At 37.6% G+C, this 60,948-nt stretch overlaps 1 protein-coding gene across 1 annotated transcript; it reads left to right on the forward strand.

The window, feature by feature from the left end:
• The first annotated feature begins 2,358 nt into the window (after nt 1–2,358).
• ARMC2 (armadillo repeat containing 2) lies at nt 2,359–60,548 on the forward strand. Its single transcript, XM_010203789.2, has 18 exons — nt 2,359–2,576; nt 3,805–3,877; nt 5,943–6,108; nt 7,524–7,728; nt 11,079–11,129; nt 20,416–20,486; nt 24,857–24,949; nt 27,687–27,862; nt 29,699–29,801; nt 32,305–32,525; nt 37,756–37,901; nt 40,082–40,181; nt 48,966–49,287; nt 50,814–50,936; nt 52,891–53,004; nt 53,852–53,984; nt 56,172–56,329; nt 60,397–60,548. The coding sequence occupies exons 1-18, from the start codon at nt 2,359–2,361 to the stop codon at nt 60,522–60,524; spliced, it is 2,601 nt and encodes an 866-aa protein (XP_010202091.2). The 3' UTR covers nt 60,525–60,548.
• Nucleotides 60,549–60,948: the final 400 nt, after the last annotated feature.

Raw genomic sequence — 60,948 nt, forward strand, 5'->3', positions numbered from 1 at the left:
GAGGGTACGGCGGGGCCGTTAGGCGGGCAGAGCGCCTTGGCCAGCGCTCGGTGCTGGCGGGAGCAGTGCCCCTCCTGACCGTAAGACTCATCCTCGGGGGCTGCTGCCGGGCCGCCAGGGTCCGGGAACCCGGGCTGAGGCGAAGGGCTGGCGTGTGCGGTGAGTCAGGCGGGAGGCTTTGAAAAAGTGGCGGGAAGACGAGAGCCTCCGGTCCGTTCCTGGCAGTTTGCTGCCTACCGTGTCCAAGAGAGAGCTGTGTTTGCCGCGCTTGGGTTGGTTACCCTGCAAAGCCTGGGTCTGCTTTTATTCCACAGGTGCTGCTTCTTCTGAGGAGTTCCTTTTGGACATGTTACCTAACAGCTGCACTGAAAATCTTGCTACGTTGAGGGCTGCAGGCTCAATTGCTGGTAACTTTTCTTATTTCTTTTTTATGGTGACCCATTATTATTTCACTCTTACTAAACCTGTATTTTGGGTACTAACTATTCTAGAGATCACCTTGGGCAGACAGAACCTGGATTCGCACATTGCTGAGCTGTGGTCATTGCTTGAGTACAGGGTTTCTCCTCACTGTACTTAATGATTGCAAGTATACCTACTCTGTTCTAGCAATTATTGACCTGGCTTTGAGATGAGAGACAAGATGTCAGTCTGATGGAGTTGGCCATGTTTCTCTCATGTGCTGATTGACCCAGGTGCTGTGAGGGTGCAGCTGTCTCACTTCTGGAGGACTAATCTGGGGTTCTCTTACCCTGTACTGCTATCTGCTGCTTTCAGATCATCCTGTACAGCAGACACCAGATGTCTGGAGTACACAGCTAGGAAAAAAATATAAGAGGTCAAGTATGGCTTTTCAGACACTAGTATGATACTCTTCTACTTTCCAGTAGAGAGTCACACAGGAGTTCTTAATCTGTGCAAGTTAAAAGCTACTCGGAAAATGATGACACCAGTGGGGGACAAGATCTCTGTGTATCAGTTATGCTGTCCCCACTGACACTGTGACATTCCCTTTATCTATCCCATGTTATCTGTCCCCTGCTGAGATTGGGGAGCAAAATGGGAATGCTATTGGATTTTCATAAAGAAGCGCTAACTATTAGAATTATTTCTTATTTGCAACTAGGATACTTTAATACCAAAGATACTTTATTTTTAACAAAACAGAAATTCTTACAAACAAATACAAAACAACACAGAACTAGTCTTGTATAAACAATGAAAGCCAAGGATAAAACCAGCTTTTTGCGGGGCAGCCAGTGCATTTCTTCCCCTTCTACTCTTGTTCTGCTCCTTCACCCTGTACTTCCACTTTCTGGTTGTTGCACTCATTTGTTGCACCTTATTTTAAATTAGTCTCTGGCATTAGGATTGAGTAATTCTGATACCTTATACTCAGTGAAGTCAAGAAAGCTTCTGGTGACTGGAAAGTATTTCTCTTATACACAAATCTAGGTAGTAGGTTTCTAGGAAGAGAACTGGCATAACACAGCTGAAGGTGCTTCCGTAAAGCTTCTGGGGGTGTGGGATGTTGGAGAGCAGATGGAGGTTCCTTCCTGAGTGTTGCTGCAACAGCAATTTCTTGATGCTTACGTGTTTCAGCCTCGGGTGTTATTAAATACAGGGTACAAATAATGTTTCTCTTTCAAGAAAGAGGTGGTGGTCGTACTGTGATGGCACAGCAGCCGAACCCATTTGGAGAAAGAATTTCTACTTGTGGTTCTTGAATAAAGAGTAAGCTTTCTTACTCTATCATATATAAATATTTAAATATATAGATAGCTCATATTTTATGGCACTCCTCACTTTTTTTCTCTGTGTTCTGTTACATAGTCTGGCTAATAATTATGGGACATAAGTTAATAAAAGATAGCCAAAAAGTGGATTGATTGTTCTTCCTTGCCTCTGCTTATCAATTACTGATAACTGTGCTTCAGTTACTGATGATAAATACCTCTTTGACTTGTTAGTGATCACCCTTACCAAGGGCAGCTTCCTTAAACCAGGTATTTCGTGAGTTCTTGGAAAAGAAGGTGTCTCTCTGCAATGTGTTATTGAGCTCCTGTTCTGACTGTGGTGTATTTGGCTCCCTCTGAAAAACTAAAGGTCCTCCAAGTCAGGTGGTTTTCTTCAGTGTTTTCCTACAGAACTGAGAAATAGCAAGGGAATTGCAGTATCGATGAGCCTTATTTTCTACTACTTCAGCAACGTCTTCAATATTGTTTGTTGGGTTTTTTAACTACATTGCAATAGCATAACCATTAATGAATCAATAGTTTGTAACTTAAAGCTAGCATTGTATTCTGTGCCTTCCATCTGTATTATACAGTGTTCTTCCTATGCACTATTTGCAGCAGAATGCAAGCTTCAAAGAATAAAAACGCAAAAAAGGCAGAACCATTCTACAAGCTTTCAATGCCAGAACAGAAAACCAGTTCAGAGATTATAAATGAAGCGAGAAGTTTTCTACGAACAATAAGAACTCGGAGACCGTTTACACCTAGAGATGATCAAAGGAAACTTTTTGGATCTGGATCCTCACGAGCTCTCCAAAATAGACCCCCTTCAGTTTTTAGGTACTGTGCCTTTAGGATTTTTTCAGATAACCTTTAGCAGCAAGAGATTTGATTCTGTGATTATGTTTCTGGTGGCTTTTTTTTTCCCCCATGTTAATCTGTATTCCTAATCACATCCTTTCCCCTCTTCTAATGATCCTTACTGTTGGTGTTAATCTAAATGTACAGGAAGTTCCCTGGGATTAGACCTACCAGAGGCACTCATTACTGTTGTATATGGAGAATAGTATAGGAAAACAATCTGTAACTCACCTCTTTCTTAAGACAGCGTGTGCTTCTAGTTAGGCTAGTGTTCAGTTTTTCCCTAGAAACTCCAAAAGATTGCTTGTTTCTGTATAAACTGTACACTGGATCTTTTTTCAGAGCGTTCTTGGATCTTTTGTAATACAAAATTGTAGGTCTTGAAGCTTGAAATGCTCATTTTTAAACAAAATTTATCCTACATCAAAATTATTTCTGCGTAGAGTTTTGTAATGTAGTATAATTCAATAGATCTGTCTTTTATGGCAAAAGAGAAACAAAGAATATATCTTGGTCTTTTTTCATCCATTTTCCCAGTCATTTTTTGTCTCTCCTTAATGACTGTAGGGAGGAGGTGTGAACTGTATTTGTAATATTAGCTGTCAGGCATGCCAGAAAGGATGTGGAAACGTGTTTGAGTGACCATATAAGTCAATGTTTGTGTGGTTTTCATGGCAGCATGACTTCAGGCACTCAATGTGTCCAGTATTCCTGACTGCGTGGTGTAAGGCAGCAGTCTGAAGGTGACTTGCCAGTTGGTTGGTGAGCAGGTAATGAGGTCTCTGTGGCTGACATCCATGCCTGTTCTGTTTGTGCTTCTCCTGTGTATGGGAAAGAGCATGCTTAGGCCTGCACAAACCTGGATTTTCTGCCCTGCAGTGTTCTACAGCTTGTGTTCAATAGCTTAGGCACTAACCACTGTTGGGTTTTTGCAGTAATTTAGCCTTATATTAGAGACTTGTTATAGATGTGTAGGAAATAAACTGTATCATGGCAGGTGTGCAGGCAATCTTGTAATTGTTCTCCCTTGATTCCCAGATAACCTGAGTTAAATAGCATTTGTGCAAGAAGAGTGATAGTGTAAAAGTTCTTCCTTTCTTCTTGCTTTCCCCCGTATTCATTGTCAAAGAGAAGAAGCAACTAAACTCCAAATACCAAAAAAAAATCTCCCACTTTATTCATGTTATTTTTAATTTCTTTATGCTAGCCTTCATGCATCCAATTTTGATTTGTCTGAATCAAGACCAGTGTCTGGTGTTCATCTCAGCCCACTGGATCATGTGAGTACTCTGGAAATAACTCATGCAATACTGACATAAAGATATGTATATCAGTACTGTTAGGAAAAGATGTGATTTAAATAGGTTGGGGAGAAATGGAAGCTTGTCACAATGTTAGTCTGAGACTTGCAAAGTCAGTTTTGTCTTTTTTTTTTTTTTTCCCTGAAAGAAACCTGAAAGTAATTTAAAGCATTTAAATATAGCGTTGTAATTCTAACATTAACAAGAATGAGCTGACTTGAGTCAGCTTTCCTGTATAAGGTTACTAAAACAGAAAAATGTCATGAGCCAGCAACATGCCCTTGTTGCTAAGAAGGTGTCTAATGGTATCCTGGGCTGCATTAGGAGTGTTGCCAGCAGGTTGAGAGAGGTTCTTCTCCCCTTCTACTCTGCCCTGGTGAGGCCTCATCTGGAGTCCTGTGTCCAGTTCTGGGCTCCACAGCTCAAGAGGGACAGGAAACTGCTGGAGAGGGGCCAGTACAGGGCCATCAAGATGATCAGAGGACTGGAGCATCTTCCTTATGAGGAAAGAATGCAGGAGCTGGGGCTGTTCAGCCTGGAGAAGACTGAGCAGGGACCTCATTAATACTTAGAATGGTGTATGTCAAGAGGATGGGGTGGCATTTTTTTCTGTCGTGTCCGATATCAGGACAAGGGGTTATGGACAAAAGCTGGAACACCAAAAATTCCGCTTAAACATTAAGGGAAAACTATTTTACTGTAAGAGTGAGGGAGCCCTGACACAGGCTGGCAAGGGAGGGTATGGAGCCTCTTCCTCTGGAGGTTTTCAAAACCCACCTGGATGTGTTTCTGTGTGACTGATCTAAGCGAACCTGCCTTAGCAGGGGCATTGGACGTAGATGACCTCTAGAGATCCCTTTCAACCCCTACCATTATGTGGTTCTGTGTAAAAAGAAATCTGGAGAAAATTACCAATGCACAACTTGCCCTTTCTGCTTTAGCAGTGGAGATAGGTTAGTATACCCTAAATGTAGAACTTGTATTAGTTGTGGGAATTGTGGGGAGTGCATCTCATCTGCTGACTGTCTCCAAAGTACTGTGGACATCTCTGAATCAGATACTAGAATCATTATGGTTGGAAAAGAAGTTTCAGATCATTGAGTCCAAACAGTCTCACACTGCCAAGCCTACCACTAAATCATGTCCCTCAACATCTTATCTATGGATCTTTTAAATATCTCCAGGGATGGGGACTTCACTACCTCACCATGCAGCCCGGGCCAGTGTCTGACAACCCTCTCAGGGAAAAAGTTCTTCCTGATCTCCAGTTTAAACCTCCCCTGGCACAACTTGAGCCCATTTCCTCGTGTTCTGTCATTCATTACTGGAGAGAAGAGATTGACTCCCACCTCACTATCAGTCTGGAGACTTTCTAATGGATTTTTGTATCGTAAGGAAATTAGTAGAGGAACTTGATCTTTGAGGGCAATGTGTTTATATATGGCACAAAAGTGTTTTGTACCAATGGTTCAGGGAGCTGGTCACATCCTCTAGGGTACAAGATATTGACATGAAGAGAGCTTGAACTTCCATGTTTCTGGATCTTCATGATTTTTCTCGGTGTGACTGGAAGTGTTACATATGATAAGAACACATTTGAAGATATCACTTTAGTGCTCAAAAACAAATAAAGAATAGATGTGCCTCTAGAATTGCTAATGCATGTCTTAGGCACAACGGGTTTTTTTTGACAAGTAAGCATGCCGCAGATAATGTTAAATTGGTGTTTATGAGGGAAATAAATAATTCTATGTTTGTTGCTCTACTCAGGCAAGTTTTTCTGTATTTTCTGCACCCCTGAGTATTTGCTTTTATCTGTCTTTCCGTGGTAATAATGGTATAGATACTATTCCACTGAAAAAATTGATGTCATTAGATTTTGAATATGGAAATTTCTTAATGTGCAAACCTATGTAAATTACCTGTTCCATCCTGAATTTAACCCATTGTATAAATAATTTGTTGGCATTTTAATTTTTTTGCTTATATGAAAAAAGTCATTATCTGGGCTTTTATTAAAATGTCACCTTTATCTTTGTCACAGAAACCAATATTAGGCACTTTTGCAAAAGATGAAGATTCTTCCATTTCCCTTCCAAATCCTCCTGTCGATACTGCCGAGGTTAGAAAAGTCAGCAGTGGTCGGGCACGCTTATTTGGAAGAACTAAGGGAAATTTCCTTTCTACTGAAATGATTCCTCCTGATCAGAGTAAGAATGTTTTGATACTTACTATTTTCCCGGAAAAAATAACTACAGGATGTATCTTAATGTCATTATTTGTATGAATTAGTATATTAAAGGACCTGCCGTGTCCTTTCAGAGTAAATTTTTAAGACATAATGAGACAGCATCATCTAAGGAGATTCCCTGATGGAATATTGAACATAAAAGGAGGATTAAAAATTAATGGTATGTGTTGACGGGTCTCCAAATATGTCATATTTGTTGTTAAGAGTTTCATTAGTGAAGATTTACTAAAGGTTGCTAAACATGGGATTTAAAAGTAACTTTTTTTGCAAATGGAAAATGAGTTGGCATCTTGGTTTCCTGCACATTAGCTCATAATAAAATGTGCTGGAATTCTGTGTTTAGGACACATTTGTAATAATGACAATTCTTACATTGCCTGGGATTGTTACTTTACACAATAAACTGAAAGTCTTACTTTTTACCTTCATACAAAATAAATCTTACACAACAAGTACTAAACTTCATTATTATGTATATATTCTAAAGATATATATTTATGTCATGTACTCCCATATATAGTTTAATCCATTAACCTTAATAAGTTGATGTTACTAATTGTAGAAGTTGAGAACCCAATGTAGTTATAGCCTGAATTTGCCTCTTCTCCCCTTTGGGGGTCATGCAAATGTTTACATAAGATTTTTTGTGGAGGTTCTTATCATATGTACATAACAAGGTACAAGATTAAAAGCTACTGTTTTCTTGAGTTCCTTCATAGTATTCAGGTCCTGAAATGCAATCACTTGTTTCACAAAGTGTAATCCACCTATCTGTAAAAGGGAAATAAAATAAAAATGGATGAAAGATTAAAATAATAGAATCACAGAATGGTAGGGGTTCGGAGGGACCTCTAGAGATCATCTAATCCAAATCCTCTGCTAAAGCAGGTTCACCTAGATCCGATTGTACAGGAACTTGTCCAGGTGAGTTTTGAAAACCTCCAGAGAAGGAGACTCCACACCCTCCATGGGCGGCCTGTGCCAGGGCTCCCTCACTCTTACAGTAAAATAGTTTTCCTTAATGTTTAAGTGGAACTTTTTGTGTTCCAGCTTTTGTCCATTACCCCTTGTCCTGACCCTGGACACAACTAAAAAATGTATTGCCCCATCCTCTTGACATGCACCTTTGAAATACTTGTAAGTGTTAATGAGATCCACTAAAATGATAAAAGACGAAGGTAAAAGACTTTAAGAAATTATGTTCATAAGAAGACTTTTGAGTACTTTGCTCTAAATAGTCTTAAGCTTTCTCACCTCTTAAACTGATAGAAGCAAATTTTGATAATGTCATGTGACTAATTCATTTTGAGTTCTGCTGTATATTTATTATTTTAAGAACACTTCTACAAAATGTATTCTCTTTGGCTATTTCAGATAAAGAGAAGCTAGATTCTGAAGAACCAGCTATGATGAATAATCTTTGCAGAATTAATAACGACTTAACAGAGCAAAAGTCATACACAACATCTCATGATAAAAGCAGACAAATAATTTGTAATGAGCGCATCAGCAGATCAGAGAGGGAAGACTTCCTAAAAGGGACAGCAGGAAATTTTTTATTTCAACTGAGAGGAGAGAGGTTGGTATTACTCAAGTGTGGTAATTTGCGTCTTCCACACAACTCTCTGTCTAAATACTCAATTGTGCAAGTATTAAAATGTATGAAGTTGGATGGAATTTGAAGCTGGAATTTTGAAGTTCAAGGCTGTTGTTTTAAGGTACTATACATTCTTCCATCCACAGATAGAGATGTGTTTTCAGTCTGGTATTGGGGAAGAATGTGATGATATACAAAAACCAGTCTTCAACTCATTGGCAATAAAGGCAGAATTTACTTGTGGCTTTAATGTTGGGGTCTTTTTAGTTCATTTTTCTTTCAATGAACCAACAGGTGTAAGACATGAATGAGACTTATGTGCATGCAGTCTGATTTTGCTAAGCTTAGATTATTACATCTATTCTATGATTCACAAGTCATCTTTTTTTGATTCAGATCTCAATTCTTTCACAGGGAGGAGTATTTCGTGGCACTGTGTTCAGTAAGTGAATCAGTTGCTGCATTAATAGTTGGACAAACAACAGTTTTGTGCTAATAGCGTTGACAGACCTAACAATCTTACAACAAAGAAAGAATTTATTTTCAAAACATCCTCTAGGCACTTGGTTACTATTAAATATAAATATTTGCTGGTAGATGACTTTTAGCATGTTTTTATGCTTAGGAAAAAATAGTTCTCTGGATATTCCTAAACACCTTTGATATTAAGGAGTGTATTCTTAACTTTGTAAAATGGAACACCTTTCATTTACTAACTTGATGGTAGTACTGAATAGTTTAGACAGTGTTGTCCATTGAGAATGTTACAGCAAATGTTAAATAGCAGAGCTATTGTTGCATTCTTCTTTTAAAAAATGAAATAAAGGTCATATTCTGAGAGACTGGACACTTGTGGGAGCAAAGAAAAGGTTTCATGAGTGTGGAAGGTGGTAAAATGAGAAAATAAGCCCAGTGATTTAAAGTGTGGGTGAACGAAAGTAAGGCGCCAAGGAGAATGCTTCAGTGCAAGATCACTTTCTCCCATTAAAATCAGTGACCCAAAGGCCTTTTTAGGTAAAGACTGTATGGATTATCATTCAACATAAGTTACTGTAATTTGACTTCTATTTAGCAACAGTGTGGTGGGAAGTATCCAAATGTCTCTATTAAGAAAGAGTTGGTTGATATTTCCATTAATTGGAAAGAGTTACTTTCTTTCTATATTACAATTTTAAAACTTGCAGGTGTGATGGAACAGTTAACTCATCAAACATTGTTGCTATCTGTTCAAAGTTCTATATTTCTCTTTTACAAGCTTGAGAGCTCTGCAAGTTTTTGTTACTGGTGCTTTACACAGTCACCCATACAGTGGTGTTTACCATAATTGTTGAGTTTTCTGGTAACCCGAACCATAGAAAGTCATGACTTACCTTGATTACCTTGGTAATTTCTGAGTGACTGGCTTCTCTGAAACATTCTTAGGAACAAGAAAAAAAAGCCTATTACTGAGAAGACTGCTTGTTGCGGCATGAGGTCTTGTAGGATATTTTCATTCTGTTTTCTCCATGTAAAAGGAGTTTTGCAGAATATAAAAACTTGAAAGGGGAAGGTGATATGTTTTCAGTTTTGTATTCTTCAAATATCTCTATGCATATTTGAAGAATAAATTGTCAAAATTCATTTTGTATAAGCTCCACTGGCATAATTTCTTTATGATTTTTCTTTAATTTCGTATGACTTTTCTGAGTCTTAATGTAAAAGCTAAGATACTAACGATTCTAACCATATAAGATGGAACAGTAATGCATGTAGCTTGTCATATCCATGTTTGAATTGGGGAAAATAATAGTAGTAATACTTGAATCTCAACCATCACTTAAATTAGATCTCAAATTACTGGCCTTAAGATAATAAAAAAAAATATTTTCCAATCTTCTGACTAGTTATCTCCAAAATAGAAGAGTAACATAATAGTCTTCCCTCGTTGTGTGGCATGCGAGACCTGTATTTTTGATAGACCTTTACCTTCTCCTGTGGGTTGTGCATGCTTGCTGTATACTTGAAGCAGATGATTTTTGGCAGTGCTGCCGAAGAGATGCGGTGTGTGCTGCTTTGTATCCTTGCACCAAGGATCATTAACAACATTTAAGTGCTCATATAGCTTAGAGTACCAGACATACCTGCAGTACTGCAAAGGACAAAGATCTTCAACTCGCCCAAGCAGTTTATGCTGCCGACTGATGGAATAGCTCTAGGTAATCTCACTGCTCTTGTACATTCTAAGTCATTGCCAAGCCCTATGCCAATAAACATACTGGTTCAGTGTTCGCACATGATACTATGCAAGTCAGGCAAACCTTGATATATATCCTTTTCTGAATTCAGAGATGTCATTCTTTATCTGACAAGGCAGTTGAAAGGTATCACAAACCCATCCTTCAATATAGTTTGCTGAACTAGGTCTTGGGAGCAGTTGTACATAAAAGATTCCAGTACTGTGAAAGGGTCATTGCAGTAACAGAGTTTTGGCATTCTTTCTCAAAAGAACATGTTTACAGGTACTAGATGATTACTATGATTAGATTGCATCTGATTCTGTGGCATAAATACTTGAGGCATCTTGTGTGAAGTTTAAAGATGTTTTCTATTTAAAGTACTCTGTATTCAGGAATAACAGGATTAAAGCTTAAAGGAACTTTTACTACCTAGAGTCTTGTCATTCTCCATGTGAAGTAGTTGTACCAGCCTTGATTCTCTGTCCCAGTGATTTAAAATACTTGCAGGAATTAAGGAAGAGTGCACTTCATCCAGGAAAAGATGTATGAAGCTCCTTACCCTGTTTTCCCCACAGTTCCTTTATATGTACCAAAATAAGTTCTCTAATAAAACTGGTTTTTTCTGTTAATGGTGAAACTGTAGAGCATGGCAGATTTCTACTATTAATGCTCTTTTTTTAAAAAAAGAACAGAGGGGAAGTATTTTATTCCAGCAAGAGACTTGCTCACTTTCCATCTCAGATTCTTTTGTTGTCCCAAGGACTAAAGAAAGGAATGAACAGCACTAATGACATCACTATTGCTTTCTAAAGAAACACAAAGACACTGAGGGGAAAAAAAGAGAAAAAGACCTTTTGAGGGGAAGTTATTTGTCATTTTTGTTTGTAATTCTATTCTTCAAATACCCATCTGGTTGTAATAGACTAGGTATATTAGTTGAAGCAGATTTGAATTTATTGACATGTTGCCTTAGGAGAGCAAGGAGCAATTTCTTACAATCATAAGGAAGCTAAATTTTGTTTACATCTTCATCCAGAGATTGTGCCTTGCCATCTATTGTGATTGCTATAAAAATGAAACTTCTCAAATGTTTTCTGCACTCATCTATTTCAACAGAAGTGTCAACACTGATGGCAGATTTTCTGATGAACAACAACATTCTCCCTGGTAAGAAAAGATGATTTTTCTTTTTTTTCTCCTCCAATTTCTCAGTGTTCTGAAAGCTTAGATGTTGTTCCAGGACTCCTTGGAAACATAGGTGCCCTCAATGAGGAAAAGCTTGGTGGAAAACTGTTAATTCCCAAATGGTGTGGTCTACACTTTTTTTTTAATCAGTGATTTTTTTTATAAATAGCTACAAAAGGATTAGAAGGTTCTGTAAAGATCTGCTATGTCCTATTTGCTGTCACCATTGTTGTCCTTATTAAATGCGTTCTTCACGGAATCCCTGAGAGGCATTCATCAACTGCTTCCATTAGGACTAGTTTCTTGTGCTTTTGAGAGTGTTGGAATGCTTCAGTAGAAAATGATAAAAGCAAAGGACAAGTGAATACTGGAAATCACTTCTGTCTGATTGCTTAAAATAGCTTCACATCTGCGCACAAAATATTAATTCCTTTTCTCCTCAAAGAAAAGGATTCCTACAGAGGAGATAGTTTTCTTTCTGAAGGGAACACCCATTCTGTTTTGTGCTGAATGAATTTTTGAAACGAATGACGTGGTGTGGATATTAGTCTGTATGGTTTAGCTGATATTGCTGCAGACTCTCTAGACTTCTTTCAGGATTTCTCTTTTCTTACATGTAGTCACAATTTGTGGAGTACTCATAAAGGCATGGAAACAGGAAATTAGTTTACTCCTAACCTTCCTCTATTTCTCCCTCAGTTCCACTAGATGTTGAGACCACTAATTTAAGAAGGAAACAATTGAGAGGTGGGAAAGCTGTGACAGGTGATTTTCTTATAGCTTTCCAAAGAATGTATGACATCTGCCCTTCCAAGAAGATGCTTGGTTTTGTATAGGTTAGAGGATACTGAGAGAAAACTGAGAACGAAGAATACTTTTCCCAGTACTTTTTATAGACCTCTGAAGAAAAGAGCAACAGGTAGCTATTGTCTTTGGTATTTTCTCATGGGAAAGTGAGTGGAGTTTAGGCTCATTTTTAACCCCTGTTCCAAAGAGAGTCTTTCCACTGCAGTCATTAACTTCAGGATAGGGCCATTGGTCTCCAAATCTGGGAGATGAGGTCTTGAGGGTCCTTATTACCAATGGAATGGTAATTATAGAATGGGAAAGTGTGCCACACAAGGGGTAAAAAAGGAATGCCAATTCAGTCTTAAGTAGGATTATACTAACAACAGATCTAGGCTGAATTTTTGTTTAGCATGAAAATGCTTTTGCAAGATTCAGGTTGGGAAGATGAAGATGTGGTGATTGCCAGACTCAAATATATTTAGGCTAGGATTTTAGGTGGATTTTATAGTTAGAATTAGGCTGTCATTTGTCTTTTTTGCTTAAAGATACTCTGCCACAAATAGATTTTCTGTATTAGGCAGGAGATGCAAAGACTGTGAAGAATGAAAAAAGGATATAAGTTTTTAATCAACCTCTATTATTCTTTTAAGCCATACTGTTTAATATGTATGTTAAGTTCTTCATCAACAGCCTGTATAAATAAAATACTGTGTTCTTTTTATCACTGGAGCTGTCATAAGTAATGGACTATGTCCATGATTGTGTTTATAGAGGAATTGTTACTTGCTCATCTTTAGGATGACTCAGAGTATAAGTTGGCCTATTTGTCAACATATTTTTTGCAGATTCTGTTGCCTTTCTACTATTTATCCTTTCTCATATCAATTATAGTCTCAGTTGTATTTTTCATGCTCTTTGTTTTTGTCTTTTCTGGTGGTATTACTTATGATGTAATCCTCTACGTTTCCTGAAATAATTTCAGGACATCTCTGTTGCCAGTTTTTCAAATATTTGCATGCTTTTGAAAAGCTTTGTAGCTGAGAAACAGGACTAACTGGAGGTTTATGCAATTGCTTTAATACTTTGTATTTCTTTTAGCTGTCCACAAGTAATTTATTATGTGATGTTTTCTAAAAGAAAAATAGTCTTTAAAAATTGAGATCTTATATTAATTATTATTTTTTCTTCAAGACACACTTCTTTATTATTTCCACATTGTGTTTGTATCTGTCTTGTTTGTCCCTGAGATGACATCATAGAAAGGAAAGTTCACTGATAGTTGAGCAGAATGTGGCCACTTTCTCTTAAATCGCTCTGTGAAGATCAGTTCTTTGGCTAAAAACATGAGTGCCTTTCAAGTGCTAAGTTACAGATCAGGAAGAAACCACTTGATTTAACACAAAACAAAACCCACAAAAACATTTCATCCTAGAATTTTTGGGGTTGGAAAGGACCTCTAGAGATCATCCAGTCCAACTTCCCTGCTAAAGCAAGTTCACCTTGATCAGGTCACATGGGAACCCAGGTGGGTCTGGAAACCTCCAGGGAGACTCCACAACCTCTCTGGGCATCCTGTGCCAGGACTCCCTCACTAAGGTATTTCCTACTGCTCATCCAATGAAAGACAATATTGAAAACTAATTCTGATGTCCATCTGGCAACATAAAATAATTGGATAGTATAATTAAATAAGAAGAAATAGATTAATAAAAAATACAAGTGTTAATTTGCATATGGAAAATTAATTTCTATGAGAGTGAATGATAAAGCAAAGTACTAATTTTTCTCATTTTGCTAAAAGCTAAAACCAATTCCTTTTAGTTGTTTTGGCAAAAATACTTGGATGTTGTTTACATTTCCTTTCAAAGTCTACAGCAATGCCTTGTTATTAAAATCAGTAACTATGGTTTAGCATTAGAATTCTTGTTTCCTGATCACTCAACGTGGTGGAAGAATCACAGTAGCAGAGGGCTTATGTTCTAAAGCAGTGGTTCCAAAGCATTGTGTAACTGAATGTTATCTGAGAAAAATCAGTTGGAGTCTTTCTCCCTTGACCCAACACCACATCCAGCTCTTCTTTCCCTTTGCTTTGGGGTTTTTGGACCGCCTTGTCCTTTGCTGATGGCTCAGGCTCTGCTGCATCATCCTTCTTCTGTTGATTCCCAGGATCAGGATTAGTTCCTTTTAACTTTTCCCTGGAGTTGCTATCTTAGTTTTTGAAGTGAAGGTGCTGAGTCTGCCTGTGCCCTGATAAACTTGGTTTAGAGCCTTAAGTATCTTTGCACTGTTCTCGTCAGCACTCCTCTTGAGAGACTGGATAGGCAGTTTGTGAGACTTTCAGTTCTGAATAATTTAGCAAAATGATAACTGGCAGTCAGTATATGAGCAAGCCATTGGCTGATAAGCCAGAGGGTTGTGCAACCATCTAGAGAGGCCTCAGCAAGCTGGGGAGATGGACTGTCAGCAGCCTCATGCAATTTAACAAAGGTAAGTACGAGGTCGTGCACCTGGGGGCCAGCAAGCCCAGGCACCAGTGTATACTGGGGGCCGCTCATCTGGGAGGCAAGTTTGTGGAAAAGGTCTCAGGGGTCTGATGGACAGCCAAGTTCATAGAAGAGCTCAGATTGGAAGGGACCTCAAAAGGTCTAATCTTTTGTGGGAAATGGAGCCTAGATGAGATTATCTAGCACCATGTTAATTCTTCTCATGATAACCTCCACCACACCTAGAGAGCTGGGTCCCATTCGGAGCTTCTCAGTGCAGTAGAGATGTGGACCAGCTAGAGAGTCCAGGTACTAAGATGATGAAAGGAGCCATTCATATGAGGACAAGCTCAGAGAGCTGTAACTGTTTAGCCTGGAGAAGAGTTGGCACAGAAGAGGTTTTATGAGTGTATATAAATGCCTAAAGGGAGGGTGAACATTGACACGCTAATTGGTTGTAAGACAAGACCTCTTCTTTCTCACCCATGGCAGGCATTCAAAATAGGAAAAACTTGTTATTTATCTCTGACTTCTTTTTAGAGACTTACTGATTGTAGATACTTTCACAACAGATCCTTGCAGCTTTTGCCTTTGCTTATCGTGTCTAGAATTTGGGAATCTTTAGTTGAAAGGAAAAAAACAACTAAATAAATATCCAAATGATCCTTATCAGTGGAAGACATGCCATTCTGGATATTGCCAGCGTCAAAAATACACCCAGATGACAGCGTAGATTAGTCACACTTTGAATATACATCAGTAACATCTGAAAGATCAGCCTTTCTATAAAAGGCATATCTGTTTAAAGATGATCCATAATTGGGGTGACTGAGCTCTGAGCTAGACTGAAGTAACACCTTTGTGTCTAGTAGTCCTTTTGATACATTTGGCTTGCCTGAGCAGGTCCCCAGCCTCTACTTAGCATTGCACTAAATCTGTTATTATTACCACTTAGTGAAATGTCTTAGTTTTGGATGTAGATACATCCTTTCTGGGTTTCCAGTGCATGCAATATACGTTGGTAAAATCAGTTCAGTGCTTATATTTATGTGTAAACAGTCTGCATCTTATTGCACTGCCTAGACTGTTTTTAGAGCCTCGTGAAAAGTTAGACATTGCTTTCCTAGACGTTTGGTGACCTGAAAACATTGATACATCAAGGATCCAAAATAAAATTTATAAAAATTAGTCACATTTTTGGGTTTTCAATAAACTAGAAGAAAGGAAGTTTGTGGGAGATTAAGGAGTTGGAATGAAGGAAAGAAGATTGGGAAGAAAATTAGTTACTACTGGAGAAAAATGGAAGAAAAAAGAATCCTGGATCATAAAGTTGATGATTTATTTAAATTTCCTTGTTTGACAATAGAAAACAAATCTATTTCCAGAAAGTAGCTAGTGTCTGCTGTGCATGGCTTCCTCACAATGTTTACTTGGGGCATGCTATGCACTGCCTGCATGTGCCATCCTGAGGCACATACAGGATAACCAAGGGTTCAGGCCCAGTCACTGTGGCTTTATGCAGGGCAGATCATGCTTGACTAACCTGATCTCCTACAACAAAGCAACCAGTTTAGTGGATGAGGGGAAGACTTGTGGATGTTGTCTACCTGGACTTTAGTAAAGCCTTCATGTCATTTCCCACAGCATCCTGCTGGAGAAACTGGTTGCCCATGGCTTGGACACGCATTCCTTGTTGGGTGGAAAACTGGCTGTCTGACCAGACCCAGAGAGTGTTGGGGAATGGAGTTAAATCCAGTTGGTGGCCAGTCACCAGTGGTGTTCCCCAGAGTTCAATGTTGGGTCCTGTTCTGTTTGATATCTTTATTGACGATTTGGATGAGGGGATTGAGTGCACTCTCAGTAAGTTTGCAGATTATATAAAGCTGGGCAGGAGCGCAGATCTATTTGAGGAAGGCTCTTTAGAGAGACGTCGACAGTCTGAAGGCCAATTGTATGAGATTGAACAAGGCCAAATACCAGGTCCTGCTGTCCAGTGGAAAAGGGCCTGGGGGTGTTTGTTGACAGCTGGCTGAACGTGAGCCAGCAATGTGCCCAGGTGACCAAGAAGATCCATGGCATCCTGGCTTGTATCAGAAATACTGTGACCAGCAGGACCAGAGAGGTGATTATGCACCTGTACTCTGCACTGATGAGGCTGTATCTTGAATACCATGTTCAGTACTGGACCCCTGACTACAAGAAAGACACTGAGGTGGTAGAGTCACCATTCCAAGAGATATTTAAAAGACATGTAGATGAGTGGTCCTAGGTGGACCTGCTTCTGCAGGGGGGTTGGACTAGATTTCTAAAAGTGCCTTCCAGCTATACCATTCAACGATTCTAGGTGCTGGGGGACATGGGTTAGTTATGGACTTGGCAGTGTGAGGTTAGCGGTTGGACCTGATGATCTTTAAGGTCTTTTCCAACAAAACATTTCTATGGTTCTGTAAGAAAAGAGGCTTATAGTCTCCTAGATCTTGGCACCTGCAGAAGGAGATAGTATGGGACTTAAGGCCTTTTCTATACCCACTGCCCTTATCTTTTGCTTATTCCCCAGTATTCCTACTCTTCTCTTTGAAAGCCAACACTCATATTCTTCGTCTTTTATTGTGCTATCTCAGTTACTGTGCTCCCCTATTCTTCTCCCACTTCCATTTTGTCAAGTTTTGTCTCCCAAAGTTGTAAGAACCTTGCCATGAGGAGGGGGCAGGATAATGTCCTTCAAGTTTGACAATTCAGAAAAGGTGCTCGTGTTCTCTTTTCTTTCTAGGTAAGCTTTGCTACTGATTGATCAAAGGTGATTGTTAAGAGGTTATTTTATAGAGAGGCATTAATTTGTTAGTGTAGGGCTACATGTCCCTCTTAACTGGTAACTGAATAATTGGTGGCACACCAGGGCTATGTGTGTACTAATAATTAATAAAAATTAAACAAAGTAGTTAGTATCTGGCTTGGTGGCCAGCTGCTGTGTCATGGGTAATGTTAACACAATTAAAGTACTTTTAACCCCTTCCCTACCACACAGAAAATATTGGCTGGGAATGTTCCTACCTCTGTTTATCTGTACCTTGTGCCCAGTTATTTGTCAAGGAAACTACTACCTTTCTTGGGGCAAAACTGCTGTGGGAACCTAAGTCTGTGGAAGGGCATGGCTCAAAATTCAGTTCTGTTGGCAGACTGTTTTACAAGTTAAGGAGTAGCCAGATTCTCAAGATATTGAAGGCTCCACAGTATGAGGAAAGAGCCCAAGTGCTATACTTCTGTTAGGATCTTACACTTGTGAACCATACCTTGTTGTGTGCAGCTGCTTTGGAGAGAACTAGCCCAATTCTTTGCTTCTGGGATGCAGTTCTTAGGAATGTAGTTTTCCCTGGAATACCACTGCAGGTGAGAGTTTGCAGATTTAGCATTAACAATAGGTTTATGGCAAGGACAAGCAAGTAAACAGCTAAATATACAGAGTTCCTGAATAAATACTGTGTTCACTTAATTATGCTTTCACTAGGGAAAAACATTCAACACACTACTGCAGTGCTGGCTCACCTCCCTTGTAGTCTCTGTACATTGAAGAAATGGGTCTTCCTTGTGGGGGCTACTATGATCTCCCTTTTATGAGAAGGATAGAGATGATGCAGTTGCAAAGTTCTTTTTCCTCTGTAAATCATCAGATCCTCTGTCAGTTTATTTCTTGATGAGTCCCTTATCAGATGATCAGATTTCTACCAATTGACTTTTGTTTCCAAGGCAACCACTTGCTTGACAAGCCAGTTCCCTTCAATAGTGGGTAACTTATTTTTTAGAGTAGGTTGATTACATTTTAACTGCATAGTTTTTAACAAGATATTGCTGCTTAAGTTTCAGCCCTACATAAAAGTGAAAAGATAACAAAGAAGTAAAAGTATCTGTAACTAAAATGAAGTTGACAGCATGGTAAAGATCCATAAGGGGCTTTTATAGTCTCTCAAAATCAATAAATTGTATATAGTACATAAAGATAAGCCTGCACACCAGTCATTCTCATTTATGTACTTATTCAGTGTATTTCTTTTCTGAAAATAGACATTTGGTTAAGCTATTTAACTTAGGAGGATGTTTCCCAAGAGAACAGATAGTTCTGTGAACACGATCAGTACTGCAATCTGCTTTCCTACTTGTGTAGGTCTCTAAACTGATTGGTGCTGGTGTTTAAGAAGTCATAGGTTCCGACCAATTTTTTTTGTTTTTTAAAGCAGTTCAGATGTTGACATGATCATAATTACTCTTGTGTATGTGGTGTTTCTGTCTGAGAAGTCTTCAGGTTACCACATCCCTTGCTTCAGTGGCTTGTCAGCTGCTTTTGTTTCCTACAACATTTGTAGGATTGTGGTTATTGAAGTTTCTTGGATTCATCTTGTAGATTTACATTTTAGGGCAAGAGGCACAGTCAGGATATAGTTACAAAACTCTCTTTCTGAGGAAACCAAACAGTGTCTTTTCAGGTTAAAGCTTGATTTCAGAGGTGGCTGGACCTCGTAGAATCATTTCTTAAACTTTAGTAAAAGTCTGTAGGATGAGATGTTCACATAAATGGAACCAAATTTTTATTTCTGTTAATACACTGAACTGTATTTAATGGATGCTTTAGAAACACTTTTTATTACAGATGTCAGTCTATTTTAGAGATGCAAGCACTTTATTTTTTATAAAGCCTTGCTTCCCCAGAGGAGTAAGAATTGCCATATATGAGCTGAAATAATTTTAAGGCCATTTGTGTAAGCATTTGGATTTTGGAGCATTTATGCATGCTGAAAAAATAAAACATTTTTCACTGTTAGCCATAATGAAGGAAATGTTCCTCTGTAATGTGATTGCTTGGGAAATTTTGACTGATCACAGTGAGCTAGCCAGTCTCTTTTGTAGGCAAGTGATCTTACAAGAGCTTTGTCTTTTATTCTGTCTCCCATCTGTTGAAAGGATGACTTAGATCTTCTGTCTGGACTGCTAGACAGAACTTAGGTGCCAATCCAGTAAACCACTTAAAAAAAACCAGTTTAGCTTTAAGCCTCACAGCAACTAAATTAACAAGTTAAAAAAATATTTGCTAGCACGCTACTGTGATCTTTAGAAGGAAATATAGGAGATTAGGTTGTATCAATACATGAACTATAAATAGAATAAGAAGTGTTAAATTAAACATGCACTGAGAATAGAAAACATAGATTAAGACCTTTGTCTTTAGTACAGAATTGAAAGGAGGAAAGATTTCTGTTTAATAGCAAAAAGAGTCTGTATCTTGTGTATTTCTTTTAGATCAGTGCTGCTTGAGCGTGCAGCTTGGCAAACAGAATAGATTTATCACAGATATATGTAGTACTTTCCTCTGGCCAAAGAAAGACTCATCATACAAACATTAAGAATGATGACATTATTCACTGTTGCTTTACGAAGAAATGACAACGTATCTGTTCTTGTACTAACAGAACTAATGACCACTAAGCAGTTAGCAACAGTGCATAGGCAGACCTAGAAACAAGTATTTGCAGGAAAGGTTACAGAAGTGTGTATTTGTTTAAAAATTCCTCCCATTAAATCTTTCAAAAGTATTAATTCTATCCGCAGAAATCACTGTCATGATGAACTTTTGAGGTTTAAGCTGGCAGAATTTATATTCGGGTAATGAAATTGATGATTAAATAAAAATCGCTCCTTCTGCGTTTGGTTCAGCTTTCAGTTGTACAAGCAGAAACGCTTGAGGTGTTATGTTCCGTCTTGGTGACCTCTTGTGGTGTAAGTATGTCAGTGCTTCTGTAGCAGCTTTCTGGAATACCTACTGCGGGAAGTTGTATCTGTGTGACATTTTTAATGAGCAGATTACCTGCCTACGTAGTGAAATAACTCCTAGTGTTTTCCAATTAGCTCTTAATATGCAGCTCTCAAACTGAGTGCATGTGAAGAAAGAAACATTTTGGGCATTGCATTCTGATATACTTTGTATCTGTCTGTACTGTATTTTTTAGTGACCAGATGAACAAGGCTGGCACGAGTTCATCATGGCCAAGGAGTACAGGCTGGGAGAGAAGAGTAACAGGTACGTCATAACACACTTCAGTCTCCAGTCAAAAAATGTAAAATGCAACCAAATGTGTGATTTGAAGATCTTCTTCTTTATTCGCTGAACAATATTTCTTGTTTTCTTTATCTGTTGAGTTTTTTTTTTACTGTTCCTGATAAAGAGAGATGATATTCAAGAGCTCTTCACTCTGAAAAACTGATTATGTATTTCTTGTTTTTCCCGTATCTAGGCTTAACCAGTTACCAGTCCATTAACACTTTGTTTGCCCATTACTTTTTGTGAACTGGCATAGTTACACAGAAACTAATAAAGTTATGCCAAGTTATATTAGCTGATTCTGGATTAGATTAGCCAAATTATATTAGCTGATTAGATTCTCGATTGTCCTGTGGGGACGCATTTGCTAACTTTATATAACAGGTTTTAATTACAGTTTCTTCATAGCTGGCACATTTAATACATGGCAAGTGATCATCCTGAGTACCAATATGAGGCACATAAAGGACAACCAAGGATTCAGGCACAGTCAGAATGGTTTTATGAAAAGCAGGTCCTGCTTGACTAATCAACAGCACCAGGGCAGTGATTGTGCCTCTGTACTTGGTGCTGGTGAGGCCACATCTCAGGTGCTGTGTTCAGTTTTGAGCCCTTCACTACAAGAAGGACATTGAGGTGCTGGAGTCTGTCCAGAGAGTCTGGAGAACAAGTCTTACAAGGAGTGACTGAGGGAGCTGGGGATGCTTAGCCTGGAGGAGACTGAGGGGAGACATGAGCACTCTCTACAGCTACCTGAAAGGAGGTTGTAGTGAGGTGGGGCTTGTTCTCTTCTCCCCAGTAATGAATGATTGGACAAGAGGCAGTGGGCTCAAGTTAAGACAGAGGAGGTTTAGATTGGAGATTAGCAAAAACTTTTTCTCTGGGAGGGTTGTTAAACACTGGAATGGACTGCCCAGGGTGGAGTCACCATCCCTGGAGATATTTAAGAGACACATAAATAAGGTGCTGAGGGACATGAGTTAGTGGTGGGCTTGGCAGTGTGAGGTTAGTGGTTAGACTTCATGATCTTGAAGGTCTTTTTCAACTCTAATGACTCTATGATTTTAAAAATCTTTTCCAATTGAAATTACTATGATTCATTGATATTTGAGAATCTGGCGTGGAAACCTGAAGTTTCTACCTTGCTGTTATTAAGCTTTATTACTATTTTTCTAGAACTGAGAAGTTGTATTATTCTGGATCATTCTGGTGAAGGTTGTAATGTGTTCTGCTTTCATTTTCTTCAGAGGAGCTGAGGGTTTTTACATGGGAGTTGTTATTCTGTGGGACTCTAATTTCTCTGTTTATAAACCTTTTAATTTGTTTGTGCTATTTTATTGGTGCTATTGAAAAAATCATATGTGTTATTAGGGGTTTTTTAATATCTTTTTTCTTTAACATTATGGAACTTCCTTAGTTTATGCATACTTCGTCTTTAATCCCAGAATAAACAGTGGGATAGCAGTAGGAATTTTCAGTCATTTCTTCTCTATAGTGGGGTTCTGGAGAGTGTGTTCTTTTACAGATTAATTCTATTTTCTGATATGATTTGTGTTTGTGGTTTCACATTTTAGAGAGGAGTTAGACTGTTTTAATATTGAGATATTTGTAGCCATTCAGTATTCTGTGAAAAGGCTAAACATGATAAGTCAGGCAGTACACAGCTTTTGAAAGCTCAGTGTTGCTAAGGCTCTTGTATTTACATGCTAAAAACAGCAGCCAATAAATGTAGACTGATTAGTGATTTTTTTTTTTTTCGGACCAGAATGCAAAGCTGTGGTTAAGACCTAACAAAAACTGAGACAATGAACTTCAACCTGCTGAATTGTTTTGCTTGGGTATTTTTGCTGTTGAATTCGCTAAATTAGATGGTTCAGGACATCTTCTGCAATATTTTAAGTACAGCTAGTGCCATAACTTTTCATCAACACCTGAAAAATCTCCCAGGACTGAGACACATGTCAGTTTACAATTTATTAATATTGCTTTTCATTATAATCATGTATTCCTTGTTCATTCTTATTACTGGGATTAATATTCTTTAGTAAAAACTGATTTATCTTTTTTTTTCCCTCATTACAAGAGAGATTTGTATAAAAAAAATTCTACTACTGTGACTTTTAGGTTGCAGTATTTTTCTGATGACTGTGAGACAATTACAGCAGTGGCACAAAAAATCAGTTCTTTTTGTTCTGAACTAAACATTGAATTACTTTGATTTATTTTTTTTCCTAGTGAGAAATTTTATCATATCTGCAAATGGATACATGAAATGTTCTATTTCTTGCTTAATAAAGTTAAACATGTGTGTAGTTAGAAAGTCAGTCCCATCTTTTGGTTTGAGAGGGAGCTACAAAGTGAACAGAAAAGAAATATTTGAGTCAATATGTGGGTTTTGTGGCAGGAAGGAACAGTGCAAACTATTCTAGTGTTCTCGTTTCAGCTGTGTTCATATATTATCCAGAGCAGAACTTTCACTTCATTGCAAGTCCTGCATAGTGTTTTATTAATTAAGCTGCTCATTTGACGCAGAAAAAAAAAAAAAGGTCTGCAAAATAAGTAGTAATAATATTACCTAATAACATGTACTTAATACTAATGTGCATATATGCATATACCAACAATATATAGTTATTGCAATAACATACTTATCAGTGTATTACTTAGTAAACAGTAGCATTTTTGTATCTGTTGAAATAGATATTAGATTGATTCATTCTGCATGAAATAGATGTAAACAGAGTTAACATGGATGCACAAAAAGAGTCTGGATATTCTTTTTGATCAAGCTTTTAAAATAGGTAGTTTTTAATTGTTTCATTGTTCCATGTAATGCTGAGCAGACATTTTTTAAAGGCTTGAGATACTGATCTCATGATGCAAACCTCTCTCAATATCAGTGTTTTCATGTAGTACAGTATTTTTTATTTGATAATAATTGTGTTAAGAATTTACATTGTTATTTAAATGCAAGAGCTAGTAATAAGCAGGAGACAATTCATGAAAAATCTGTCAGTTAAAAAAAATGTATCTATTTTAGTCATAACGTCTTTATGTTATTTAGCTGAGTTTTGACTTCTATTTCCCCATTAAAAAAAACCCCAACACAACAAAACCAAACAAAACAAGAAACCAAACCCCATCTTTACAACAACAACTTTGTTTGCTTGCAAAGTAAGGAGCTTAACCCAACCTTGAACTCCAAAACTATGCCTACATGCATCTTGTAAGCAATTGTTAAAACCTTTAAAACTTGAGTTGTGCAGAAACTCTGGCTCTGCAACTGTAGTGGGCCTCTGGTCAAAGACTAGAATCCTGTCAGTTCACATAGTGCCAAGTGAATGTGAAAAGGATGTTCAGCAAGTTGGAATAATTCCCAGTGATACTTCATCCATATGAAAGTCAGTAATTTTTTTGTAGTAAACCATGTTTCACCAATTCCTTTGTCCAATGTGAAAACAGATCCTTGCTCCTAGTCTTGTTTCCAGAAGAAATCCAATTTTTAATTGATGTCTGCTGATAGACTTTTTTTGCAAGGTATTAGAAAAGGTGAAATGCTTTAAAAAACTTCTTTTTTTGAAGAGGACAAGATTTCTGAGCTTTTAGTCACTGTGCAGGAAATTGGTTGAATGCGACCAAGAAAACTGGGAGTTGGTTGCCTTCAAGGTTTCTGACATGTTGGAGACAAAACATCTTTTAAGTATCTGTAGTTTGCTCTTCATTTCCCAAGATTCTGTTTAACAAGATTGTTTAATTAACGTTAGAAAGAATAAGAGGGAAACATGCATTTTGCAAAAATAGTAGAGTTTTCAAAACTAATTGCATGAAGTGGTTAGAATTGCTATAACCAATGTAATAACCAAGAAGACTATTTTTCCCTAAGTGACCAAAGAGTCAGTTAACCAGTCTTAGTATAATATTGTGCACGTCTGCTAGATAAATTGTTACAATCCTACAGGAATATCTGTATTATGGATTTTTTTTTTAACACAGAATAAGCTGTCACATGGACACAGAGCTGAAAAATGGTAGGACATGTTGATGTAAAAGTAATCATTACCTTCGATCACGTGAAACAATGTCAGCAAACAAAAGCAAGTCTGCCTTTACAGTACAGCTCTAGATATGAAAACATTTGTCCATTGACTTTTGGTTGAAACTTTTGAGGAAAAAAAAAAATGTAAAGAAAACTGTAAGCTTGCATAGGTAGAATAACTCAGAGTATAGCAAAGTGTGACATTTGAGATTTTTTTTTTCTGACTGATGAGTAAAGTATTTGTAGCTATTTACTTGTGTAGAAGTTGAAACTGTCACTGAATATGTGCATTTGTTTTGAATGTATTTTGAAGACTTAGAGGATGAAACAAGAATAAATGAATCAGAAGAGGAAGAAATCTTTTGGCATAGAAGCATTCTACCAATTCTGCATGATCTGGAAAAAGGTGAGTAACACTTCTCTTGAAAGAGTGTATTTTCTGTACTATTTCCAGCAGGAAACCTGAGACTTCTTTGTGTTTGCTCCTTCCAACCTCAAGGATTCTTTCATTCTGTAAAACAAAGAAAAAAACCAAATTGATTTAGAGAAGATATTTTCTGATTAAATTACCTTATTTTAGGCAATGAGGCTTTACCTGCTTAGCAGTCAGCAATGAGACAATAATTTTAAAAATAAAGTACTGCACAAATTCACTGTTTTAAGCATAGACTGTATTGAAGGTCTCAACCATTTTTAGAAAACTAAGGAAACCTTAATGAAAATTTCCATGTGTGCTTAAAGTGTTAGATGTGTTAGAAAAGTATGCAATGACCCAGAATATTGAAGCAAAATTGAGTAAATTAAGTATGGCTTTAAAGGTTGAATTCTAAACTCCATTTTAATGTTTTATTCAAAAGGTTTTTTAGTTGCCTTCTATAGACATTATATTTATTTTAATGGTGGGCATATAAAAAGTAGATACGTTTTTAGAAGTGGTTAAAAATGAGTGTCAAATTAGGGGATTGATTCTGTTTTACAGGATCTTTTTGCATTGCTCATTATACCATGGTACAGATTAGATTTTTTTTTTGCATAATTTTGCAGATGTTGGTGGGTATGAAACACCTGTACAGTACTGAGTGATTCCCAAAATATATCGTTATTTTTAAAAGACAGAATTCTCATTCCCACATCTGTCACTGAAGTGTTAGAAGAACAGTGTTCAGGAAATTTGAAAACAGCTATGCAACTTCGTATTTTCCTTGCTTAATGATATGATTGTCAAATACGAGGCACTGAGTTAAATTTTTACATAGTGAGATGTTCTTTATAGGTAAGCAAAATATTATTTAAAGGTAAAATCTAATCATGTCTTTCCCTTGTCATGAATGTAACTAAGGAAAATGAAATTTCATGCCCCTCTTCCTCAGTCTTTATTTGATTTGGTTAGTGTATTGGGGTTTTTTATCTTTTTGAAAAACTGATTATGGTTTCATTTTTCTAATAATAGATGAAATTATCTAATGATACTTTCTCACCAGTTGATTGAATATAGTACTGCAAAAAACACTGAAGTTAAGAGTTTTGGTACTTCTCGAATATTCACACAAATTGTAACTGAATTGCATTATTACCTCCTGCAGCTGCATGTTACATTGCTTTATTTAGGCTGCTTACTGCACAGTTGCAGTTTCCTATAAAAATTAATGTTAGCATCCTATAATTTTCATATTTTGGTGGATCTGTTGATACTTTGATTTCTAAGTTTTGTGTGAAGTCACTTGCCTCATACCTTTCAACTAATTCCTTGCATGTGTATTTACATATTTTTTAAATGGATTAATAGAAGTCTTCCACAAAAATACTTGCAGAAAACTTCCCATTAAAAAAAATCTGAAGTTTAACCTGGAACTTATTAATAATATTTTAGACAATAATCATCATGTGGTTGAGATTATTATTGTATGACAAAACCAAATAGAACCTCAAAGCTTCTTTTTCTAGAGGAATAATTCCAGTACTCAAGGGAGGATAAGCTTCAAAAATACCCCATGGAATGAGTGATGAGTAATTTTTGTTACTGTTAATTTTGGTGAAATGGAGTGGAGGCCTTTCAGTTTTGATTCCTTGCCACTCCTGTTTCACTGCTTACTGGAGCAGAAGGTTTAGAATCTTGCTATATTTTGTAAATTATCTGTCATGATATTTAGAACAGTAGAAATGCTGTTCCTTGAGTACAATGGTTGCAAATTGAGAGCTTCCAGACACTACTCAGCATGAGGTGAGTCCTTGAATCTGCCTACAGGTTTGAGGCCTTAGATATGATGAGGCTTATTGTAATTTTCTGTCCATATATATGGCATCACAAGTGCTTTGCCTCCTTGAATCTGACTCTTGTCAGCTGTGAAGTACATCCTGAGTAAATGCAGAGTGTGTACAGGCAGTTTAAGTGGGTTTATATGGTACTTTATTATTGTTACCTTATAGACAAAAGCAAATGTAAGAATTGAAAACACAAAACCCTCAGTCACTCTTGAGTTCAAAAAATAGGCAAGACTTTTCCTTTTACCTCTAAAGTAAACATATACATGATATCATTGTGTTGAGGTGCAGGTTCTGTAATAATGTACTGCAGGTTTTATTTTTGTATGTTTTCAGTAGTGTCTGAGGAACTCAGGTTAAGTAGTAGATGACTTTTTTGTCAGTAGGCCAACAATTCACTCAAATACATCCTGCACCTCTACTACGCATTGGAGAGTTGTAACGAGTTTTTGCATTCACTTGTTTGTAATTCCAATAAAATTTGGTGTGTTAGGTTGTGTGTATGGGCAGAAAAATATTCCTTAAATGTGTGTCTTTCACATGGAATGCTAGCTGCAGCTTTTTAAAGAATATATTCAGATTCACCGTTTCCTGTTATACATTTCTTCGTCTTGATAGTTAGAGATTAAATATTTGATTATAGCTTTAGATATTATTTTGGCTCTGCAATTTCTTGGCTTGAATCTCATCTTTTTGAAAGTGTAGAATAAAACTGAGAGTTGTGTTATCATTTTAAGAGATTTATTGGGCACCACATTTCTGTTGTACAACCCATTCTTTATTTTGTTCTCATGTGTCTTTGTCTATTAGGATACTCTGGAAAAGGTGGTAGCATTAATTATTTTTTTATTTTTGTTTCCCTTCCCGCTCACTTCGAGTAGAAAACAATATAGAAAATCTTTGTCTGGCTTGCACCAAGCTCTATCAAGCCTTGAAGGAAGGAAATATGCTTGGGAGGAGATTGAAAAGAAGAAGTGTGCTTCTGAAGACATTGTATAAACTAGTAGACGTTGATTCAGATCTACTTTGCCTGAAGCTGGCAAAGATTATTCTGGCTGTAAGTATTTTAAAATATCATTTGATAGAATGTGAAGCTCAGAATTGTGAATTGCAACTTGCATTTAATCTTTCATTTCATAATTTTAAACTGTGTCTAAATTAACCCTTTCTTAAGCACGATTTCTTGCTATACCAGTCTACCATTTATCCAGGTCGGCACTTGCTGGAGCCTATTTTTTTAAGAGAAGTTACATCTGAGGGAGGAAGGAGAGACACAGAATAGAATAACAGGGCAATATTGCTTAGGCATGGGAAAGAAATAGTGTCCTAAGCTGAGATACATATGCAGGGATATAAACAAAGCAACAATTTCAGAAATAACACATGGAAAAGAAGCTTAAACACCATTATCTGAAAATTCAATAAAGTGGGGTTTTTGCAAAGTTAAATGGCCAATGGCATCCTGGGGTGTATTAGAAGGGCTGTGGTGAGTAGGTCGAGAGAGGTTCTCCTCCCCCTCTACTCTGCCCTTATGAGACCACGTCTGGACTATTGTGTCCAGTTCTGAGCCCCTCAGTTCAAGAAGGCCAGGGAGCTGCTGGAGAGAGTTCAGTGCAGGGCCATCAAGGTGATGAAGGGAGGGGAGCATCTCCCTTATGATGAAAGGCTGAGGGAGCTGGGGCTCTTCAGCTTGTAGAAGAGGAGACTGAGTAGTGACCTCATTAATGTTTACAAATACATAGAGTGAGTGTCAGGAGGATGGAGCCAGGCTCTTCTCAGTGATGGCCAAGGGACAATAGATACAATAGATAGAAAAAGGGGCAATAGATACAAGCTAGAGGTTCCAAAGAACCATAAGGAAAAATTTCTTCACTGTGAGGGTGATGGGGCACTGGAACAGGCTGCCCAGATGGGTTGTGGAGTTTTCTCTGGAGACATTCAAGACTTGCCTGGACAGGTTCCTGTGTGACCTACTCTAGGTGGTCCTGCTCTGGCAGGGAGATTGGACTAGATGATCTTTCGAGGTCCCTTCCAGCCCTTAACATTGTGTGATTCTGTAAATTGTCTCTTCTGTAGTGTTTCTGAATAAACTCAATTAAGTTGGTGCTTTTGAACCTATTTGTTTTGCTTCTACTATGTGTGGACAGTCACTTTTGAAAGGATACCAGCTAGCATTGTGTTGTAGATGTTTTAGTAATTTCTGTGGGTTTGTGGAGGGCTTCTCCTTAGAGGTAGCATGTGTTAATTTGAAGATAAAATTATATATTCAGGTACTACATAGATGTTAAGTGGTGATTATTAAAAAAAATTTGGTTACAGACATATTTTTGTAGAATCTTTTAAAAAATCATTAATGAGAGAAGAAGTTGCCCTTGAAATGGAGAAGAAAGGAAGAGATTTGTCATTGTATTTTTAACACTTTCACTTCCATGTCCTGATCCTCTCCATGACCATTAGTACATTGTAAGAACTTGTTTTCTGATATTTGAGAATAACTTTCATTATGACATGTACTGTTGCACAGGAGTTCTTTGTGGTATGGCTATAGATTCCAAATCAGTGAGTTCTGTGCAGAATTTTGTAGTAAAAGTGAATTACAGAAAAAAAGATGCAAGTTATTGATATGGCACCTGCAGAGAATACATTAACAGTTGATATAGCATCTCTTATTTTAAAGTCAACACAGTTTGCTATATAAAGCTTAAATTACCTAGGTTTCAGAGTCCTTTAGTTCTGCAAACTCTCCGTTTGGCTCAATGCACTGTCAGGGTTTGATCTGGAATTTAATAGATCCATGAGAATACAAGTTTGCAGTGGTAATGAACTTGTAAATTTTATGGTGCGTTTTTGTATGTAGATTTTTAGCTGTGATTTTTATGTCTTTTACTTTCAGCTGAAAGTGGATGGAAAAAATCTTCTTAGTGTTTGCAAGCTTGCATTTAAAATTTGCAGGAATGAAAAAAATGATGACATCATTCAAAATCATAAATTATTTGGTATGTATTCTGTTCTTGTAAGTTACATGTTAAAATTCAGTAATTGGATTGATATCTTTCAAGAAACATTCTCAGAGTTAACTTAGTCACACACTAAAAATTGCCTACTAGGTCAAACTAATGGTCCATCTAGTCCAGTGTTCTGTGTCTAACAGTGGCGGTAGGAGACACTATTTAGCGAGAGCATAGAAGCCTCCATGTTACATTCATGACTGTTACATTCTATTAGGAATATTAGGTGGTGCATCCCTGCTTAATTCTTTTTAAGTCTTTATTTATATATCTTTTACTCATTAATTTGCTTTATTCCTTTTTAAACTTCTATTTGTGTCTGCCTCTGTAGTCTAATAAAGCAACAAGTTCCAGAAGTTCTCTATCTGCTGTTTTAAACTGACCTACTTTTCATTAGGGCCCTGCTTGCAGTTTTGCAGGGTTTCTAAGAGCTTCTGCAGTCAACTTCCCCTCAGTCTTCATGATTTTTTTAAACTGCAGTCATATCACAGCTCTCTGCCTTCTCCTCTTCAGACTGAGACATCTCAGCCATTTAGCTCTCTCTTTGAAGGAATATTGGGTCTTTCAGTTGTTTTAGTAGCACTTCTCTGTATGTTCTCCAACTCCAGTAGATCCTTCTTGAGACGTATAGAAGAAAATCTATAGAAGTCAAGATGTGTCAATACCAAAATCTGTAGAAGTGAAATAATGCTATCTGTGTTGTTGATCATCATCAGGAAGGGTATTGAGAATAATCATTCTCTTTTTAGCTGCTGCTGCATATTGAGCCAGTGGTTTTGAAAATTGCAAGCAATGGCTCTAAGATCTGTTTTGTTGTCTGTACACACCTGTAAAGATGAGAAATACGAAGAAAATAATTGCATGAGTGACACTCAGTATTAATTGAGAGGCATTCCTCTCATCAAAACTTCATTATGTTTTATTAACTTAGGCCTTGACCTATTCATTTATTGCATGTGTGCAAGTTAAAGCGTATGTGTGTATCTCCTTAAACAGATGAGAGTATTCTTACTCAGAGTATTCAGGGGTGGTCTTAAAGTTTCATTACTATGTGACTGTTGCCAGAAATAAAAAAAACAGATAAGCCTTTCCAGAAGGGAGGTCAACAGGAAGGGACTCAGAGAAAAGAGAAGAGCTGAGATTGCTCATCTGACTTTACAAAACTGTAGTTTTCAGTATTCAGAGTTTAGCATCATACAAAAGTCTGGACATGCTGAGTGGCTATGTCTGTATAACCACCTCACTTCCATCTTCGCTCCCTTTTCTTTCACTTGCTCTTTCCCTGTGTTTTAAAAACCACTAAAGGAAAGAATGTTTTTGGTAGAAGTTTGGGTTTCTTTATTCACTCTTTATATTTTTGACCCACCTTGTCCAGACCAAAGATATGAACTTGGGTTATCATCTTCATCACCCAGATTCCCGTTGCATTGACTGGGATATAGATTAATTTTCTTCTTACTCCTCTGGCCCTGTGAACTATTTATGTGTGATGGAACAGCTCTAGTAGAAGAACTAAAATTAACCATTCATCCCAAAATAGCCAACTACTGTTCAAGACCCTATTTATTACTGAAAAGAGGAGGGATCTGAAACTGATTTCTCCCATTGCCACAACTCAAGTGATTTAGGTGATCGTTAGGCAGTAAGTGAGGGTGAGAGTGAGAGTTTGGGCAAGAGCCTAAACTGGGTATACTGAATCCATATACACCCATATACTGAGAGAGAGTTTGAACTTGAGTTGAGACAGGAAGAACTTTAGTTATGTCTTACATTTAATGAGATGGGAAAAAGTTTTTATTCAACTGGATGGAACAGAGGAAGCCAAAGTAAATACTAGTTTCCATCAGTTACTAGAAATTCAAAAGTATAAAACTGGTTAGGATTACTTATTTATTTCAGATACACTCCCCAAATTCAGAATGTCTCAATTTGACTGTGAAAGATATATGGGGCTTGTGCTACCAACTATTAATTTTAACATTTCAGATATCTGACAGTGGTAGCATAAAGCAAAAGCTTTACAGTAACACCTAAAATGTAAATCTAAAAAGACTACAAGCAAACTTCAAATATGAGATTTGAATTAGGCACCTGTGCTTTTTAGTGCTCTATTTGAGGTGCTTTGAGATACTGGATTTTTAAGGAAGTAGTGGGAATAAACTACTTTTGAATGTCTCAAGCTTAGTACACAAAGTTCTGGGCATCAGCAATCACTTTTGTAAATCTTGACTGAGGATTTCAATGATGACTGCTACCTGTTTACAATTTACACTGGTTCTTGAAGCCTGTGAGAAAAAACAGTCAGGCCCATTCTCTTACTCATCAGTAGTTGTTTTCTGGTTTTAGTCCAAATACCCAATTTTTCTAGCCCACTTACTAGAAATGTAAGAGTTCAATCTGAGATTTTTTTTTTCCCAAATGTGAATCTTTTAAATGACTGGGCTGTATCAAATATTAATATTAGGCTTCTGAATAATGATTTTCCTTTTAGATTGTTTGTTGGAGGTCCTGAGAACAGAAGATCTGCAAAAAAACAGTGAAGCTCTCCTCTATTGCATGGGAGCTATCAAATTCATGTCCGGAAATGCAGTACTCCTTAATGAAATGGCCAACAAAGGAGCTGTTGAAATGTTGCTGCACTTAATGAAACAGATTAATAATATAAAAGAAGAAGACACACATTTCTCCAACTTGGGTCATCTATTAGTCCAGGTTAGCATTTACTTTTATTTCTAAAAGTACATACTTCAAGGACAAATAAAAAATTTAATTAGAGGAGAGAAGATATTCCTGTGTGTCACTATCAGATTTGTACCTATATTGAGTAGCCACCTTTTTAAGAAGTTTACGTGAAGCTGTTCAGGATCTAAATTTAATTATCATAGATATTTTTGTGTAGTTAGTTTTAAAGGCTTTAGAAATTCTGAGGTTAATAGAAACATTTTTAGATACCTAATAAAGCTAATTTCTTGTTATTACTTTATGTTGCTGACAGTGTTCTGAATGTTGCAGTAAACAGATAAAAATGCATCCCCAGTCAAAATTCTTTAAATTGAAATAGTAAATACAAACCGGTTCTACAGTACTCTAGGAGGTTACAAAAAGCTTTTTATTACAAGAAAAATGCATTTTTAAAAATGCATAGGAAAATACAGCTACATTTCTTTGATAAACTGTAATGTAAGGAAAAGGTAGCCAAAACTTTTTCAATCTTTTTAGAAGCAGACTCAAATCTGTTTTTTCACATATGAAGTACTTTGAGTGATGGCTATGGAATCTAATGCTTTGCCTTAAAATTGTTTAAAACTTAGTGTTTTAGAGAAAAAATAGTTATGTAGATAAGAAGTTATGCATAGGTTGTGAGTTTTCTGTATTTGTCAAGGATTTGCCAGGTAGATTCCTGGCATTTGTTCTGGAAATTTATTTTGAAAATTGCTGATGTTAAAAATTAGTAAACAGGGCCATAGTAAGCTTTTGAGAACTTCATAGGAAAATATATTGGACAATTTAATGAGGTAGTGTTTTAATTTCTCTACTAATTATGCCAGATTTCTTTAATTCACTGCTAACATAAAGAAGACATTTTATGCTACTTGAAATTATGTGAGGAAACAGCTAACTTACATCATTATGTTACTATTAGTGACGTTTGTCTGTTTATTCTAATATTCTCTGCAGAATAATGTGCATAATCTTAATAAAGTGAACAAATTGGGAGATGCTACAAAGCACTGAATGAGAGGATGTGTTTCAATACTGATGTTTGCCCATGGAAGTCCCGAAGTGGGAAATTGCTAAAAAAATGGGATGATGAAAATGTAAATTTGGGGCTTGTTTTTTTTCCTATTTTCTTTCCGATCTTGTCCTGTTGTAATTAATTTAGCTTTCTAATATTTAGCTTTTTAATATTAGGTTTCCAATAAAAAGAATGGCACTGTGAGTTCTCCAAATAATTCTAAAATAATCTGTTCCATTTTGTTGTAATCACACCTCATATTCGATACAAAAATTATATATGGGATTTATAAGCCTTCTCATTTTTTTCCAGAGAAGGTGTACAAACTTCAGTCTGCGCATAATCAACATTTTAATGCCCATATTTTTCGTGAATGCTGCTAGTTAGACTTTTTAAGTCCTGGTACTACTGCAGTGCTGTGCTGGGCTTAGAAACCCCCTTTTGAAAAGTATTGCAAGGGATTTGGAGTCCAGAGTAGATTTTGCTCTCAGTGTAATATGCAAGGTGACAGACAGTGACTTAAAACACTTAAGTGTAAGAAAAGAAAACTTAGGGGAAGGAGTATGATGCCTCACGTATGAAAGCCATGCCAAGCCAAGGAGTGGAAATTTAGGCTGTAGTTTTGGTAGGCATATAAAAATCTAAGTTAGATACATGTATCCTGTATCTCTCTTCATGTCTATGTAGCTTAAAAATAGTTATCATTTTGAGAGCAGTAAGGACGTGGTGAAAAGCAAAGCATATTACTGATGTTTGCTGGCTGCTGTTGGCATAGTCATATAATACATACAATGTAAATACTGTTCAGTAGAAGGAAATGGAGATTTATGTTGATATTAAAAAAAGGTTTTGCCAGTTGGGGCATTTAAAACTAACTACTTATATCCAAGTAATAAAACTAATGAATCGGATTCTTTTCAGCCATTTGACTAGCTGTGTGCCCATCCCCACGACTTTACAAAAATGTTTTTCTTCCATTATTTTTGTTCGAATATTTTTTTTTTTAATTAAGGATTTAGTTTGCAAATATGTGAAAAGAAAAAGCCACATTTTACACTTTTAAAAACCTCTGATTTCTGCTGTTTTCAGTATGATTGGAAGTGTAGCAAAACTATTTTGTACAGTTTGAGTAGACTGGCTGTTTCTAAGAAGGCCTCAAGTACTTTGTGGAAAAGTCAATACTGACAACTGTCTCTTACTGAGATTGCTGTTTCACTTTTTTGTATTCTCTTCTACAGTAGTACAGAAACTTCATTTTTCTTCCTCTTGTGAGAAAAGTAGTGATTCCTGCTTCAATAGAACTCCTGTGCAACTTTCTCGTATCGGTTTCCTCAACTACACTAATGTGCACCATTTAATGTGAGTTAATCATTCATTCATCACAGGCAGATGTAGGAATAGTTCTGTTTACAGGGATGTATTATAAAAAATAATTTCTTACATGATTCCTGTCTTCAGAATAAAGGAAGTTTTTGTGGCATATGACTTGTAGCAAAAGTTCAAATATCAACTGACATACAGAAGTAAGAAATAAATACAAGTCTTCAGGAATGTATAGTAAACTATATTGGAGGAGAAATACACCTGAAATAGTCACAGTGGTCTCTGAGGGTGACTCTGCCATCTCTCAATCCTGATAACTGAAGTATCTCAGTTAACTGTGACCTATTCTTCATTTTTTAATCATATAATTGCACAATCACCAGATGGCAGTCTTATACAGAAACTTGGCTGGACGTTTTTGTGGGAATACAGTCCCTCTCTGATTTCGTCCTCGTTTCACAATGGATTTTATACACAAGTCTCACAAGAATAAAATGTTTGTAATATTTATTATTTTTCCTTAATAGAGAACATGAAACCAAGGTCATCTTTCACTAATTTTGTGTTGCATCATGTAATAATCTGACTATATTTATACAAAATATGGTAATGCTTATTCAAAAGCCAAGGCTTTTGCAGTGTCACTGACAAGACTTAACAAGTACTCTGTGTTACTTAATCAAAAGGCATTTAAATGTCTTTTCCTTTAAAAATAGCACTTGTCTGCTGTTAAATTTTCTGTTTGGGTGAATTGATGTTTCACATAGCAGCATAAGGATTAGGGCTAATGGGGGCTGCTAGAGCCATTTGTTAATGTGTTTTTACCTGAATCCTGGTGTCTTCTTGAAGCAATCAGAGTATCTCTTGAATTCATCTGCTATCTGGATAGCTTCTATTGTTTTTTAATTTGTACTCTTCAAATTTCTCTTGCTTACTAACTGTTCTTTTGTGGATGTGCATTTCTAAGAACTTCTGAATTTCCTGTGCATCACATTTAAGTGTACATATTATTTGGCATTGCTTTTCCTCTCCAACCTGTCTGCGTGAGGATACCTCTTGATAGAATTTGCTGCTGGAGGTGCTGAGGGACATGGTGATCTTGGCAGTGTTAGATTAGTGGTTGGACTTGATCTTAAAGGTCTTTTCCTATCAAAACAATTCTGTGATTCTATGACTTTCAACTGTCTTGGGCAGTGAAAAATTTTCATCTCACTTTGGAGAGCTCTGTACCATTATGTATTGATTTTTTTTTGCTTTTTCTTAACTAATGTGTAAGTTTCTGCTGCAGTGAAAGCCCTGATCTGGGTTTGAGCAACACTTACAATATGTGGTTTATCTGACATTTTCTTTATTGTTTAGCTAAGTTTAGCTACAGCTCAACAAATATAAATATCATTGTAATCTGACTGTGAACATTTTGTATGGAAATGCTGAAGTACATCTTCTGTGTCTATTCCATTTCTCAGGAATTTTTCCACCAAAACTTTTGAATAGCAAAGAATTGGATCAGAATAATTCTATTTTGATGTATTTCTCCTGTTTTGTGTTGATTTTTGAAGCCTTGTGACTTGTGGAAGAATGCATATCTGGAAGTGTATTTTTGCAGTTGTTTAGATAAATGAGAAAAGAATTCCAAGTGTCTTCTTAAAATTTGAGCAATGTGAAGCAAATAGTTTCCATAGTTTCAGTTTCTGTTTATTCTGAATATGGTGTACATATCTTATTTAGCACTGAAGTTAAGTCCATTCACAGTCTCACATAATTGTTTTCCCTCTGTACCGTGCTTCTCCATTTTGACACATAGCTCCTTCTCCTGAAGTTTCATTACAACATACCAAGTGGTAACTGAAGATGTGTTTTGTTGTGAGCTTTGTCATTTTTTTTGACATATGACAGCAGTTAATGGAGAATAGACAAAGCAGTACATAGAGTCCTAAGAGCAAAAGCTCCTCAGCAGCTTAACCCTCTCTGTGCCAGATTTTTCCTTTAAAATTAGCAATTACATACGTAACACTGGACAAGCAGTCTTTATGCCTTACCAAACTAGTTCTAAAACAAAATTTAAGTTCAGTATCTTAATCTTAGAATAAGGAAAATTTGAAGAATTTCCATATTCACATTAAATGGTTTCACATTAATTTTATAGGAAATTCTGGTTTAGATAAACAGTTAACTAACATGTCATTGCCTGTCTGACCTTGGTATTTGAATATCTTGTAAGAGAACCAGAATATTTCAAAATAAGCAGTAACTGATTCATTTTGCTTATATGCAATTGATATTTTACAAGTCTTTGAAATAGAACATTATCTTCTGAAAATAGTTTGGTTTCTCTAAAATAAACTTGAACTTCAGCTTTTCATTTTTACACTGGTCAAATAGTGGATTTCTCATCATTAATGCTTAATTGTTTAAATGAGAAAAAACTTCGTCCCTTAAAATAATTTTATTTACAACTTATGTTTTTATCAAAGTATATATTGTATAACAGTATTAATTTCAAGACTTAAATGTAAAATTCGCAAAATCATACATTATGCAGAAAATCACTTTAACTAGCCACAGCATTTCACCTACTTTTCAGTTGGTATGTACTATTCAATTGGTAACATCATACAAGATTTTAAAATATGTGAAATATCACTTTTCCCTCAAATGAGGAGGTTACATGCAGGCAAAACCCAGTACGAATCTTTCATTTCAATATAAACAGTTGCGTTAACTTACATATATCGTGTTTAGAATGTTAACAGAATGTTAACGGGGTATTCAGGCTGCCTTAGATGTTATAAATGAGATCTGAACTGTATTAAATTTTCAGAACAGTGTGAATTCTGTTGTAAATGGCTGTGATTAATAAATCTTTAAATATCCTGTGTGCAGCTGACAGCTACTTTGAGAAACTTGTCTGAGTTACCTCCAGCGAGGCACCAGCTCATCTGCAGTGGTGCGGTCTCTGAGCTTTGTGTGGCACTGGAGCAGCGTGTGGATGACCGGGATGTAGGCACCTGTATTGTCAGGATATTCAGGTACGTAAAGAACACAATGCTGTTTCTGCCCTCAGTCAAGTCAGTGTTACTGCTTCGAGTGACCTCAGAGAGGGCAGGATCAAGCACTATAACCGGAAGATGTACACTGAGTTGTTTTTTTTTTTTTAAAGCTATGTATAGTTTTTAATGGTTTTTATAATTGTCTTTATTAATACTGGTAGGATTTTTTAAACTGTAGCTGTACAAACTTGGATTCATAGGATTCACATTTCATTCACTGTGAAAAATGTTTTATTGTATTTTGTTACCTTTTGATCCCACAGATTAAGATTGACATTTTCAAAGTACCATTTCTTATATTTTAAAGCTGCATCTGTTAATCCCGTTTTAGGCCATGTGTTTAAAAAATGAATGACAGAAATTACACAAGCTTAAATTATATCAGAGACTGTGTATCGTGAAATAAAACACAAAAGAGAAAATGTGGTCAGTATTCATTGTTTTGAGCTGTCACAGAGTGTTTGAGGAGATTCATCTGTGGGATTAGGGTTTAAGTGTGTAGATGGAAGAATCTCAGTGTCCTTCCTGAGATGTACTTTTCAGAGAGAGATCAGTATGAGTGAATCAGCCAAAAGATCCTTTAGTAGTTTCTCAGTCAAAAATCTTCCAGCTACCAAGCACCAATTTGTGATATCCAATGCTAAATGGACCTGTAAATGATTTAAGGATTTTGAAGAAGTGGTGAAGTTAACTGTTAGTAATCTCAGGAGGAGTTGTGTTAGAAGTACAATTTATGAATGCCCTTCTGGATGAAGTATTTGCCATTGTTGCTTTGTTACTGTATTGAGTCATGTTGCCTATGGCTCCGTATTCATCGAGATTATGCTATAGACTTCTCTACCTGTTCAGATCCTCCAAATCATCCATCACATTCTCCTTGCTAAGATGAGATCAGTTTGTGCTTGGAAGAGCAGCTATATAAGGGACTCTACTTCCTTCCTCTCCAAAGCTAAAACCAGGCAAATCTGGTCCTTTGCTGTTTGTGCTACCTGCAAAGCAGGTGAATTTCTTCCCTGATTCCATGCTACCATGTCCATATTTGTCTCTAATTTTGTTGCTAAAAATTAATTCAGTTCTATCAATGATTACAGCACTTTGAGCATGTTTACTTCTTCTAAGGAGAATGCATTACTTTTACTTGGAAAATGCCATGAAAAGTGGAGTAATGGGTTTGTAATTAAATGTAGTCAATACTTACACTGTAATTCTGACAAGGACATTTACTTGATCTAGAATTCAATATGGAACAAAAGTAATTTGTCTTTTAAAAAGTTTCCTACTGCTTTGATTTTTAGAGTTTTTCCTTAAGTTTAGTGAATTGCGTGCTTCAAGGATACAAATTAGCCATAAAATCAATTTAATTAGCTTCCTGGAAATTGCAGCCATGAAAAAAAAAAATTATACCATGCAATACAAAAACACAGATCTGAATTTTGTTTTGTCTTTTAGTAATACAGAATGATTATTCTTTTCTCAGTAACTTTAGGCAGCTTCTTTGCAGAGACTATGTTCAATCTATTCAGATTATTAATTTTTCTGAGTCTATAAGTCTCACTGTAATTGGTTGTAATTGAACATCAACTCATAAATTTGCTGATTTTGACCACATGGGAGGTTATCCTACTTTGTTCTGTTGTTGCAGTATTTCTGATACGACCAGAGCATGTCCATTTCTCTAGTTTTGTAATGGTCAAGTTGAGCAGTGTAGAACCAGAGCAGCTGTTAGGGAATGCACAAAGATAACATTGCAACTGCAAGGAGGCACTTTCTCTGTGTTTGCTGGTGAGAGAGTGTTCTGTTAGTGGGGACGTGCATAAGGAAGGGACCCTTTGTTTCCTCTCCTGTCTGACTTGCCGTGTCATCTTGAAGTTCCAGTTCTCACGTTTAATGCTAGGAAGTGCTTGCGTTAGCACGCTGCACCCATATGGCAAGCAGCTTGGGAAGCTCCTTATGTTTGCTGCTTCCCCTAATTCACTGTGGTAAGGATAGCTAGACTTATGTTGTACTCTTATATAACTGTATATGCCTCCACTAGAAGTCTGAGTCTTGGCATTCTTTTCATTTATTGGAAAATACATCTCAGAGTCAAAAGCAGCGCGATTTTAAAAAAAGAAAAAAGTGCCTTCATTCACTTATGTTTTATTTTTGTACCTTTGTAGCAAACTTTCTTCCTACAATGACTTCTGTGCAGCTTTAGCAGATTGCTCCAGATGTTACATCTTATTTTTAGCCCTACTAAATAAACACCAGAAACAGCAGGTCAGTTTTTTCATCTCTTGATTTTTTATATATTAATCCTCTGATGTGTCTGTGTATTATTGTGTATAAGCTTGTTTTCAGTGACCTACTTCTGTGCATTTACCAAATAAGAATTTTAAGTGATCGACAGCATTTCTAAGTAGTAAATAATCAAAAGGAAATAATGCAGATGAAAAAATAAAATAAATTCAGAGGACAGAATGTTGATTAACTTTTCTGTCCTTTGTATGTGTAGAAACAGTCCTTTGCATACTTAAATTATTTTTCTTAGTTTTAAAAAATACTTTTTAAAGCAAATAGCTTATTTTTATATTTAATAATAGGAAATTGTTGGGATTTCTTCTTCCCTCCTCCCTTTCAAAAAAAAAGTCTGAATTTCCCAGAGTTAAAGGAAGGAGTTAGAAAATTAAGGAAAATTTGTTCCTTGATATCTGCATAAGGTATTAGAATGTATGTACCAGAGAAAACCATATGCCTAGAATACCACATTTGGAACTTTCACCTAGAAATAAATGTTTAGATCTTATCAAAATGCTTTATATTATGAAATGAAATGAAAGTGTGAAGTAAAAGAGTGTATTTGTTACCAGCTTCATTAGAATTTGAAAGGTCAGCTGTTGCTGTATTGTCCTAGTGATCTTTCCTGTGTTTTCTGGAGCACCAGGCTCTGGGAGTATGGTGGGGAATTACAGTTTTAGGGATTGCCATGTTGGTAAGAGGGGAGTGCCCTGCGTATGGCAAATTACTCAACTCTGTTGCCAGGTAAGAAGAAAATAATTTTTATGTAAAGCATAGGTGTTCAAACATAGAACAAGAGTTCAAAACATGGAACATAAAGTCACATTAAGATTGTTTTTAAAAGTAAAGAACTTTCTTGGCTGCTCTGACATCTAAACTAGTTTCAAGATATTTAGTTATCCTTTACAATATATCCCAGGGTTAATAATTCCTGGAAAATTGTTGGAAGGAAAGGTTAGGCTGAACAATCTATCCTTTCTTTTTCCAAATACAAATATAATTTTTCCCTTTCCTGTTTTCCTGCATCTCTGATTTCTGTGACAGTACACATAGATGAGGAACAAAGATTAAGTTGTTTCTATTCTTCAACATGTCAGTTAACATTTCTGCAGCATATCTGAGTATTTCTAGGTTCAGGCTGCTCTTGCATTGTGTAGTCTTCAAAGACACTTTAGTAAAGCACTGTGTAAATGCTATGTAAATAATATGAGAAATAGCAAAGGCATGATATTTTACTAGTTCTGAAAGTTATTTTTCCTTGTAAGCAATGTATTAAGAACTCAACAAATGATCAGACTGTGGGAACAAGGAACTTAAATTGAGTAACATCATCTTGTCAGTCTTTAGCTTTGCGTCATAATGAATTGTAGGCTCACGTACAAATTCAAGTTGTTTATTGTCAAGTGGTGGTCAGAATTTAACATCTCATTTGTCTGTTAAGTGGTCCTAAAATCTGTCTTTCTTCACTAGATTAGTATTACTTTCTGTGTCAAACTGTCAGTTGTTTTATGAAAATACAAATTAGTAAAAAAATAGCTTGTGCATTAGAACACCTTTGTTATTATGTTGTGATGAGTATATATGCCGTGTCTTCAGCATAATCATTTCGTGCTGCATTTTTTTAAACAAGCATGCAACTGTCAGTTGTCAGCTTAGCAAAGCCCTGCAGAAACAAGAAGAGAGATACACTTTTTCTGTAGTATAGAAATACTTGAGCTGTTGCAAATGTTTTTCTTGAGGTGTAGTTGGCACTGCTAATCTTTCTTTTAAAATGCTGACAGATAGTCAGTTTTAGTGTGAATTGGTATGTGTTGAAAAGAAAACAAATAGCAGCAGTGTGAGTAAAATTGTCAGCTGTGGGAAGAAGCAAAGGGGAAGACAAATTGTTATTATTAACTCAAACCTATTAAAAATCCTTAGGACTAAGAACAGATATGTTAAGAAATGAAATGTGTGTGTGTTCTTGGAATTTTCAGGTTGCAAAGTTTGTGGAATCGGGATTTTACTGGCAATCGTGGTAGCTAGAAACATAGTGGGGGGAAAAAAAATCAGCATTCAATCTTTCTCAAGTGCTTTCATAACTGTGACTTTACGAATGAGCATTAAATCTTATGAATATAAAAATGCGAGCACTGGAAATAGGATTAATGACTTGCTCTCACACCACACGCTGAATTCCACAGCTGCCACCCAAATAGTCTCTTTTCTTCTCATCACACTGCAGTTTCATCTCTTTTCTTATTTTTTCTCAGCTTATGTTCTCTTTTCAGTAAAATAGTCAGAAGGAATGGGAGAGTAGAATTTTAATGCTTGAGAGAAAGACTTTTGGGGAAATTGAGTTGGCAAGAGTGGCTAAATTCCATCTGTCATAGTTTTAGGTAAGGGAAGGAATACAGAAAATGGGAAAAGCTGGATCTGCAAGGTAGGACTGGGGAATTCAGCAGTGTTTTTCTACAGGTCTGAAATACATGTTCTATTGGACTTGTGGTTGGTTTTGGAGCTTACTTGTGTAGAGTAACAAAAGAGTCCTTGGTGGCTGTCACATGCCATGAACGCTTTTCAGAAGTACTACCGTAGAGCCTCTGTCTTGCAGGATGAGCTTTTCTTGCTTCTGTTTCTAGCCAGCATTGCAGACTTTTGTGCGTCTCCTGAAATCTTTTTAAAAAGATGCTGTTCCCCTTTCCCAGATTATTATCATCCCTAAGCTTTTGAGATAAATTACAGAAAGTATGACTTTCTCGGGCTGTGTTCAGTGTCAGAAATCACAAAAAGAGGCCATGCTTTGGGAACAGGGAATCTGCCTAAATAGGACAGTAGTTTCTGTCAGTAAGTTAGGCACTACTTGAGCTTGGGTGGCCTTTTAGAGCCTTGCCAGCTTCCATGTAATCTTTTGTCAGTGTACAGTCTATTTTCAATCCAAAGTGAACAAACATAGGGTATGATACTAAAATTCACATACAAGAAATCTGTGACTATTGTATTAAAAAGTCCCCCTATAGTTTAATGTAGCTTACTTTTTAAATTAGGAAACATTTATTAAGTATCTGACATCACTGGATGCAGTAATTACCTATTCAGCAAAAGTGTAATCACACAGGGTGACATGAAAGGTTCATCCAGCCTACTGACCGTACTTGGCAGTGGTGAAAATCAGATGCCTAGAGAACAGTAAAAACAGAGCAAGCATATATGATACTTCCTGTATATACTTACCAAACCTCCAGCTCTTTCCAGTTTGGAAATTTCCTCAACCAGTGTATTTTAGATGCTTCTCTGAGTATGAAATAAATCTTAGTTGACTTCTTTCTATGAAATTCTACAGTTTCCCCTCTATTCCATGTAAGCTTCTTACATGTTAATCATCCATGGGCAAGGAGTTGCTATAACAGCTACCCATTGCACAAATAGTTCCTGTTGTTTGTTTTGAGTTAGGCCTTTACTGTCTTTATTTGATACTCCCTGGTTCTTATATTGATAAATCAGTGAGTATATAATCCCATCATTCATTTCACTCTACCCCTTACTTTCTAGACCTTTATCATATCTGCTTGAATTACCTCTTTTCCAGGCTGAAGAGTCCTTGCTTACTTAATCCTTTATGAGCTAGAGGCTATTCCATACCGTGGTGCATCTGTGTAGCTTTTCTCAGAACTTTTTACAATCCTGCTTCCTGTTTTGTTGTTTTGAGGGTTTTTTTTTAAATGAGGAAACCAGAACATTACAGTTAAGACATGACTGTATCATTGATTTGCATGCTTGTGTATTTCCCAGTATTTTATTTGTTTTCTTAACCTTCTCCCTGACAAGGAATATTGCAAACTCTCCCATATCACTACTTTCACCCACTTTTCCATGTTATTTATCGACAAGTTGAAGACCTAGCACAGGACCCTGTTACCTTCCACCATTGCAGGAACTGCGAAGTTACTGTTTTCCATTCTCTAAGCATTTATCTATATCAGGATGTTCTCCCTTACAGCATGTCTGCATAGTTTCACTAGGATTTTGGTGAGTAACTTGGTCAGAAGTCTCCACATGGGTGATACCAGATGGGTTGTCTTTATGGTGTGTTTCTGTATCCATAGATTGCCTCTAAAGAAATGGTCATCAGTGCTGGCATGAATGTTCTTTATGTTTCGGTGACTCACTTTTCCCCTGCGTGCCATCCCTCATTTGGGCTGAGGACACCTATTTGTGTCACAGCACACAGTACAGAATGTCACAGCACCGACTCAGCTTCCACTGACCTTAAAACTGAAAAAAAGAACCCCAGTCCTTTGCTGGATTATCAGCTGCATTGCTTCTCAGCCTGGTTTATGGAGCAGCCATGCAAATAGTTCCTTGTTCACAGTTACTGGGGAAGGATACAGGAGAGGAACCAAGCACTGAATAGAAAGGAAAGTAGATGCTGTTTATATTGAAATGCTTGTCATGGTAACCCTCCAAACAACTTACATAGCTAATGTGGTTCTCTTCTCCTATGTTTACAAATACATATTTTCAATTATATTCCTCCTCCCTTCAGCCCAACATTATAGTTGTGCCTTGGACAATTAAAGAAAAAAAGCTATGAACAGAGTATAGTAATTGACTGTTCAAGAGCAAAAATAGAAGATTTTTTGTGTGGACACATACCCATAGAGAACTGATCATTCCTTCTCTCTAAATTAAATTTTTTTTCAAGAAGGAAGTATCTGTTTTTAGGATAAATGTTCTGACAACTCTGAGGGAATTTCCCTAACGATAAATCTGAGCAACCAGAGAAGGTCACCCTTTCCCTACAGTATGATTTCTGACAGTATGCTGAGCTGAAGGTGTTCTTGCATCTTCCTAATACTTTGGTTCTGATTTTTTTTTCCTTTATTCTGAAAGAAAAAAGAAAAGTGGTAAAGAAAATGCAAAATATGAGATATGTACTCTGCATATAAAATGACGAAGAATGTAGAGCTCAAAGTTTGTAGTCAACCAACCTTCTTTGGCATATATATCATAGAAACCTGCTGTTCTGGTGTATCAAAAGATACAAGAGAATAAAGGTAATTATTGGATGTGTAAACATCAGAATATCAAATGAGAGTAATAAGCAACTGTTACTGCTTGGTGGGATAAAAACTGACACTTAAGTATTTTACCTTAATTTTTGATATTAATGTCTACAAAAGGTGCTGAAAGCCAGCATGTCTCTTGAAGATGGATCCTTCCTGTGTTGGGAAGAGATTACCTCCTGGATGGCATAACTATTGTTGTTTTGTCTATAAGTAGACTATCAAACCCTGCAAAGAAAACACAGATTTTCTTTCCAAGGTGCATAATAAAGCAGAAATGCATATTTGGAAATGAAATGTAAATTAGATTTGAATGGGCAGCAATTTATACTGCTGGGCAGGTGGTAGAATTTTGACCCACCTCCATTGAAGTTTGTGTAACATGGAGAGTACATTTTTGTACAGCTGAACTTTCAATAGGAACTGAGCTACTGGCCTCTGAATTTTTGTATCACTCCCCTCTGAGGGTCCAGACACCAAATAGACTCACAGCAGGTACTTGGCCAATGTGCACAAGCTCTAGAATGGACTCTCCTCCCTTATTTATCTCAGTTTAGCTAGAAACTACTGACCGAATTAGCTTTCCTTTCTCACTGATAAGTAAAAGTAAACCTGTACTATTTGTACCTCTGTTCATCATGTTTTACACTGGAAGGCAGGTACGCTTTAATTGCCAAGATAGACTGCTGTCAAGTTCTGTGACTCAGCAAGTACACTGAGTACCTTTGCTACTAGGGCAGTGCAAGGAATAGATTCTTAGAAGTAGATAAGCAGGGAAACCATTCATATCAGTGATCAAATGTTTATGTTCCAGTTGTCAGAAAAATAAGAGCTAAGTGCTGATGGTGTATGTGGTGCCATAATGCTTTCAAAACAAAATTATCAGAGTTTCTTTACAGATTGGAAGTGAAGAAAACAATCAATTCTTCTTCTCAATCTTTTCTGGATAGATTTCTTCAAACTTGCTTGTGTCATTGAAGCTCTGTGGTATCATATAATCTTCCAGTCAGGTTTGGATACACTCTGGACAGCATGCCTTGTATAAAAGATGGAATAACTGAGTGTATCCTATCTTTAGTCTAATTTCTCTTTAGTACTACATGTGTTAGAATCTTCATATTATATAAATTAATCTGATAAATGGAATTTTTCTTAAATGTGCAAGACTGTCTGAAATTCCATGTGCAGTTAATACTCCAAACATTTGGAGATGAACAGTAATCTCATTTATTACACTGATTTGTTACATACAGACAGGCCCAGGGCCCTTGTACAGGTTTAGTCTTGCAAGCAATTTCAAAATGCTGTTCATCTTTACATGTATTTCTTTACACAGCAATAGTAAGATAGTGTTTCTTCTTGCAGTGCTTACTCCATGAGCATTTAAAAAATATATAGCCAAAAATAATACAAACCCTTGTACAAACCCTTAACTCAGGAGGAGTTGTACAAGCTTTTCTCTTTGGCTCTGCTAGTTAAATTTTCACTGGAAGATAATGAAACTTTGGTAATGTGCTATTAAAATGGGATGTGCTTAGCTCAGAAGAAGTATTTTATAAGTTTGTTTTGCTAGCCTGTAGGTGGAAGGCACAGTTGAGATCACACTTCTCAAAATATCAGTTGATTGCAGTATGGTACCTGTTTGTCTGTTTTCTGATTGGGTAGCGCTGTTGCTGGGCTGATACTGTTTTGACCAAAATTAGAAAGTCAATATAAACGAGTCAAACTAGACTGCCTGCTTTTTTCAGTTCTCTCTTCTGATTCATCAGTTGTTTGTTTCAAATTCTTACAGCCTTTGTGAATTGGGGGTTGTGCCAGCAAAGGTGAAAGCTCTTAGTGATTAGTAAGGATGTTCATAAAAATTTGTCTTGGTGACATTTAGGTGCTGGCAAAAATATGATGCCTACTTAAAAAAAAAAAAAAAAGGTGAAGTAGGTACTATGATCACATTAAGTACATGGATGCAAGAACCTGTTTCTCATTTAGGAGTCTGCCAGCTTCTCACATTCAGGGGTAGCATTCGTCTTCCTAACCCCAGCAGGATGTTACTGCTCAGTGTCTTGTGGCAGAGGCTTAAGACCTGAAGCTTAGTGGTGAAGGCATGTGTGAAAGAAGGCTTCAGTGCTAACACATCTTTTTTCCTTCTGTGTTAGTGTGTAACTTCAACAAGTAGAATTGTGCCTTATGTTATCAATACCAGGGAGGATTAGAATATAGGTGAACATAAATATTGTATTTGAAGAAAAACAGCATGTAGATTGTGTAGCAAAACTCTAGGTTGGTGCAAGTACAGCAGTCTAGCAGCTCAGGGTAAATGGCTGTGCTGTACTTGAAGAAATGCTGTTACTTTACCTGTGCTGTTAAGATAAAGCTGTGGACTTTTCTTTTTGAATGGGTTTTGATGCAAGTAACAGAGGCAGATGTTTTAATTAGCTTATGTTGGATTAGTTCAGGCTTTCAGAATTTCTTTTTTTCTTCCTGCATACAGATGGTTAAGAAAAAGTTGGGGATGTTGTTGAATGCCACTGAATTAGGATCCACTAGCTTTGCCAAAAATGAGCTATTTATCAGTATTTTTAGAATGAAGCAACAAGAGATGTAATTCTATATCCCACTGAGGGCAGGGATAGAAAGTGCTTTTAGAGAACAACTTGGTTAAATGTAGTATCTCAAGATACCATATAGAGATAGGAAACAGATCTCATTTAGCAATGTTAAGAATAAAAGAGTAGCAAGAAGACTTACAATGAAAACCAGAAAAAAACCCAAAGGACAAAATGAGGTGCAACTAGAAAGGGACATAAAGAGAAACAAGAACACTTTCTATAGTAAATTAATAGCGAGAAGACATTAGGAAATAATTTCTGCAGCATTCAGAAGAAGGGAATTATTGACAGATGCCACTATGAATAGTGAAATGTAGAAGTGACTGTTTTTGCTTCTTTTTCTGAGAGGGTTAATTATAATTGGATAGTTAATCTCTACTTTAGCCTGAGGGGTTTTTTTTATTGCTAAAAAATGAGCCGATGCATACGTGTCTTCAAGCCAGCTAGGTCTGATGAAATTAGGTCAGAAGAGGTAATGTGTCTGGGATTCTTGAAGAGTTATGTAGGATTGCACAGTTGTAGGGCAAGATGAAAGAGGAGGAATTAGTGAACAACAAACTAGTCAATTTAGATTACATTTCTGGGAAAAATCTGAACCAGTAATTCAGTTATTTGTAAGCAAATGGACTTAACAATTAAGAGCTAACATGGATTTAACATTAAACAAATCAAGGGGAAGTAGTTAAACTTCTACAGCGGCTAACAGACCTAGAGATGAGGAGGTCTTTGGTATCACAACTGACACTTGTTTACTTGAAAGATTAGTAAGCTCTGGCCCATATGATTATTCTAGTTATATAAAGTGCTGTTTTAAGATGTTTTAAGATTACCGTGGGCTTGGTAAAAATAGATGACCTATACTAAGTTTAACCCATTAGTAATTACCCCAGTGCTGTATTAGTTCTGTTAGATGTTTTTTATTTCTTCTGTAAACCTGATTATGAGCAACAGTAGCATAAAAAAATTATTTCTAGTTCCTGTATTTGGCATTTCTTCAGCTGTTCTGAACCCGGTATTAATTGGATTGTGAAGCAAATTAGGTATTATCTTCTTTTTAAGTAGCTAAATAGCTTCTGATGGGTTTTGTCTAATAAGGTTTGTTTATTTTATTTCAGGATTTGGTTGTCCGTATCATCTTCATTCTTGGTAATTTAACAGCAAGGAATAACCAGGCCCGTGAGCAATTTTTTAAAGAGAAAGGAAGTGTTAACACTTTGATATCATTATTCCAAACCTACCATGAACTTGATTTAAATGCACAGAAATGGTACCATGAAAGAGGAGAGGAAGGAAAAAATCAGCCAAAGCATCCTTCAGAAGCAGAAGATGTTCTGATAAAACTGATAAGAGTGCTGGCCAATCTCTCCATTCATCACAGCGTAGGAGCAGCTCTGGCTTCCGCCCATCGTGTTGTAGAATTACTTGTTACAGTACTAGGTAATAAATTGTCTTTTTTCAGTCTGCAAGGAGAGTTTAGGATTTTTCTACTTGGCCTTCTTACCTTGGTTGAGCCATAACCAAATCGATTCAATTGCCAAAATAACAAAGTCGGTCCACTGATGCTTATAAACTGTTTTATGTCAGAAGCCTGTTTGAGACTGTGGAAGCATTTCTGCTTTGGTACTGACTTTTCAGTGTCTGGGGAAAGATGTAGAAGTGTTTACTTCAGTGCTCAGTTTTGCAGATACCATCATTAAGGATAAGCAAACAAATTTTATTTTAAATACATCTCACAGAGAGTTCATACATAAAGGAATTATGTTCTTACACGGATGTGGTTGGTGGGTCAGTGGGTTTTTTAAGGTTTGTAGGTTTTGTGACTGTTGTGGATTAAGTGTTCTTTTTGTCCTCTGTACCCATAACTTTCAGCCTCCTCAAAAAATTTCCTCTTATTTTTTTCTTCTTTTCAGATTTCCTTTATCTATTTCAGGTGAAAGAGAGTGTCCCTTTCCCTCCAAACAGAGGCTTGGGACTGCAGTTCCTTTACCACTTAGTGATGCCTTTGTAACTCTAATTTCAGACTTGAACTGAGCAGTCTGTTTTCCCCGTAACAGACTTCAGCGGTGGCAAGATACATCTCAAAGAACTCAGTGTGTTTTAGTGTGATGAGAACATTAAATATTAAGTAAAGGCAACCTGATTATATGACTAGCTCACCAGCTGTGGGGGATCAGAAAAAACAGACTCACAACTGCCTGTTCTGTCCCAAGCCCTGGAGGAGCTTCCTGCGTTGGAATTGTATTTATCACCATCTAAGTGCTTTTGAGCCTCAAAGCTTCTCTCTGCCACCCTTCTTCACCCTTGTTGAACACTGTATCAGTCAGTTTACTACAAAATGTTCTCTCTCCATATGAACATAGTCTTTTGTTTCCTTCACTCTTGGTTTCTGAGGCCAGAAACCTAAGATAAATTGGTCTGCACAACTTTCAGACTTGATGGTGTGATTTTAAACTGACTAGCATGCTGTCAGGGATTCTTGAGAAGGAGAAACTTTGAAATATTGTTAAACAAGACTTTGGGGTTTTTGATGTTTTCGGTTGTGTTTTTCCAATTTTTCATGGTACTTGACATTTTGGTGTAACAGTCCTTGGTGTGCTTCTGTGTTGTGTCTCTCACATGGGCCTGTTTCTGCGTGTGGATTGTCCTCGGGTCCATCTTAAAGCAGCAAATAGGATCTGTAAAATGTCTTAACTAACTAGATTTTAAACCACGTTACCTTAGTCACTGTGATTTCTGTAAGTGAAGAGTTGGAAAGAGTGACTTTGTTATTGCCATTTTTGGATCAGCTGTTGCTGTTAACTTCTGCCATATATTATTGAAGAACAGAATAGCTATGTGTAATAGTGGCCATAGTAAACCGTGATTCAGTTTGCTTCAGAGATAGAATGCACTAAGTTAGCAGACTTGTGTGTGTGTATCTACATATGCATATTGATTGAGGATTTTGCTTTTTACACTTTCAGAATACAAGTCAATCGATGACTGTGAGGAATTGGTCATCAATGCTGCAACAACAATCAACAATTTGTCCTATTACAAAGTGAAGTGTTCAGCTGTTCAAGACAAGAAGCTACACATTGCTGAAAGTAAGGACTTTTAAACGTGTGCTTTTTGTGTAGCTTTTTGAAAGCAGAAGTTATTCATGCTGTATTTTGATGCTACGGGAAATAGTGATGCTGATAGTGTTTAGTAGTATCATATGGCAGGAATATGAAGTTCATAGGGCTAAATTCTTCCCATAATGCTTTCTTGTTCTTTTGGAGCATAATTCTATGACTTGTGTGAAAATAGTTATTACACAGACACTGAATCTTAAGGGTTGGAAGGGACCTCAAGATATCATCTAGTCCAACCGCCCTACCAGAGCACCTAGAGTAGGTCACACAAGAGCTTACCCAGGTGGGTTTTCAATGTGCCCGGAGAAGGAGACTCCATAACCCATCTGGGCAGCCTATTCCAGTGCCCCATCACTCTCACAGTGAAGAAATTCTTCCTCGTATTTCTTTGGAACCTCTTATGTTCCAGCTTATACAAAACCTTTTATTCTCTCCTCAGAGGAATTTGCCATATTGTTTTCTGTTTAAGCAATTTTTGTTAGACTTGTTCAAAATCCATATGGCTGAGGCAAAATCATCATGTCTTGGTAAGAAATAGTAAGGATTTTTTCTTCTTAGTACCTTATAGACCTGCAAAATAGAAACTGCATCAGAATTCTGGGACTCATTGTGTTATTATTTTGCAAAAGGTAGAGAGACCATGTCTTGCACACCTTTCTCTCCAAATAGGTAATAAATGGGGACGAATGAAGCCTGAAGTTTACACAACAGGTAGAATGAGGAGTAGGGAAAAATATTCTGTCTGTCAGCCTAGTGCCCTGAGTGGCAGGCATCATATTCTCTCTGGGTAACGGCTCTGCTGTTCTGTCACAAGTTATTCTATCACCCATAAGCCAGGTGGCTCATATTTCTAGTCAGAAAAATGGAGAAACAAGTGACTTGTCTGCCTGTCCCATTCTCTTTCCCTCTAGTTTTTATTGTATAGCGTGTGGAACCAATCCCATCACCTTTTCTCTGAACTGAGGAGAGAGAATACCTTTTGATGGAAGACTGCTCCTCCAGGAGACGTTTTGAGAATACTTGTTGTTTGATACAAATGGTGGATCCTGCAGATAAAAAATAATCACCTCAGATGTCTCTTTAAGACAAGTTTAAGGCATGTTCAGTACTGCAGCATTCAAAGACGGAAGCCAACCTTTTCTATATTTTTCTCTCGTGCTTTTCTGTGGCTGAAGGGTTGAGGGTTGACTGATTTGAGTTCTTTATATGGTGGCCTGATTTCAGTGGTTCACTTCATTCTCACAGAAGACTGATAAGTGTAACTTCTGTAACATTGCTCCTCTGCTGTGCACCAAAACCTCCATGATGGTAGCTCTTCCTAGGAAATGCTGAAGGTCTCATTCTATCTGATGAAGTTACACACTAATCGTATGTGAAACTGCTAAGCAGGAAGGCAGCATTCAATTAAATGCTTCAGACCGGGGCAATATTAGGTAGCTGTTCAGAGAAAATGTGTGTGTTTGTTATAACAGCAGTGAGAAAATAGAGCTGATGTCAGAAAATAATCTGAGTTTTAGGAGACATCCCACCATAAGACCATCTGTTCAGGATCTAAATCAATTCTCTTACATGCTACAGCACTTTTTTCTTCTTTGTCTTCATGGATTTTCACGTAAGCCCACTCAAAACTGTACAACAAAAGTGGCTGCCTTTATTACAAGTGTGCTTAGGCTCTTCTCATAACTCCTCATTTGTTCCTTTGCATTTAGCTCCATATTAGAGCTCTTTGTCTCGTCTTCAAAGCCCTGCACAATCTAGCTCTTGTGCTATCATCAACTTCACTGCATCCAGACAGATAACTGTTCCTATTTATTACATTTATTGCTGTTGCTGCTCAGATTCTGGTATTTATTGATAAAAAAACAAGTACATGGTTGTGATATACAAGTAATTGTTTTTATTTTTTTTCTCTGCAAACCGATAGTGCTTCTAAAGCTGTTAATGAGCAACAATATGGATGGAGTTGTGGAGGCTGTCAGAGTCTTTGGCAATCTTTCCCAGTATCATGAGATCTGTGACTTCATCATACAGAGGAAGGGTGAGTTACTTTTGCATTTGTAGGAGTCCTGTTGGAAAGATTGTTAATAAGCTGTCTCAGTTAAAGGTTAGAAGCTGTCTTCTCCAGTGTTTTGCAAATCAGGCAAATGTTAGAATCCAATAGTAGTCATTATAAAACACCATTTTATTTCCATTTCATTAAAATGGAAATGTTGAAGTAGGAACAGTATGCCATGGTGCCTTCACAGAAATAAATACTACAGAAGCTCTGTCTTGCCTAAAGATTGTAGTTCTGAAATTTCCCTTCACTCCTTGAGTTTTTCAGCTCCTACAGGTTAGTAGTGATATGATACAAAATGAAAATGCAATTTTATTCTCATTGAAGTTCCCAATCACAGATTTTTGATTCCCATGTTCAAGAGCTCGTTAGCGCTTCATAACATGCATTTAAGGTGTCTCAACAAAGGGACCTCCTATTTGCCTCTGGGTGAAGTAGGATGCAAGTCTTCTCAAGCCCTGTGACTAAAGCGCTTTGGGAAAAATGGGAACTCCTTGCTATCCACAGAAGGCATAACTGTAATTCAGTTTGGTCAACTTAAACTCTTCTGATAGATTTTCACATTATTTTGGTGTATTTTTCTAACTAGAATTTTATATGCCTTATTTTGAAGCAAACCAATGTTCAGCATGATGTAACAGTGACTGTTACTCTGGATCATGCACCAGCTCTACAAATGTCACAGGAATATGCTACAAAGTTAAATTTTTTGGTAGGGTATCCTGCACTTGACTGCTTTCTAAGAATATTTGTTTAGTAAGTACATCGTAATGCCACTTTTTTGGTAAGTCCATCTCGTCAGTAATATCATTTCCTTCTTTAAATCCAGTATACAAGTTCGTGATTGCTTTGCTCGATGCCAAGAACACAGATGTCTGTTTTTCTGCGTGTGGAGTTCTGCTCAATCTCACAGTAGATCAGGATAAACGAGCTCTTCTGATGGAAGAAGGAGGAGTTGGGAAGTAAGTTCCTGATTGTGCTTTCAAAAAGAGCAATTTTTAGTAGCTTGGCCAAAGAGTTTCAGTCAGATTCCTTTTTACTGTGGACAATAAGGTTATGTACTTAAGGTTATGTAAGGTTATGTAATAAGGTTATGTACTTAATAGATACTCAGCATCTAATGTTCTTCAAAAAAGAGCCTCTCATATTCTTTCTTATGGGTTTGTTGGGGTTTTTTTTGCAAAAGCATTAGAGTGTTTAGCCTACTGCAGAGCCAAAAAAGAGAGAATCCTGTCCCAAGGATCCTCCTGATAGATTCAACAGAGAGGAGGTTACCACACAACAAAGCACCTAAGACACAGCTTTGCAGGAACAGCCTATGCTTGACTTAACTGGCTGCAGGTAGCAGGGACCATTAATGTGTATCCATTAGGAGTGTGAAGATTACTTCAGGAACTATGACATCCTACCATGGGCTCTTGCAATTTCTGTAACTGCTTAGGGAGAACAGACACAGCCGTGCTCAGCAGAGAAAAGCTCCTGAGTCTCCTCTCATGGAGAGTTCAAGTCTGAGGCACTTACATTTGTAAGTAGTGTTAGATCTTGAAAAACCGCTGTGGCTGCAACACTTGTGGCTTTGATGTTCAGATAATAGCGGATCCAGCTTAATTGGAGCAACATGAAAGATCATGTTCCTATGCTTGTAAAGCAGTTGATACAACCCACATTTATTAAATGTAACTTTGAATCACTTTCCTGTTCCTGCATCATATAATTACTTTTTTATACAATGTAAACAATGCATAGTCTGCTCATCCTTCCTTCCCAATAACTTCCAGGCAAAAGCGTGAGAAACTTCTGTTACATAGAATACAGAACATTCTACAGAGTACAGAATTTTCTGTGCTTTGTCTGAAAATCTGTGAAGAAGGAAGGAAAAATAGTAACAGTCTGGAACAAATCTAGAGAAATGGGAAGTGATTGTTAAAGTGGTCATCTTGACTGTGCCAAACAGCTCGGTGGATTTTTGGAAATGAGATTATGCTACTAATGTACAGTATCTCTAATAAAAACATGGAATTACTCTCATCAGAATATCAAACTAAAAAAAAAATAGGACAAGCTCTCTGGCCTTTCTATTGGATGCCTCCTGGTCTTCCAAGAGTGTGACTGCCTTCAGAGGAGAGAAGTTAACCTCTTATTAATTAGTGCTGTTTTCAGCTATACTTGAACATAATAGTTATCCCTTGTTCCTTTTGCCAGTCACCAGATTATAAATCTCACAGTGAAGCAGAGAAGTGAGGGAAAGACAGTGTTGTAGGGCTGGGGAAGAAGAGTGAAGGATTACTGTCGAACAGGCCACTAAGGACTGCAGGCAAAAAACAAGGTTGACATCTGCTGCCCTAGGTTTCGTAATGGGAGCTCTGGATGGCTACTGTAAGTGAGCTGGTGCAGGCAGAAAAGTTACAGCTTAATTTCAGAGTCCTGCTTATCATCCAGCCTGCTTTTGGTACCTGCAAGGAAGTGAGATTGGGAGAAAGACCAATAACCTAATGGCCTTTAATAAAGCTGGCATTTCTGAGGAATCCACTGGGAGTCCAGGCTGAGAAAGTACAAGAGGAGGGAAGATCTGCAGAACAGTCAGAGTTTGCTGAATGTAAAAGGTAATTCAGTGAGTGATGGAAGTAGAAAATTTCATCGCATTTGTCTTCTGGTGGGATCTTCTGATGTGTAATAGGCTGGATGTTCTGGCCAAAGCTTTTTCTGCATTTGTACCATCTTTTCCAGATGAATTCTTGGTGCCTGATAAGGTCTGGCTCATGTTGCAGTTTCTGCCCTAGTGGTAGCCACAGATTTGAGACAGTCACAGATTGCCATGAGATTTGATGGAATTTTAGTGTCTTTGAGGTGGTTACATTTGTGACGTACATGATGGAAATGGGTCAATTGGATTAAAAAGTTGGAAGAGACGGACAGATGGAGGCAGGTCTACACACATCTGCATACACAAAAGGCAAGGTTATGTCCTCAGGGAGCTACACCAAAAAGGGGGAAGTTACTGAGGAAGAAAGTAGCATCTTGAATTTATTAACGTAGAATTTTCCTGCAAACTGTTATGGAGTCTGCATACATTTCTAGGCTGCCAGGTTTTGAAGGGCTCAGAAGAAAACTACATGGAGCAAAATGCTGTTTTTGTTTGATACCGACAGGTTAGTTGAGTGTTTACAAGACTTCGGGCCATCAGACTGGCAGCTGGCTTGTTTGATATGCAAAACCCTTTGGAACTGCAGTGAAAACATCACAAGTGCGGCCTCCTGCTTTAGAGAAGATACCAACACGTTGCTCGTGCTGCTCCCATCTCTCTTAGGTGAGACTCAATCTTGATCTCTTTTCCTTAATAACAGAAATGGAAGGAGCAAAATCAAAGCAGTTTTGGTTTGGGCAGGGAGTCAGTCCTGCAGCTTTAAGTAGTTGGCCAGTACAGGCTGTCCAGCTGCACAATAGTCTGTTGCCATCCATCACGTTTCCTCCAATCTTACAGATTGCCAGAGTGGAATTGGCCTCTGTCACTCTCCACTGTAGTTTGTTTGTCGAGGTAGCATGCTGCTAATGCTTTTCACCAGCTGCCTTTTTGCCTGCTTGAGCCAACTATCCCATAGGCCATCAGCACCAAACACTATTCACTGGACGTGGGCCTTTGTGGCCTCAGAGGTGACAGGTGGACATTGGCAGGAGCAGGGGCTGAGCTGTGGAGCACCACCAGGAAACATGGCCCTTCCCCTCAGCCAAAGGGCTGTAGTGCAACAGGCTGGGCTTGCTGCTTGTGGCAAGAGGTCTTTGGCCACCCTTCTCACTGTGGTCTCCATGTGGGCAAGGATAACATCCTGACAATTTGTCCTCTGCTCCCTAAAGCTAGGAAGGATGTCCTCCTCCACAAATACAGGCTGGAAAATGCCTTCAGGTACATGTTAAGACCCCAATTTGCTTACCCAATTGAATCTTTTCATCTGCACTTTTATGTTTGCTTCAGATTTTACAGAGTTTAATTGCTGTGTAATAGTCCTGTAAGCACTATGTGTAATTTTTCTCCTTTATTTTACGAGCAATGCCTTGGTTATGATTTTATTTTGGGTAGGTCATTTGCAATGATCTTGTTTTAAAAAAATCTTTAACCTGTAAATGAAGCTGAAGCAAACCTGAATTAATTTTGATCTAGTTTTAATTGGAAAGTTGCTAAAGATGTATGCTGGCTGTAGAGAAGGCTGTGTGTTAGTCAGACCCAGAGGAAGTGAGATCTCCACGGCCTCTTTTGGTTTTAGACAATCAGAAAAGTGGGTGGATTTGTGAGGATTTTTTTTTTCCACTTACAGCAGAATTACTGTTACTCATCGTTGTAATAATTCCTTGCATCACATTCCTTGCTGTGACAGAACTTATCTTACTGTGAGCAGTAATCCCATCTATTTATCTAAAGATATTCAGTGTTTCAACATCATTAGTGCCCTTTTTAACATTCTGCAATGGAACTGCAAACTTTGCAGCCACAATCATGCTTGAATGTTCTGGCATGCAGCAAGGAATATAAATCTTTGTCCTGGAAAATTCTTACTTATTTTTTCCTCTGCATTTAACACTGTTCATTGCAGCAATTAATTTGACTGCAGAGGGCAGGCAGGGTACTAATTGGAACTCTCATTAACTAGTACAGCTTTTGTGAACTGGAAGTTCATGTACAGTTGCTATTGTAATGCAGCTGTAATGACAATTAATTAAAAACAGGTCAGAATTCAATCAGAAGGCTAGTCCGTCACACTGTAGTCAGAGAGTAGCTGTAGAAAAAGCACATTTTGCTCATTGTATCTCATTCCTCCGTGTGTTAAGAGCCAACAAATTTTACTAGTCACAGCTGGTGAATATTGTCCCGCACCTTCCTCCTCCCATTGTATCCCGGAACAGCCTTGAACCCTCGTTGCTCTGATCCTATCATTCAGGAAGCAGGAGGCAACTGCTGACAGTCAGTGGACTGTACTTAAGCATCAGCACGCCCTCAGGAAGTGGAAGAAGTGGAGCATGGCACAGCAGACACCTCGCTTCACCTGCTGTGCTTGGCCTCCCCCCCCTTTAGTTTTCTTTCCCCTACCTGGCACAAGATGACAAAAGATAGAAGGGAGCCAAAAGGGAGTGGAAATAGCCTGAAAAGATATTGGGCCTGAGAAAGTCTGGACAAAAGGCACCACTTGTTTTCCCTGCCTGATCCCAGCAGGCTGAGACAGTGACATTGCTTTCCAGTGGCACTGGCATTTGCTTTCTGTTACCCGCTTTTGAATTCCATGTCACTCTGTTGTCTCAGAGCTTCTGGAAGCTGGTGTTTCCAGGCCCCTGGCAGCAGCTTTGCCTTGCCCTGGTCCCTCAGAAGCAGCAGTGGAAGCCATTCTTTTGCTTGGTCATTCAGTGAAATCTCCTTTCTCCCTCTCTCTTTTTTTTTCTTTTTTCTCCCACCTTGACCCCCACTATCGATTCCAGGAGGTTATTTTGGAATCTCAGTCCATGTGAACTCTTCCGTGGCATGATCTGGCTTTCAGGGCTGCTGCCCTCTGTCACCCCCAAGTTCCAGGGCAGGGGAGCCCTTGCAGGCTGGAGCCTGAACTCTAGTTTTCATCTTCCCCCAAGCAGGCAGACCCAGCCATGCTCATCTTGTTCCTGGGCTGGCAGCCAGTTCCTACACTGCTTCGCCAGTACCTAATTTTGCTAGTTTTCAGGAGGGTTGTGGGAAAATTAAGTTATCTAAGGATGCACAGCTTGCACATAGGGCACTGATCCTCAGTGTTACTCACATGCTGCTTCTGGAAATTCACTGTTTGGGTTCAACACTTCAGCTTTTGAACTGGTTCTCACCCTTGTCCTAGCAGGCTGGAATTCCTGACCTCAGTGACTCCATAAACATTCAGTTGACTTCTGGGGGGCACAGCTGTCTAATAAAAAGGGAGAAATGTATCTTGCTGTGTGTTAGAAGGCAGTTATTTTGGGATTGAAGAATCATTTCAGGAGTAGGGAAAACAATTGTCCCTGAAAACAAAAATGGTAATCCCTTAGCTCTCACTTGTCTGCTGCTGAGATTCATTTTTAGATCTGTTGCGCTGCTGTGCCATTAATAGGACAAGAGCTATGGTGGCTCTGCTCCAGAGGCCCTGTCCCATCTAAATTATCCTCTTACCATCAAATACAGATCTGATGTCCGAGGCTAGATTTTATCTCCGATTACAGGGTTTCTTCCTGCAGAGATATGGCGTGAGTGGGACGGGTTGTCTCTTTATTACGGAAAGCCTCTAACTGGCATTTGCTCTTTGTGCAGAATGCTGTCAGGGATCTGCCTCACAATCAGCATCTCTTTCATGTTGGTAACTTGGGAACACTGTAGTGGTGTGAGAGTTTGCAAGGACTGGTAACTTTCTATGAAACCAAGCCCAAATCCACACAAAAGTAATGTCGTCTCTGCCTCTGGAGCTGCTGCAGCTCACAGCAACTCAAGTTTCTCTTCAGCTCCACGTTGTCTTTTACCTGCCATGAATGTGCAGTGAGCTCCTTTACAGAGTTATTCATTTGACAGGGGCTGAATCTGGTGCTCTTTCCTACTCTAGGGCAAAGATAAGTCACACTGCCCACTGGGTACAGGGTTTGTAGCTTCATTTTGGGTCCATTTACGGCCTAAAGGCTGTCAAATATCCTTCTGTTTTAACTGTATGAAAACATTGTTCGTATGCCTAGATTCCCGATTCAGGTGCATGCTTCTGGGTGCAGACTGCTTTCTTTTGTCTGTAAGAGTTTGTTTCTTTGCCCACATCCAAAGCCAGGCAAAGTGGAGGGGGGAATAATGAGTGATGATGACTTTTCGTTCCTAACATTGCTTGTCCCTGTCAACAGCGTCCTATTATTTTACTTATGGAGTTTGTGAGGAAGGGAGGGCAACAGTAATACATCAGTAAGTAGTGTGGTTCAAGGCCTTGACAGTAGATAGATTTTGAAAGAGTCTTCATGAACCAGATTGTGACAGGAAAAACATAGTTGTAGTTACATGAATTGATTACTTACATTAGCAAAATGGCTGTGGGTAATGTTAAAACCCAAGTAGTTTCCAGGCTGGCAGTGACAGTAGATGCTTGGTCTTGGGGAGACAGTTTAGCTACATCTGTGGGGTGTGAAAACAAAGGAATGTGCCGTACCCCTCTTACTGTTTTACTGACCTTGACATCCTTTATTTTCAATTAAATCTCAGTCCCTCGGGTAGCGATGCTCAGGTTGTGCTACACAATAGAGGTGGTGTTTTTTTAAGCCATCCATATGCACAACTGTTAAGTTGTGTGTGCTGTGTTCATAAAACACAGGCTTGGGTATCTTTTTATTCAGAACTGATGATGCTGTTTTCCTGGATTACAGATGAAGAGCTAGCGTTGGATTACAGCCTCGACACAGATTTAAAAGACTACCACAAACTCTATTGGGAAAAAGAATTCAAACCTGTGGCAGAAAAGCTTCTTCAAAGAATTCAAAGCCATCAGCTGTGACTGTTACTCCATTACAGTAATTTGTGTGTGTGTGTGTGTGGTGTAGATCGTACAGCTTTGTATTTGTAATATACCTGTACGTGGCTGTCACTGAGCACATTGGTAAGCCCGGCAATTTCGTGTTAAGGTCAGTAAAGTCTGGCATTTATATACTCAAACACCCTCTTTTGAGAAGCTTATGTGATTTTTTTGCATGTGCAATTACTTTTTACACTATATTTGAGCTGACAAAGCAGCTGTTCGGTGTGATTTGACAATTGCATAGTTTCTTGTCAAGAGAAAAAGCAACGAAACTCTTTACTGAACTTTTAATTTTTACAAGGTAAATTCCCACTCAGCACCTGCACCTCTGTGCTATCAGAGGTACTGCATACTGAAAAAGAACATTACACAACAGGAGCCCCATGACACAGCTGTGCTTTAT

The sequence above is a fragment of the Colius striatus genome, chromosome 2 (genome assembly GCF_028858725.1).
Source record: "Colius striatus isolate bColStr4 chromosome 2, bColStr4.1.hap1, whole genome shotgun sequence".
Classification (NCBI taxonomy): Eukaryota; Metazoa; Chordata; class Aves; order Coliiformes; family Coliidae; genus Colius; species Colius striatus.

Bases quoted from the DNA above. Each gene is read 5' to 3' on its own strand.
- ARMC2 (XM_010203789.2), top strand. From the start codon at position 2,359: ATGCAAGCTTCAAAGAATAAAAACGCAAAAAAGGCAGAACCATTCTAC. The intron at 40,182-48,965 runs GTCAGTTTTTTC...ATTTTATTTCAG, and splicing joins ATAAACACCAGAAACAGCAG to GATTTGGTTGTCCGTATCAT. The intron at 53,985-56,171 runs GTAAGTTCCTGA...TGATACCGACAG, and splicing joins GAAGAAGGAGGAGTTGGGAA to GTTAGTTGAGTGTTTACAAG.